The sequence below is a fragment of the Ctenopharyngodon idella genome, chromosome 8, assembly GCF_019924925.1.
Source record: "Ctenopharyngodon idella isolate HZGC_01 chromosome 8, HZGC01, whole genome shotgun sequence".
In the NCBI taxonomy this organism is placed as follows: domain Eukaryota; kingdom Metazoa; phylum Chordata; class Actinopteri; order Cypriniformes; family Xenocyprididae; genus Ctenopharyngodon; species Ctenopharyngodon idella.
This window is the reverse complement of record NC_067227.1, coordinates 14462043-14522990: the sequence shown is the minus strand read 5'-3', so window position 1 is coordinate 14522990 and position 60948 is coordinate 14462043. Positions and strand designations below refer to the sequence as shown.

General features: G+C 37.9%; 1 protein-coding gene across 1 annotated transcript; it reads right to left on the bottom strand.

Moving 5' to 3' along the window:
- Positions 1-13736: 13736 nt before the first annotated feature.
- Positions 13737-30142, bottom strand: rflna (refilin A). The gene is made up of 4 exons (XM_051904433.1): positions 29899-30142; positions 28708-29044; positions 18299-18408; positions 13737-17675 (listed from the first exon to the last, which is right to left on the bottom strand). Exons 2-4 carry the CDS (start codon positions 28921-28923, stop codon positions 17333-17335), a joined length of 669 nt encoding a protein of 222 aa, XP_051760393.1. The 5' UTR covers positions 28924-29044; positions 29899-30142; the 3' UTR covers positions 13737-17332.
- Between the last annotated feature and the right edge of the window lie 30806 nt (positions 30143-60948).

The following is a 60948-nucleotide window of genomic DNA, read 5'->3' as shown; positions in this document are numbered from 1 at the left end:
CAGCCCAAGCATACAGGCATATAGAATGGTGCATAAAACAAATTCATAAGGAAAAACCTGTAAATAATAAATCAGCTCCATATTGGATTCCAAGTGATCAAGTGCTTAGTGCGATCCATTTAAACACATTGCAAGGGTTCCGCAAGTAGTGGGGACTCGTGCAACATAAACAATGGACCAGGTGCACAAGATGGCTCCTGTGAGTTTAGGTGATGCGAGTGTGTGCATGTTTACTTCAACTCATAACTCTTCCGGGCTAAGCGACGTTTGCATTTACTGTAAGGAGAAACTACTTATATCTGAAACTTGGCTAGATATAAGGAATTTCCATGCGCAAAAGACAGGCAAGTCAGTGGAAGCTTTGTGAAAGGATTGTATGAGTTGGCCAACCATTGCGAATTCGGAGCACAGAGAGACGAACACGTTCGTGACAGACCGGTTATTGGAATAGCACACAGTGGAGAGTCACAAAGACTTCAGATGGAAAGTGAATTGACACTCAAGAGCAGAGCAGATGGCATGATGGGCAGAGCTTGTAAAGACAAAATTCGGCAGTAGCGATGTCTGCTGAAGTGGGTGCGTTGCAACAATGGCCTAGAGGAGCTAAACACCATAATGCTGGTAAGAGAAAATACAAGAGGGGACAGCAAGGGGATAAACAGACAGAAGAGAAACTGTGTTTACGTTGCAATAGATGTCATAGGCCACGCAAATGCCCCACATATAATAAGCAATGCCGTAAATGCAGTAAACTCGGACACTTTCCTGCCAAAGCAAGGCTGTGAGAGCTGTACATGTGCAATACAGAAAAAATGATGACTGTGAGGCATACTTTCTTGACAGCATTAAGAAAAATGATTCAGAGATTTGGGCAAATCCCATTGGACTACAGTAGTTCAATGCTTACAACATTCATCACTCAAAAGGCAGATTTTGTTTCCAGAGACTTTCTTTTGGGATCACATCGGTTCCTGAGATCTTCCAGAGGTAAATGACCAAGCTGCTGGAGGGACATGAGGGCTGTGTGGTGGTCATGGATGATATTATGGTGTATGGCAGAGATCAAGAGACACACGATAAGAATCTGGAGGCAATTTTGCAGACAATCCAGGAGTCTTGATTAAGACAATGCCATTTCAGTAAGACAGAACTCCATTTCTTCTAGCACATCATCAGTGGAGATGGAGTCAAACCTGATTCGGATAAAGCGAAGGCAATTACAGACCTGCCATGCCCCAAAGACATTTCCTCTGAAATTTTCTACCTGACTTGTCCACGGTGCTATACCCACTCAACAAACTGCTCAAGAAAGAATCTGCATGGCTGTGGGACACAACAGCAGCAGGCCTTTAACAACAAAAACAATGCTGTCCTCGGCTCCAGCTTTAGCCTTCTACAACATCACAAAGCCTACCATTGTGTCAATGGATGCAAGCAGTTTCGGGCTGGCTGCCACTCTGCTACAAACTCATGGTGATAAGACACTTCCTGTAGCTTTTTGCTCCAGAACCCTATCAAGTGCTGAGTTGAAATACTCTCAAATCGAGAAAGAATGCCTGGGTGCAGTTTGGACATGTGAGCGACTTGCCTGTTATTTGCTGGTTCTTGGTGAGTTTACACTGCAAATGGACCATAAGCCCCTGGTCCCCCTGATTAACATTTCTGATCTGGACAAAACACCCTTGCGCTGTCAACGTCTGCTGATGCGCCTAATGCGGTTCAACATAAAAACGATAGCTACATGTCCCAGTAGGCACAATTGTCGATTATTCTCTTGAAATTGTAACTGCGATCATTAATTACGATTATCACAATTTACATTGAATGATGTATTGAATAGCTTTACACCATTGTTTGAAGCAACTGCATGCCATATTTTTGTATAAAAATAAAAAACAAGCTGAAAACACTCTTCCTGAAATGTTTTATTGTTTTTCTATAGCATTAAACCTCAAATGTCAACTATACATCTGTTTGGTTTCTTCTTTAAATAATAACTAGCCACCAGTGTGGTTGCCCAAGAACTAATGTTCCCCTAGGGCCTGAAGTGATGTAAACTGCGCTTGTTGTTGTTACTTTTATTTTGACGGCGCTGAGAACAGTTCAGACAGATCCTGAGCACACAGTGCTCGCATTTTCTGTCTTCATTAGTTTACGATCTGTTTAAGTCCTGTCTAATACGTTATTAGATAGAACTGTTATACAAAGAAAGTAGACAGTATATGAAAAAGTATTAGCTTTTGCCATGTGGTTGATGCCCAATGTCACTAGCTTAGCAGAAATACTTAATCATGTTTTGCTTGGTCTGCTCAAAGTCATGCTGGATTTTCTCCTTAGCGTAAGGTTGAGAGGTCCTGTCACTGTTTTTCATGATTGTAGAGTTAGTTCGTGAAGTAAATACACAGGCTGTGTACATGGCTTTTTAAAAATCGCGGGTGCTGGTGTTTCGCGTGCGTTTGACATATCAGCGAACACTTATGTCACTGCTAGCTCCTTTTGTGCTGGGTTAGACCTTTTACACTCTGAAGTAGTCGTGATTCGCCTCTCACGATGTAACATGCTCTAAACACACCTCTTAAACACACAGCATAATGTAAGTGGATATTTTTCCTTGTAATCGTGCCTTTGGACGATTACGAAATCGTGGCATCCGTAATCGTAATCGCGATTAGAGATTCAATTAATTGTGCAGCCCTATGTCCCAGGCAAGTCACTAGTTGTGGCCGGTACACTGTCACATAACCTTATGGGGTTATGCGACAGTGTACCGGCCACAACTAGTGACAGTGGGGCCAGGGCCAGTGGTTTCAGATACTGAAGAGGATGTGCGAGCTTCTGTGGTAGCTGTGATTCAGACTCGGCCAATGTCAGAGCCCAAGTTAAACGTCATTCGTGAGTCCAGATCCAATGACCCCATAATGAGGAAAGTAATGCGCTTCATAAAAGGCAGGCCACACCATGTGCTGTCGGAGCTTACAGCTTACCATGCAGAACGAGCATCATTGTTCAGGGCTGAGGGACTACTTTTACATGATGACCAGATTGTAGTTCCCACCGCACAATGACGAGAAATCCTTGACCGATTGCATGAGGGTCACCAAGGGCTAAACGTAGAGAATGAGCAAAAAATGTCAGTCCGGCTGATCTTCATGCAAAAGTATCTCAATGAGAAAAGAGACCCTAGTCACCATTCCACTTGGGGGATTCCACAAGAACTACACTCAGATAAAGGTACCAGTTCAGCAGCATAGACTTTGCAGACTTTTGTAAGAACTGGGGCATCCAACACATTACAAGCAGTCCCCACTACCCACAGTCAAATGGGGCTGTTGAGCGGGCTGTTAAGACAGCAAGCATATCCTGCACCAGCCCGACACTCAGTTGGCTCTCTTGAGTTACAGAGCCACTCCACTTGCTGCTACTGGAGCAAGCCCTGCTCGGCTAACGCTGGGATGCCAAATCTGCACTACACTGTCCGTCCTAGAAAAGAATCAGCTTTGAGCAGGTGGCTGAAAAGGACTAACAAGCTAAAGCAGCTTACAAGTGCTTCTTTGACAAAAGACATTCAGTCTGTATGCTTCCCCCACTTAAACCCAGGAGATTGGGTTCTCTTAAAGTTGGATGGGTAGAAAACATGGTGCTAAACCGAGTCTTTCCAAAAAAAGCCGAGCTCCTGGAGGCGTGCCTGCCGTCAGTGCCGTGGGCGGAGCTAAAGTCACGAGCGCATGCAGCTTTTGCGTAGAGATCGTCTGCTAGCTGCGACATCATTATAAATACAAAGGGAACAAAAACATTTGTGGTGTTTACATTTTATGCACTTGTGCACCAATTGGCAACAAAACAGAGACATCTGATGCAGCTTTACTCACCACCCGCGATATGCAAATCCAGCGCCGAACTGGGACTTGTTTACAAAGTATTCATCACCGAAATCCCGGGAACAAACAAATATATATGCACAACTCTGTTGCTGCCCCGGAAAAAACAAACTTCATCCACTGTTCCCTTAACGCTGAGTTCTTTGGGAAGCTGAAAAAGGTAATCTTTCCCTCACAACCAAAAACACACTCCTTTGGTGACAGGAGCTGCATCTCATTTCGGAAGCTGCGTCCTTCGGAGATCGCATTTGAAGGCTGAATACTTCATCAAGGATGTCATATTTAAGAAAAGTAACCGTAATAAAATTGACTGATATTCATTGTGAGGTGTAAAATACTGTAATTTCTCTTACGTTGCAATCTAATGCTTATTTTTCTTAAATGAGACTGCCTCGATGATGTATGCAGCCTTCAAAGGGTGCAGCCCCTGAATTGGGACACAGCCATTGTTGAAAAATCTCTCGGCTTCCGCATCCCGAACTGATGGGCATGCTCTTGTTCTGGGTGATGTGTGTGTGTGCACGCTTATCAGGGAGGAATTCTGCTCTCTTTTGACGTCATACAGGCCATACTCGAAAAAAACTCTCCGAAACACGGTCAGAAACTGGAAGTAGTGTATTTGGCACAGAAACGTGTTTTGAAACTTTGGCCGTGTTTAGCATGAGAATGCAACTCTTTAACAGTGTAAATAAGTCAGAATGCATGAAATAGCATGCTATTTGCTTTATGCAACCGGGCACTGGTCCTAAAATGACCTCTAGTGGCAGGGTAATAAAACTGCCAGTTCATTACAGAGACTAGTAGTGGAACATATCCTTTGGTCTTCTCTCCTACATAAAGACAGAATACAAATCAAGGTCATAAGTAAAGAGTTGTTTATGGCATAATCTGGAGTATATCATTGTTTAGGAAACAGTATTCCTATTAATGTTTATGCATTTCAGATTGTACTTATGTTGTTGTGCCAAATTTTTGAAGTTGAACTAGCTTAAATGTCATTCTAATTTGATTTTCATGAGTTCAATGAGTTCCACTTCTCTGTTGCAATGGTTTATGTTGATTAATGATTTATGTGGGGATAAACTTGTTAAACAATAAACATAATCTTGTTTTCTGTCCCCTAATGCTGTTAAAAGAGTATCACTTTAGGGGGGGGGAGATGTATCAGGATGTGTTTCATACTTTATTACCCATAAGGATTTGGGGGTGTATTATCTAATGAACGCGACTCAAGTATATGGGGAAGTTAAGACATACACAAAATGGTATTGCACGAGTGTTGTATGAGCTGTTGCTCTCAATTAATCCTCTAAAGAACACATACCTGGCGTGAGTGTATGTGACATTCAGTGTTTGTATTTTCCCTGTGCGTTTCTAGTAATTACTTTATTTTGTGCAAGTGAGATAAAGTAAAGTGCATCTGTTGCATAAATCATTATCTGTCCAGTGTCTATAAGCAGCACATGCAATATATTTTACTACTGGTAAAATATACGGGTTACACACACAACTTTTTACTTAGCAATATTGAAAACTGTTCACGTTAAATACAGTTAAACAAATGTAAATTAATCGCAACTATTTATTAAGATCAACTTTTTACAGCCCTTGTTTTTATCTAAAAAGATAATTGATGCAAATAGAGAACAGGGTGTAAATGTAAAATATGTGGTGACAATATTGATGGGAGCGAGCTGATGTAGGTAAGTGAAAATATGCGCAGAACTGAGAAAATAGTATTTATGGAGACAAACTGTAGCCCGTGTCTCACAGAGCAAATGTGTGAATGTTTACGGAATATTTTATGCAAACAACTCTCTAATCATGGTTATTCCTGTAGTTGTAAGCTTCCATTTGAGTAGTCTGTTCTCAGGGAAGCACAAAACACATTTTTCTGTTCCAGGTAGGCTACAGGTTTCCAGTGTATATGTATAATTTTTTACCTTGTTTTTACACAAATTGTTTTGCTGTATTTTATTTTCAAACTTAGTTATATTTACATATTTGTATAAGTAATTACAGTAGGCAGAATTGGTTGGGGAATAAGACATTGCATACGAGTATATTAGCGAGAGAAGGGCATTAAATGTTGGATTTAAACGCAGACCTAGAAAGCTACAGGCAAGTGAGTTTTTATCCGGGTTGGAGCTAAACTCTGTAGGACAGTGCCCTCCAGGCCCGAAGTTGCCCATCCCTAAGCTGTTTTAAGACATCAAGAAATTATTTTCACAGAAGAAAAAAAAAAACCCTTTAAATATGTAATTTTGATCATCAAATTATTGACTGCAGGGGAACTTTAAAGTCATGGAAATTTCAATAATGAATACAAATATTTTTCAAAAACAAAAGCATTGCATTGTCTGGAGCTTTTGTAAGCTCTTCTGTTAAAGGGTTAGTTCACCCAAAAATGAAAATTATGTCAGTAATTACTCACCCTCATGTCGTTCCAAACCCATAAGACTTTCGTTCATTTTCAGAATGCAAATGAAGATCTTTTTGATGAAATCTGAGAGCTGTCTGTCCTTCCATAGACAGCCTAAGCAATTCAAACTTTGACGCTTCAAAAAGTTCATAAAGAGATTGGAAAACTAATCCATATAAATTGAGAGGTTTAGTCCAAATTTTCTGTAGAGACTCGATCACTTTATATAATGAACAGATTTAATTTAGGCTTTTACTCGCATATAAACATTAATCACCGAACATAAACAGAAGTTCAACCAAACCTGAATGACCTCTTCTGGAAGCTCATGCTGCGTAACCAGTGAGGTTTGTTCTCGTGTGTTACGCAGCACGTTTGAGCTTCTGGAAGTCCTACTGACCCAAAGGCGCTTTCACATGGGACATGGAAGTCGCGAGTTCATTTTCAATAGGAGACATGAGGAAAGAAGCAAAACACAGGTGGTTTCGCAGGTGGCGTACTAGTGGTGCTTGTGCACCCAAAATCCTGCCGCTTCCACGAGCAAAGACCAAAACGCATCTTAATACCAGGTGTAAACAGGGCCATGATGTGAGTGACAGTTGTTATAATCATCGTACGCATGTTTACAAGAGAGTCAAGTTCTGGCGGAAGGGTGACCTCTGACCTGACGTATGACAGAGGCCTAGCTTAAGCTTAAGTGAGAATTGACAAAAGCAGAGGACAGAGCAAAACAAAACGCCGGTCACGAATTAGTCTAAAATGATAAGTTTTAAAGAAAAATCACTCTCTCGTGAAAGCGTGTACAATTGTTGCTGGAAGCTAGTGATTATAGTTTATAAAGTTTTAAATATGGATATTTTTATTACAAAAACCCATCGCTTCACTTCAGAAGGCATTATTAACCCACTGGAGTCATACGGATAACTTTTATGATGGATGGATGCGCTTTTTGGAGCTTCAAAAACCTGGACACTATTCAATGCATTACAAAGCTGAGAAGAGCCAGGATATTATTTAATATAACTCTGATTGTGTTCGGCTGAAAGAAGAAAGTCATATGCACATAGGATGGCTTGAGGGTGAGTAAATTATGGGATAATTATGTATGCTTGTCAGTACATAATGTGAAATACTACAGTGCTGTTATGCAGGATTTTCTCACCAGAACAAATATCCAGAAGATCCAAGACTCTCTTCTCTGTTTTGCAATATGCAAATATTCATCGAGATGTATGCCCTTTAGAGCTCAAAATTTATCCAGAACAATCTAAAATTAACAAAGTGTAAGACTGATGCTGGACTGTCTGGACCAAGAGAGGGCTACTCTTTGAGAAAACAAAGGAAATTAACATTTGAACTCTCTCTTGCAAAATTAGCATCCCAATCCGAGATGCAATCACACTAAGTCAATCACACCTCAACATTGCCTTAACCTACATTTCATTCCCAATTCCCATTGTGAACTCATGTTTCCATTTGAAAGAAGTTTGTCTTGGTCTGAGTATTTAAAGAGTTGTTGCAGGAGGCTCAAGGCGCGATTCTGGAGTCAGATCAGCCCACATTGCTGAGTGTCCAGGACACTCAGCAATGTGCATTTTTCTAATGTCAGGTATACATCTTTTACTTTATTTCTGAGCATTTGATGTTTTGTATTGATCATCTTTGAACTGATTATGTAACTGGCATGACACATTTACCTGACTAATAAATTGTTACATTTGGTCTTATTCTGACTTACTCTGAAATTATTGACTTCAGTAGATTACGATGTATCCGTTGTTACCGCAAATCTGCGACCAGGGTTAAGTACATACTAGATCTCGGATTGTATGGAGCATGGGGCACATCTGGCAAGATTCTAGATTTCTGACTAACTGCTTGACTTTAACTAAGTTGTTATGCAATCGTATTAACTATATGGGGCTAGACAAAGGTGTACTGGTCATAACCTCTGGTCACTGCCTCTGCTTTAATTAAGTTGTTATATAGTTATATTATTAACTATATGGGGCCAGATAAATTACTATCGAGGGGCGACGTTACCTCATAGTACTGGTCATAATAACCCCTGATTATTGTCAGAGCTTTAACTAACTGTTATATAGGCGATTGTATGGGGCTACATGGGTACCTTTTAACAATAGCAAGCATGGGCAGCATTGTTAAATTGCTTTAGCCATAACCTCTGGTTATTGATCAGACTGATCGTGGGCCCGCATAACAGCTGGTGCAAGGACCCTGTGCAACTCTGAGAACCGAATGAACGAGTACAATAAGAGTAACAGAATAATCAAATTTCTAGATAAATTATCATATAAACAGTCAATAATCAATTGGCATTCTAACCTAAATTCAAGGTCGTAATAAAATGCAGTCAGATAAAAGTTGAATTGGAATTAAATTACTTTGCCACGCTGAAAAGACCGAACGCACATGAAGCCTTCCCCGCCCTATGGGAAACCGCCGTTGGGCCGATTGAGCTGACTGGGCGGGCCTTACACAAAGAAAAAGAACAGTTGAAATCACATTAACATAAGCTGACCACATTTCCAAGTTCAGTGATCAAAATATCATTATTGTCTCTGTTATCATCTATCATTTAAAAAATAACGATGCATTTTTGTTTTGCTTTTGTTGTTTTTTGAGGGTTCCATATATTATTAAAATTAACTAACTGGTTTTAATACAATTCACCAAAAATCACACAATGAAAAATATAAAACAGTAACCACTGCAAATAGCAGATGAAAAACGTACTATTATAGTAAAACTGACTTGACAAAAGCAAAAGTATGAGAACATATACTGTAAAAAAACAAAACAAATATCAGCTGTTTAACAAATATTTTAAACTTTCTAAGCATATATGATATTTTAATTTAATGAACTGTTATATACTGTGTGTAAATGTTTTATGTTTGTGCTTTTGGAAATGGATCTTTAATTAGGTCCAATTATTTTGCATTTTGAGCACAAAGTATTTGCTTTCTGAAAATGTAAATGATACAAGTCAAATTGTTTAGTTGATTATTCTTTTATTTTTATCATTTATCCATACAGGGTGTACTTTCACAATAAAATGTGTGTGGTTGACTCACTGCTGAGTTGGGATGGTTGTGACAGTAGGGTAAGGTGACCAGATTTCTGAAATGGAAACTGGGGACATTTCCTATTTGAGTGGTCAAAATATCACCAAAATCTCATTTGTTATTATCGATTTATTAAAAAACAGGGACAATACATTTTTGAATGTTTTGTATTTAATTGTTGTGAGTTCCTTATAGGCTATTATTACATTAATAATTATGATTTAAAAAAAAAAAAAAACGTTTACACTATTAATAGTAACCACTGTAAAAGCAGTTCAAAACAATATGCCTGTTATAACAGAAGCACATTACGTTACAAAAATAAAACAAATATAAGAAGATAAATATAAAACGGCATTTAACAAATATTTTTTTTAACATTATTGAATTTAATATTTAAATTTTCACAAGTTTGTTTTAACTTTTAACTATATTTAACTATTATTTTGCATTTTAAACTCATTTTAAGCACAAAGTACGTGTATTATTTTATTTTTCATTTATTCATATCTGAGTGTACCTTCACCACGTAGTTAAGACGTGTGTGTGGAAATTGCTGCGTTGTGACTGCGGAACTTTTGTGGACGTTTGAAATTGTGCAAAACAATCTCGCGCCCTGTTATAAAACATACAAACAGTATTTTTACTTTAATTTAACATGAATAGTTAGTATGTTACTACCTTGAAACCGATAACGATGTTTATTTTGATATTTGACGATAATGGCGGTTTGCTCCGGTACAGATCCAGATCCAGATTACGTTCCTCATGAAGTAGCGGCGCGCGCGCGACCAAGTGCAGCTGCACAGCCCCTCTGTTAGAGAACATGATCACTACATAATTTCTCAAGCAGGCTGCTGTATGCTCGTCGGTCTTTTTGCAATGTATATGCGGGTTGTTTTGAACGAGCTATAAAACGGGGACATTTCCGGGGACAGCTCGAGTCGGGGACAGAACACCAAAACGGGGACGTCTGGTCACCCTACAGTAGGGCTTTCAGGAACGTTTAAAATTGTGTGCAAAACAATTCCACATCCTGTTCAGACCATGTTATATAGTACATACAAACAGTATTACTTTAATTTAACAGGAATAGTTAGTATGTGACTACCTTGAAACCGATAACGGAGTCTCTTTTGATAAATTATTATAATAGTGCTCCACCGCTCTTACAGGTTTAGTTCTTCACGGCTAAATAGCGGCGCGCACCCAAGTAATCAGTGTAGCTTGCAGCTCCCTCTGTTGGTCAAAACAAACACTACACGATTTCTCTGGTAAACAGCAATTTTCTAGATAAAATGTTTCATTTTTGTGTTTCGTAGTATTTTAATGTTACACTGTAGTTTTCTGTACCTGTTGTTTTGTATAAAAGAGGCGACATACCTTCACCCAGAGTGGACGCGACACCGGATAGAAGAAGCTCCGCTGGTGTCTTACTGGCGAGCGCGTCGGAAAAATACTGTGAGCCGTATCGAACTGTGCCATGCAGTGGGAAAGCGCGATAATAAGAGGGCCTGTTTCTCTTACCATTGGAGAAAGCGTAACGGCTAACTTAATCACGTGCTCACCTCTCAGCCTATCGTGTAATGGCAGTGACATCAGTCGTAACATTCCCTAGTCTGTCTTCTCTTAAAAAAATACATTTTTATCAAGCTAAAATCTACATATAGTTCCCAACGAAAGTATTGTTTAATGTAAAACATGCTGAAGATTAGCAAACAGGCTGTCGATTAATTAAATGATTAGCTATTTCCCCACAAAAGCTGTTTAATCAGCATAGTGAAGCCTCTCATCTATTGACATCCATTCAAAAAAACAGCCTCTGGTCTCCTTTCCCTGCGTACAGCCAGGGGTGGGGTGTTAGCATTAGCCGTTACGCTTTTTTGGCTAAAGGTTGCAGGCTTGCCTTCCAGTGGCTTTGGCCATAAATAACGTTAGGAATAACCTGGGCTGCGTTCAGCCCCGACAAAACGTTTTTTAAACGGAAACGGTGGTGCGTTGAACTGATGACACAAGAGTTGCAACTATGGCAGCTGAGAAGGTCATTCTTTGTGTTCTTTGTAAAGAATTTTCGGAGCCTGATGAAATCGGTATAAATACGTGTTTAATACTGCAAAATACGCTCGATGTTACAGTCACTGCCCTTGCTGTCCAGAATAAAAGAGAACATCCCAATCGAGTGATTCCTGTGGTTCCTAATTATTGTGATCCAACATTTGCCTCGCATTTCAAGATAAAAAGACAAACATTGAAGGATAATCCACTTCTTACCTCCGAGACTGAGTTATGATCTATATGACCTTATTATTTTTGTGAGTATTAGGCTTATCATTATTGATTATCACTATTGTGCTATAATATTGTAATATTTACCATTATATAATCAGATGAGAATAGAAGCGTTTATTAAAGTGTCTCTCCAAAATACAATAGCAAAATATATAAATATGTATAGTATTTTTATGTTACAGTTATCACTTTACATGGACCCATCGTGCGAGCTGTCTCTTTAATACCGTGTGGTTTATATGCATGTTGTTGCTGATTGGGCTGACATTTTTGACACACCCACCAAACAAGAGAAAACGTATCTCAAACCTGTTGCACACCGTTTCCAGGAAACATGGCGTTCAACTCGGAAACCGTAGCAAAACGTTGCGCACCGGTTTGAGCTTGAACGTGCCCCAGGAGTTTCGAAGTCGTCATCTGGTTGGTTGAGTTATACAGGATGTCCGGGAGGTGCGTGTGTCGGTTCTTTAACGGTCCGCCTGGAAACAAATGCCGTGACGCCAAACCCCCTCGTGGAAGAAGAACGCGGTCGTGTTTACAAGCACTTACCAGGATCAGCTAAACACTGGATTTTCAAAAGTATGTGAAGTTTGCGGCTCTATTGTTACAGTAAACTTGCACAACCTTCTTTATATTTATATTTATATAAAGAAGCATGACGCGGAACAAAGCAAACTGTGATTGGTTGCCTTACATGTCAGTCAAACGTCCTCTTGGGCGGTCCTTGGCTAATGAACGATCATGGAAATTCATTGGTCAAAAAGTGTACTGTAATTCTGTCCACGTTTTAACCTACTAGAAGCACCAGTATACCCAACATACAAACTTTTGGGCAATAAAAATGTTTTCTTTGCAGTCTAATAATCACTCATATTTTGTATCCAGCAGGGCAAGTGTTGACCACGAGGGGGCGCTGCTCACCAGTGTCATATGACCACAGGTTACAGTTCTTTGCTGCAGCTCTTAATTTATGACAAAGGACATTTAACACACAAGTTAAGTTTTTATTCTGCTGAAAAGCAGCTAAAGAGGAATTATTGTCAACATTCCTCAGTGTAGGACAGCTACATCCCCGGACACACTGTTAAACATCACATAGTAAAGCCTCATATTTGTTTAACTTTGGTTAAAGTTTCCTTGCATTATGATGAAGCTCAATGAAAAGTAAGCAATATCAGTAATTAAAATAATTGTGGTCCAGTAAACAAATGCATATGTTGTACTGCATTGGAATGTAATTATATTAGCTGTAAGCCTTGTAAACACATCACATTTTGATTGGTTGACTGGAACCTACTAGGAAAGTTTTGTATTTATGTCACTTACTGTTCACAGAACAGTGAAAACATTAAACAATTTATGCTTAAAAGCAATAATAAAATAAGTGGAAACACTTAGTTTAAGAGCAGTCTGTACAGCAAATTTAAAGAATTGGTATCCAAACAGTACGCAATGCACTGTAATTGCTGTCCAAATCAAATCATTCTTGACATCTTTATAATGAATTTTTGTTTGAGATGAGTAATAAGTTTATAGATCACTAGAATGGAGACCTTTGTAAGGTGAGGAAAATAAAGCAGGCCACATAATCTTATGTTAAAGCAGGTAGAAAAACATACAGGAGCAGAAACAATACTAAATATAAAGAATACACTTTGAAACAAAAAATATATCACCACAGCTTTTGTGGCTATGTAAAATAATCTAATTGTTGCATTTACTGTAAACTTGTTCAGTGTATGTAGCTGTATCATGCACTTACCTTATGATAATGTACTTTATGGCTGCTTTAATGTAATGTTTTACTCCTGTAAATGTGATCTAGCTTAAAGCAAATTTGATTGTATAGATTACAATGATGTACGCTCCAAAAAGACTCCATCCCTCTCACGGCTGGCAGTTTTATGGGAGAATCGTGGAAGGGTTTTTCATCTTAAGATGGAAAGTATTTGACCTTGGTGGAAACTGCTGTGTAAGTGATAATGGACATGGAAAACAGAGGCTCACTCTTACATACAGAGTTTATTGTGGCATCAAAAGAAGACAAACATACAGCCGTTGTAGGGTTTGGGTCTTTTATTTATTCAGTTTGGATATACATTTTTTTTCTTAAATTATTTTCTCATGTGTTTGTCCAAAAGAAGACCATTAACTTGGGAATTTATACAAAAATATAAAGAGAATTATGAGTGCCGTATGCCACATATACAACAGGAAAGTATTTTACAGAAACACAAATTGTGTTAGGAAATCAAAAGAAAATCCATCCTTTAGCGGAGATCATTTGAACACCAAACAAATGTAATCTTAAAAAATTTCATACATGTGAAAATATAAAACATCTCCCTTGAATCTGCTTTCAACACATTGTTAAAATTCCTCTATTATCAACTTATCAAATGTCCATCTTGTGTGAACCTCTCCAACACACAGGAAGTGATTTATCAGACATGCCTGCCTTCCTGTAATTTCATCTCTTATCAACCCCTGATGAGTTTTTTGTTGATGTTGTTGGTTTGATTTGCATCTTCAAAATCAATGTCATGGAATATATGTGCACTAGTTTACTGTATTTTACACTTTGTTGAACTAAACTTTGTTCTTTTGGTTTGTACTACCAAGCATTTCCTCTCAAAACACACCCATATACCATTACAGACCAAAACATATTTAGTCATTGTTTTTTGTTTTTTTAAATACACTATTTTCAGTCACCAGAGGATCCCTGTTATATAAAATCTGAATTAAAAAAAAAAGGCAAGAGATCTAAAATTTACAACATCCATTTCTGCTTGTACAGAAACCGGATAGTCCAAACATAAGACAGACATAAAGTACGAACACCTCCATAATGCTTTACTGCTCAGTCAAAATCTCCCTCTCAATGTGCTGCTGCGTTATATTTCATATCATATCCAAAAGAACAACAACAGCCGAATGTTTTCTCTCTGCTCCACGTGAATTGCATTCAGTGGAGGTGACAGGAGCTCACTTTGGTAATCTAGATTTTAGCTGAGACTAACTGGCACCAACAATGTCATAAAATACTTGTTACCTTTGAAACCAAAAGTTATCTAACCATACAATCTGAAAGGCAGAAACCGTACAGTCTTCAGACCATGGTAATGTCAGAAGGTCAATGAACTTTATATCTATTCAAAGATAAAACCTGTCTCACAAATCCAACATTTGGCATTTCAAATCAAAACATGCCGTACTCTCTCATCTAACACATGCTCAGTCCAGTTATTTCAAATACAACATTCCATATACGCTCTTCTGTTTCCTGCCATTCTGAGAGTGCAGCTCTTTTTTTTGGCCACTGAATTATTAGCACATCATCCGGCTTCTTAAACCTTTGTGCAAGAAATTATTCCACGTTTTCTGAGGTACAAACAGATTAAAAAAAAAAAAAAAAAACTGAATTTTACAGAATCTTTGGTCCAACCTTTCAAGTGCTCCTACTTGTTGATTTGCCCTTAGTCATACCAACACATTTACAGCAAACAAAAAGAAAAAAAGAAAAAGAAAAAACTTTCCGTAAGTACAACTTAAATACAGTTTATATTTTCTCAGCCAGTTCTCTGATAGTCTACAGCTGAATGCCAGTTGACTTTGTGCTGACTTTCTCATACACATAGGCTAGAATGTGCTTATAGTCTTTGCGTTTAGCTTTAATTGTAGTCACACGTGGTGAACTGTTTCCTGTTTTAGCATTTGTAAGAATCAGCAATGCTGAATAAGACGATAAGGTAGGCCCACATGGATCTGCGTGTTCTTTACATTTTTAGGAGAATATCTGCATAATTTTGGCCTGGTTTCACAGACAGGGCTTAGACTAAGCCAGGATTAGGCCTTAGTTCAATTAAGGCATTTAAGTAGCTTTTATAAACGTGCCTTAGTAAAAAACATTACTGGTGTGCTTTTTGAGACAAAAAAATTACACTGACACATTATAAGATATATCAGTGCAAGTTGCTTTCAGTTAAAACAGCTCAAACATGCATTTTAGTCTAGGACTAGCTTAAGCCTCGTCTGTGAAACTGGGGGTCTATGTAATTAAAATGGTAAAATAGAGAAAAGTCTTACAGTTTTATTTGAACACTCTTGGAAAAAAAGGTTCAATAAGGTTCTATATAGAACTATATAGGGTTCTTGACTCAATTTTATAGAACAATTTACGCTAAAAAAGGTTCTATAGGCCTATAAGGAAAAGTGTCTTAAATAATTGCATAATACTTTCAAGTTTAATGGTTACTTAATTTTTTTCTAGCGATAAAGTATATTTACAAGCTTTTTAATTCAAACTTCCATAAATCTATATGTGAAGCGTCTGAAAAAACCCTTTAAGGGTACGTTTACACGACAACGATATGCTTAAAACAGAGAAGTTTTTTCTTCAAGTTTTCTGCGTACAGATGACACCATTGTCAAAACGGAAACCATTCATACGAATCCGTGAAAATTACAAAAAACGCTGTATTCTGCTGGCAGGCCATTAAATGGCGATGAAACACTATAGACTGAACGTGTAATCAGGGTTGCCAGGTTTTCACAACAAAACCCACCCAATTGCTCCTCAAAACTAGCCCAATCGCATTTCAGGAGGGTCCCAAAGGAGAGAAAAAATAAAAAAATAATTCGCTTCGCTTCGTTTCGGGGGGGTAAAATCCACGTTTTTGGCGGTCTCCCCTGGTAAAACTTGCATTCCAGGGGCTAAATATGGACATGAAAAACAACCCGCGGCAACAGTGTAAAGTAGCCCAATTCCGTGGGAAAACCGCGGACTTGGCAACACTGCGTGTAATGTGCATGTGCATGACGTCATCGTTTTCACAGATTCGCGTTTTTGTTGTTTACACGGAGACTGTTTTTAAAAACTTGCACTTTGAAACCCGTTTTCAAAAGTTTGCGTTTTCAGACCACCAAAACGCTGTTTTCATGTAAATGAATGGCCAAAACGCATAAAAAGTTCTCAGTTTTTAGTTGAAAATGGTGTTGTGTAAACGGCCCCTAAGATTCAGTATAGAACCTTTTGTTCTAAGAGTATAGCTTACAACCTTATCAAATTAATATAGCCAATAATATAAAAATGTTAGTGAGGCACTAAAATGTAACCAAGCAAAATTCTAGTACCATACACACAATGACAGATAAAAGAGATTGTGATTTAATTTTTAACATTTTTAAATAACATTCTTTTGAGTTCCGTTGTAAATCTGCTGATCTTTCAGTGGAATTCTGTGGGTACAGATTTCATGTGAGCCAATGAATCAGCAAACAACAGAAACTGTTTTGCCCCAAATGCTTTTCCCTCCACCTGACAGGTACAATTGGATATTGATCAGTTAAAAAATGATGTACATAAATACATCAGTGACATGCGACACATGTAAAGACTGCACACACACACACACACACACACACACACACACACAACTCTACCTCATCCCCACTATCAAGTACCAATGTCACCGGAAGCAAAACAACAAAACGGCCCTCACTGACTTTTCATTTCCTTTCTTTAGTCTCTTGCCATCCGGTTTGAATCAGGATTTTAGTAACCGAGTCCACGTACTTTCACTGTAGCTCTCTAACCAAAGGGATCTCTTTTTTTATTTTGGGAACGATAAAAAACCTCTCATGTGTGTCTCTCAGAGGTCTTCTGTGTAAATGATGCATGGACTGGCGTCCTCGGTGGACTCCAGCCTGACTGTGGACACAAACCACCGTCGCCCGGCTGCGTTTCTGTTGCTGTTGTAGTTGAGCGTGGTGCGGTATGTATTCCGGGCGTGCTTGGGGAACACGATGGCCGTGCTTTGGAAGTGTAGCGGCCTGTGCCTTGGCTCGAAGTGAACCTCTGATTTGTAGCTGCGCCACGTGCAGTTCTGGACGGCCACCACTGTCTCGCTGAAGGATGTGGCGGTCTGGACCTGGGCGCAGTACACCTGGTCACGAAAGTGTCTGTCTGAAGCGTACTTCACTGCAGAGTTGAACCTGAAGAAGATCAACAGATATGAATTCAGCAGTCAAACATACTTAACTAAGATTCAGGACAATATGGGAGGGATCGCTCAAAGTCTGAGACCAGCTTGAAAATCATGGAGTATTGAGTATGGAGTAAGAAGTGTTATGATGCAAAATGATGAAATATTTCAAATTCTGCACTATTTCTAGGTCACTAGTAAGTAAATTTGTGATGTTGATCATGTGACTCTCAGATGTGCTTCTGTTGAAGCTGAAAAGCTCTTTCTCAAATCCTGCTGCAGAACATACTTGGATCAGGTTTTACACAAGCTCAAGTGATGCTGTTATTAATGCAAAAGTGATTCAAACTAAATACTAAAATATTCTGACATTCATTTCAAAGTTTGAATGTTTCAATTCAACTTTTCAGTCAAACTGCTATGATAGTATAATTCGTAATGGAAATAATTTAATGCATTACTGCTCAGTCAAAATAATGAATGCATTAATAGAGTAAATTAAAGAAAAGTGCAAAATAGAAACTGGTGGTCTCCGACTTTTGTGTCCAAGTGATGTTTGGAGGGCCCTCCAACCACAAAAAAATAAATAAATAAATAAATTAGTAGGTAATGGTGATATTTAACATCACTCACTTGATCTCTTTTTCCGGTTTGGGGTTGACCTTAATGCTCTCTCCATAGACCACAGGGTACATGCGTGACCTCGCATCTGGACCTTGAGAGTTCAGGAGCAAGTATGGCAGCTACACAGAAAAAAAAACAACAACAGAAATAAACCATCTAGCTACCCCCCATTACAAACCATTACCCAAAATTCTGGTAAAATATTTGCACATTTTACACAATCGAACATAATTTTGAACACAATCGGAGATATATTAATAAATATCCTAACGCATCCGAGCTTTATAATGGCTGTGAGCGATACCAACGAGTAGGAGCTGAAGAAAGTGCCTCCAACCGCATCCATCCATCATAAACGTGTACTCCACACGGCTCTGAGGGGTTAATAAAGCCCTTCTGAAGCGAATCGATGCATTTGTGTAAAAAAGTTATGAAGTAAAATATCTAGCTTCCGCCAGTACGTTTATGATGGATGGATGCGGTTGTAGGCACTTTCTTCAGTTCATACTCGTTGGTATCGCTCATTGCCATCATAAAGCTCGGATGCGTCAGGATATTTATTAATATATCTCCAATTGTGTTCATCATCATAAGAAAGTCATATACACCTAGGATGGCTTGAGGGTGAGTAAAGCTTGGGGTAATTTTCATTTGAAAGTGAACTAATCCTTTAAGGCGATTGAAGATGCTCTATTATCAAATAGGCTGTATCCGAAATTGCATACTTCCCTGCTATATAGTAGGCAAAAAACAGTATGTGACCAAATCATTTTCCAAATTTACAGTACTCACAGTACTTCCGGCGAGATTAAGTGTGCGTATGATGGACACTTTACTATCCCATGAGGCCACATGAGAGGATTTGTGAATGGAGATGACACGACAACTGACGCGGGTAGGTCACATGATAATGACAACATGGTGAATGTAGTACGTCCAGATTACATTCATACTACACACTTTCATACTATACACAACACACTTTTTTAATGGTTGTGAAGTACTTATTCAAAATAAGTACCTACTCGAGAGTTTGACATTTTGGATACAGCCATAATTTGTCCTCTGAATCAAAACACTGTTTAGCATTTAGCAAATCAACATTTCTGAAATATCAGCTGTGCAACAATCCTAGAATACGTATCGTACTTTGCCTATTGTTGTTTTGGTGTGTTTGAATATGGGTAATCAATACAAATAGACTTTAATGAACAAGGAGAAAGAATACTCAGGAGATTCGTAGGAGAATAACAAAGCATACACACTATAACCAAAGACAAGAACCGACAAACACAACTGAAAGCACAGGGCTATATATACAAGGTTTGAACAAAGGAAACCAAACTAGAAACAGGTACAAACAAAACGTATTATAGAAACAAACGTGGACATAATCAGTAACCAAGGAAACCGAAACTAAACAGAGCAGGGAAACAGGAACTAAACGAAACAAAACAGAATATCAAAATAAGAGTCCAAAGAACGGAACATAAACCTGACGGGCTGCGTCCGAAATCGCATACTCTCTTGAGTAGATACTTATTTTGAATAAGTAGCACTTCATGATAGCAAGTATGTTGTATATCAGGGATAGACAATGTCGGTCCTGGAGTGCTGCTGTCCTGCAGAGTTTAGCTCAAACCCTGAAAAAAAAACAAAAAAACTCACCTGTAGCCTTAGTAAAGATGTGTTTGATTAGGGTTGGAGCTAAACTCTGCAGGACAGCGGCACTCCAGGACTAACATTTCCTATCCCTGTTTTATATGGTATGAATATGTGTAGTATGAATGTAATCTGGACGTACTACACTCGCCATGCTGTCATTATCATGTGACCTACCAGTGTCAGTTGCGTCACTTCATCGCCATTCACAAATACTCTCCCGTGGCCTCGTGGGATAGTAAAGTGTCCATTGTATGCACGCGTCAGAATCTCACCAGAAGTAGTAGGTCATCCAGGTACTTTTTGCTTAGTCTTTTATGAGTACTGTGAATTCGGACATACAGTCAAACCAAAAATTATTCAGACATTTTTGATAAATTTTTACTAGTGGGGTGCAGGACACTGTAGTTCATTTATGTAAGTGAGGATAGCAAAATAAAGTAAACTGTGACATATTATACCCAAAAATTCTTCATACAGTGGACTACCGGTAAAATTGATAAAAAATTTGGAACCAAAAATTATTCAGACACTTTGACCTGACCATGTCAAGTGTTATCTGACATAATTAAGATTCATTTTTTCTGACACAGTTTAACTCTGAGATCCTGTCATATTTTATTACCATTTTTTAACTATAGTGAATAAACTATTAATGAATGAAATGTTCAAGGTGTCTGAATAAATTTTGGTTTGACTGTACTTCTTTTGTCACATACAGTATACGATTTCGGATGCAGTCTGGGACTTTTCAGACTGTCTTTTAAATGTAATAGTCCAGCCACTTCATATTGTATATATTTATATTGTATAATATTTATTATATTTATTTAGTTTATATTGAAAATTAAATTATACTTTTACAGAGTCTGAAGCATTTGAAGCAGTGCTATTTTAGTATTTTTAAAACTTTATATTGTTAATTTTGTCATTTTAATTAGTTTTTTTAATATTTCTGTTTATATTTTATTCATTTTTATTTAAGTTTTAGTTTTAGTAATTTTATTAGGCCTACACTTCAAGTTTTTTTTTTATCTAATAATGAAAATGTTTTGAATAGTTTTAGTTTGTGTCGTGTGTGCATGTGTTTGTCTGTGTGCTGATATATATTTGGTGGTCAGACAAACGGCGACAATGCAACAGTGTGTGTGGAGCCTCAGCGGCCTGTGCCTCCACCTGCTCCAGCCATCAAAACACACACACACACACCCCCCCCCCCATGTGCACGCTCAGCACCTTCCTCGGCGTTCAGCACGTACACGTTCTCCTTCTCACTCTCTGTCTCTGACACCTCATAAAACCGAATTCCTCAGCAGCGTATCATCAGCTGAACTATCATCTGACGTGACATGGGAAGCATGGACTGAGCTCAAGCGGATCATTTTTTAACTTACACGTCCAGTAAATCAAGGAAATGTTAACTTTTAAAGTCTCACATATAATAGATGACAATCTGATTTTGACTAGATGACAATATGATAGATGACTATTTGAACTTGCCTCAACAGTGGATGTGATTAGATTACTGGACTAACCAGCAGACCAATTTCATTGCACAGCATCTCAAATGTTGGTTTGATCATTCTGAAATGCCTGAGCCAAAGTCTGTCATAAAAATGATTTGGTTTTCCCTCCCAGAAGCATCTCACATAATTGCATTCTCAAACACCATTCATTTGAATGCAAGATAACACGACAACGTTTATTGTGTTTCGTCTACGCGCTCTGAGACATAAGTTATTTAAACAGTATGATGTAGGAAAAAATAGCCACAGTGGTTTTCCCGATTGCAGCAACTTCCATTTTTAGCACATATATTTTGTGCCAATTTCCCAAGAAGTGACGATTTTTTTCTCTTTGGATGGAAACGGCGCTTTTTTCGCAAAAGTTTTATGCAAATTCCAATTCTGTGCTTAAGTTACGGAAAAATAGCTGTGGCCAGAGACACTTCTATGAAGCTGTACCGGAAAAAAAAGTGAAGCATGTTCTTGGTCTCATTCAGTCACAGTCTATTTATGATAGTGATCCACTGCATTTTTAAATCTAAATTTAACAGAGGGTGGTCTGGTCAGTTTAAGCCAATAAGGTGAACACATAATGAGCACTAAAATTAAAAACTATCCTTTTTCTTGCATGCCGTTTATGAGAGGTTTCTGGCATCATGCTGTCTCATGGATGCAGGCCAGTGAGAGAGGGATTGCGCCCTTGAGTACATATGAGTACGAGAGAGAGTGTGTGTTAAATCCAGGACGGATACAGTGTCCACTGTGGCGTTACACAATGTGCCGCCACCCTACACACAGTCACATGAGAGACAGATCTCAGCAGGGACAGAGCAGTTAAAGGTCTTGTGGCGGGTGCAGTGGATGGCTCAACCGTACAGTATCAGATCACTTCTCAAGGCTGAAGAGAGTTTGTCATTACAGTGGCATCACTATTTAGACAGATTGTGTCAGGTGGTCTGATAATTTATCAAAGGACATCTATAATACCTGTAGAAAGCCAGGTATTATACTATATCATATCAAACCCTTCTATGAAGAACTAAAACTGTGACAATTTGTAAGTCAATTTGATGTTGTACAGAGCCCTCCAAAAACAGACACTGGCAAAATAACTACTATAATATAATAAAAAAATAATTGTAATTGATAGGTTGCTTGCAAAAATGGCTACACAGTTCTGGTTATCAATGGAGAAAATATGTTTTTTTTCCACAGATGGTGCAGTTCAGCATCTACAAGCAGGGGCGAACGGGGACCATACTAACTAAAAAAAGCTTCAAAGCTTCACTTATTTAAGTAAACATCACTCTCCTGCAGTTTGAGGGACACAGGCTGGACACAGACAAGGCTGTATTTAAACGTGCACTCATCCCTGTTGTTTTGAACTCTATAATGACATCAAATGACATGAACGGATTGAATGTTTATATTCACTGTTGCCACTTTCACACTGGAGCTGACTGATCGACCGTTTTCTTTGTTTGGTTTTATATGTTTTCAGTCTTTAGTAGTGTTTTGGTTGTACTGATTGTCTATGTCATGGCTCTGTTTGTTTCATTGATCCATACCTTATCCATACCCTGGACTTTGCTCCTGATGTGTATTGTGTTGTATAAGTATTTGTTTGCTTGTTTTGTTTAGATGTATTTATATTTTTGTAGTGCTGACTGAAAGCGCCATATTAACTGTATTTAACTCTGTATTTAACTGTACTAACTCTATATAAATAAAACGGATAACTATTAAATGGCCAATATTAAAATTATGTACTATTTTGTATAATTACATTAAAAATAAAGCAATAAAAACTAAACACAGACATTTCAGATGCTACGAGTGAATTTAGCCATCAAAACATAATGTACTGTATGAAATAGATAAATGTAATCTTTAGCAAACCTCAAACTTAACAGTGTTATTAAAGGGTTAGTTCACCCAAAAATGAAAATTACCCCATGATTTACTCACCCTCAAGCCATCCATGGTGTATATGACTTTCTTCTTTCAGACAAATACAATCAGACATATATTTAAAAATATCCTGGCTTTTCCAAGCTTTATAATGACAGTGAACGGCGGGCCGATTTTGAAGGCAAAAAAAAGTGTATCCATCCATCGTAAAAGTACTCCACACGGCTCCAGGGGGTTAATAAAGGCCTTTTGAAGCAAAGCGATGCGTTTGTGTAAGAAAGATGTCCATATTTAAAACTTTATAATCTAAAATAAATGGCTTCTGGCAGACGACCGTACGCATACTGTGCAAGTTAACTTGCGCCACAAGAGTAACCCCTGACACGATGTATGACGTATGCACTTTTGTGGATACACTTTGTTTAGCTTCAAAATTGGTCCCCACATTCACTGCCATTATAAATCTTGGAAGAGCCAGGATATTTTTAAATATATCCCAGATTGTGTTCGTCTGAAAGAAGAAAGTCATATACACCTAGGATGGCTTGAGGGTGAGTAAATCATGGGATAATTTTCATTTTTGGGTGAACTATCCCTTTAAATTAACTTTCAGTGAGCGTTAGATGATGGCAAAGGTAATCTAAATGTAAAAATAGAGGAAATGAGCATGCACAATTAAATGTCCAAAATGTATTGATATTAATAAATGAAAAAAATCTCTAATATCAGCGGATAATGGATGTTAACTCACATATCAGGCATCCCTACTGCTCTCTTTTAAAGTATTAGGCTGTTGCAGAGGTGCCACTGCACCCTTCACTTTAAGCAAATAGAGGTCATCAGTTTCTTATGCAACTGACTGCAACAACTCCACTGTTAGGCCTGCCACACTAAAATAGATTGGAGAGATTTTTTTAACGTCATAAAAACACAACTCTTAAAATAGACCCACAACCACAAAATGAGAGGAAAAAAGGCCAATCCTCTGCATATAGCATACTGTATATACAAGGCAAGGTTGCCATGAATGGAAAATGCAAAGTGCAGCAAACAATGATGGCTTTGTATGCCTTCGTTTTCTTTTCTACTCTGCAAGAGCATTTGGTCCTCATATAATGCATGTTGCCTGCAGGCTTGACCACATTTGTATACATTTAAGTAATAGGATTTTGGCAATGGCATGTTCAGAAGAACTGCTACATGAGTGCTTTCCAAAGAGTTAAAGGCATACTGCAAAAAAGTATAAAAAATTCATGTTGCACAAAGTCATGCTGCTCTTTTCTATTTTACTGAGCGAGACGCTTTATTGGAGCGGTCTTCCAACAAGTGCAAGCACGTTTCTCAAAGAGGAGTGTCTGAGTAATCATTTATACTCTCCAAAATGCCTTTAGATAGTTGCTCTTAGCGGCGTGCCGGGGCAAAGCATTTATGCCGCACGACAGAGACAAATGCAGCTCAATCACTTTAACAGTCCTGAGTAGTATCAGTTCAGGCCTCTTATGCTAGTCTCTGTATAATAAAAGTTGTTGTTTTGTTATTGCTTCAACACAGAGTTGGCTTGTGATGAACTGAGCTGCGTTTCCTCAGGGAAAACTTAATTATCTGCCATAGAAGACGTATACAGTATGAAGTGTTGGAAGAGGTTTTCTTACTACGCTAATCTGAATCTTCTAGTTGTGTGTGGTTACTTTGAAATACACCGACACTGCCAGGAGGTTTTCATTAGGGTTAAGTAGCCTTAGTTCAGTATGAAAGGGCACTTACATTTGAATGGATGGTTGTGTCAAATGCGGACAATGTTAGTTTAGCGTGCTATGTAACCTTTCAGAGGCAGAAATAAGACTCTGGGTTATGCCGAGGCACTTGTGCAGCGGTATACTGTAACGTGAACATGCGCTGTCGAGTAATACTGTACCAGTATGGTATATATATATATATATATATATATATATATATTTGTGTGTGTGTGTGTGTGTGTGTGTATATGTGTGTCTCAGAACTGCTTGTTTGTTTGCACATGTGTATGTGGTGTAAATGGGTTGCTATGAGGAAGGAGGGACAGATAGAGTTCGGTTACAGTTACCACATTCACAAGGTCAACTTGTTTACAGAAACTCTCTCTCTCTCTCTGGCCGCTCCTTGTCATCCTCGCTTCATTAGAGTGTCTCCAGAGTCATGAGCACCTGAACCCCTTTCTATTTCAGGATTCTGCTCTATTACTTCTCATTATTTGCTCCTGGCCTTCACATTGTCAACAGCATCTGTTTGTGTTTATGACAAATTGCATATGTTTTTTCTATATTCTAACATGTTGTTTTGGATTCAATTCATTTAACCACTGGTTGCTCACATTCGAATTGTCCTGTTCATAAAGAATCAGCTTGAATACTGTCAGTACGAATGAGTAACTGAAGTTAAACCCCTTTACAGTTTGTAAATATCATCTGTATCCATAGTGACAATGACTATAGCAAATATCAAAAATGGCAACTTCCATAACAACAGAAAGTCCTGTCACAACCGATATGACATTATTTAAAGTTGGCATGAAATGAAAATTCACCCTATCTATTTTCTAAATGCATGTTATTGATCTTATTGTGAATGATTAACCCATGCATAAAGTATGTTAATTTAGTAACACTTTACAATAAGGTTCCATTTGTTAATATTAGTTAACCACATAAGTTTACATGAACTAAGAATGAACAATACATCTCAGTTAATGTTAATCTCAACATTTATTAATACATGATAAAATCAAAAGTTGTATCTGTTAACATTAGTTAATGAACCTGAACTAACATGAACTAACAATGAACAATAGTATTTTTATTATTTAATGTTAATAAAGATTAATAGGTACTGCAATGAATGTATTGCTCATTGTTAGTTAATATCAGTTAATGCATTAACTAACCTTAAAGGATTAGTTCACTTCGGAATTAAAATTTCCTGATAATTTACTCTCCCCCATGTCATCCAAGATGTTTATGTCTTTCTTCAGTTGAAAAGAAATTAAGGTTTTTGAGAAAACATGCCAGGATTTTTCTCCATATAGTGGGCTTTAACAGTTACCAACTGTTGAAGGTCCAAATTGCAGTTTTAGTGCAGCTTCAAAGGGCTCTATATGATCCCACCCGAGGAATAAGGGTCATTTTCTTAAAAAAATTTATAATAATAAATATACTTTTTAACCACAAATGCTCGTCTTGCACTGCTATGTGATGCGTCACGCTTACGTAATCACATTGGAAATATCACACATGAAGCAGAAGTACCGCGGTAGGGCGAAAAACATTTTCTCCTCCAACTTCAAAATTGTCCAACATCGTTGTTTTAACTTCTTTTTTTTTGTAAAGGCCGTTTGACTTCGTCTTTGCATGTTCGCTTTGTAAACACTTGCTCGGTACTTCCACCTACGTCACGTGTGACCTTTCCAACATGATTACGTAATGCGTGGCGCATTGCAGAGCTAGTGCAAGATGAGTATTTGTGGTTAAAAAGTATATAACTTTTTTTTTTTTTTTTTTTTTTTTTTTTTTTTAGAAAATTACCAATCGTTTGGGCTAGATAAGACCCTTATTCCTTGGTTAGGATCGTGTAGAGCCCTTTGAAGCTGCACTGAAACTGCAATTTGGACCTTCAACCCACTGGTAGCTGTTGAAGTCCACTATATGGAGAAAAATCCTGGAATGTTTTCCTCAAAAACCTTAATTTCTTTTCGACTGAAGAAAGAAAGACATAAACATCTTGGATGACATGGGGGTGAGTAAATTATCAGGAAATTTTAATTCTGAAGTGAACTAATCCTTCAACTAATGGAACCTTATTGTAAAGTGTTACAATTTATTTATTTATTTTTATTTAACCTTGTAATTCGGATCTTCCGGTAAAATTACAGACTTCTCTGGTGACGTATGCCAGACTTCTTCAATCAATTAGTCTGCTTAAACCCTGTCGCTTTCTTAAAATCAACCTCAATCTTGCATTTCAGATCTAACTCCATCCAATCAACAACCGAGCCAAGTCATTTTCTCTTTTTCGATAATCTGTTTCACTTGGATGTACGTCACAATACGAAAGAAAATAACTGTCACTACTTCCTTAACATTATGATTTAAATGAGTGTGTCTGAAGTGCAAGTTCATCCATCAAAACAGAAGACAGTAGCTGGATCTAAAACCCTGGATGACACACAGCTCAAATCTCTAGAACCACACATGAAAACTATAAAGGTAAGAATGACTTTAAAGTCTGTTCATTTATAAAGTGCAGAAGTCACTTACGATTATAACTGAAGTGTGTGTGTGAATGTAACCATACTCAACAATGCACTCAACAATATTCTGCTGTGGTATAAATATAGTCAATGAAAAGTTCTTGCAACAGAAACATGGTCGATTATAGGGCTTTTCACACTGCACTTAACCCTGGGTTATCGTGGTTGTAAAACTCACTTTTTACACCGGGTAAAGGAACGTTTCACACTTGCAATTTTAAAGCAGGGTTAGGATAGCTTTTGTGGTATTAACCCCGCATTGCTGTGCCAAACTTGTGCAGAGTGAAATGATGTGGTGTTAAATGTTACAGCTAGATGCTTAGCAACAGACAGCCAATTATGTGCCACATATTCACATGCTTTGGGCAGTCACGGAAACACAGTGTGTTGTTTAAGCAGTCGTTTCAGCTTTTGATGGAAAACGCATGAGACCATTTCATTCTTACTGCTGGCTCGGTCCGGAGGGGGGGGCAAAGGGATGTCCATGGGGGGCCCAGGGTTAACTTTTTCAAGTGTGAAAAGCCCTTATGTGTTTATCTATTTCATTACTTTATCCCCTTTTAAATCTGATCTGTCTGTGAGAAACTTGCATCCAACTCAACAATCCTCAAGCATGTGTCTGATTACTGCACAACATGATTTACCCAAGTAGGGCATGTTCTTTCATCAACATGCTTTTCCTAGAAAACAAGAGCCCTAACCCTACCCCTAAAATCAGTAAACTGATTGGTTGATAGTGAAATTGTTCCACTGCCAGCAAAGGATGTTGGGTCTCTTTTAAAGGGATAGTTCACCCAAAAATGAAAATTCTGTCATCATTTACTCACCCTCAAGTTGTTCCAAACCTGTATGAATTTCTTTCTTCTGCTGAACACAAAAGAAGATATTTTGAAGAATGACAGTAACCAAACAGTTGATGAGCCGCATTGACTTCTATAGTATTGTCAATGTTTGGCTACCATTATTCTTAAAAATATCTTGTTTTGTGTTCAGCAGAATTTTCATTTTTGGGTGAACTATCCCTTTAAGCTCTGAGGCTTCATTATATGAACGCATACCAGTTTGCCCTCCCGGTTCTCCCTTCTGCAGTATCCCTGCAGCTCAGTCGGGGTTGAACAGCTGCCGGTGCGCGACTCAAGGATCCCTGGCGACAAAGAGTAGAAGGGCGGACTGGGGCTTGGAGGGAGTCCTGAATCCGGACTATCCAGCAGTCCCTCCCGGTTCTTTCCTTTCAAACTCTCATCCATAGCTTGCAAATGTAAATGCCCCACCATTTCTGGAAGAGCACAATTTTTTTAAACCAGCCGAATTCACTCCAGGAAAGATGGTGTGAGAGGTATAACTTAAAGTCCCATATCAGAACCACAGAGGGAGTCGTGGTATTCCAATAGATGCCTAAAACAAAAGCATTAAAATATACATTAATGAGAGAATGGGGCTAGTTGTCACAATTTTTACTCCAGTGAATATTTCTCAGGGTATAAGGTTACACATACCTTAATTCCTATATATATATATATATATATATATATATATATATATATATACACACACAGTATATATACAGTATATATAGCAGATTTCGTGATTAAACAATCTACTATAGGCTTTTTAGCTAAATTTAAACAGTAAAACAATTATGAAATACAAAATTCATTAAACAGAAAAAATTTAACTGTTAAACTGTTGTTTTGGCTCCAAAATGCTATTATTATATAAATAATATTTTTTTTATTATTTTATAATATTAATATAATCTATTTATCCCAATATAATGTGACAACTTGCCCCGTTAAAAAACAAAAAAAACACTAAACTTGTTTAGTGAGATATAGCCCTTGTGTCAACTTATCCCTGTGACAGCTAGACCCGGTCTACCTGTTCTACAAAGTATTGCTGAAATTCGTTACAAAATAATAACTATAAATAATGAATGTTTTTAAACCTAGCGTGCAACCCACCTACAAAGCATTTTTGGGCATAATAGGCGCGTTCAAACACTAATCTCGTCTAGAACGTTCAAACGCGAACATGATGCCCAAAATACCGCCTAGGTAGGCAGCTCACTAGGTTTCGAAACGCTGCCGAATATGTTTCCAAACCTGCGCGTTACAGGATAGTACATAGACCAGTTATAGATATTTTTATTCAATTAATTAAAAAAGACCAACAAAAGTCACTCTTAATGTTCTCTATTATAGATTTAGACTATATGAAGGAAAAAATATGCCTTAAAGAGTTTTTGTTACCTTTGAAGAAATCCCGCCGGTTAAAAAACTCCGTGAATTAAGTGTTCAGCGCTTTAGATCATGATCTTTATAGTAAAATCCACAACACACGCGATGACTTCCTCGCAAAAAGTGTTACAATAATACCACAAATCTCTAACGTCTCACAATAGTCCCCAGCTCATTAGTGCCGGTGTCTTCTATCCGTCTCTTGCACTTCTGAATCTGAAAGCGCAGAAGTATAACTGGCAGCTGCAGCGGTGCGCCGATCTGTGAACGAGCAGGGCGCGCACACCGATGGCCAGCCTTTATGCGCCTGGAGCCAATCCAGAGCCGCCGAGGCAATAATGTCATTACCAGCGCCGGCCAGTAGAGGGAACAACGCTGAGCGCCACTACTGCATTTGACAGTTCTGACCTACATTTTAGCAAAAAGTTTAGCGTTTAGAAAAAACGATTATATGTGTAAAACATTTATGTAAATAAATTTACATATTAAAAAAAATAAATAAATAAATAAAAAAATTGATTTCTGCTGCTAAAATAAAGAGTGAAATGTACCTCTGTATTAATGAAGAACATTTGTGTGCTTAATTGGCCTTGGCTCTTTAGAAAGTCTGTTGGGTTACTGTGGGATTAGTGTGTCACACTTTTGAAAATTAGGGTGACCAGGTTTTTGGCAGACACACAGCTTTCCTTCTCTGTTGAGAACCATGAGCTGTTAGCAAGAAAGACATTGAGGATACTTCATTTTAAGTCTGTTAGCCTAACAGCTGCAGGGACACACCTCATGAAACAGGGAGTGTCCCGGGAAAACCGCAACTTCAGCAGAGGATGCCTGCCATTTCTTTATACCACATATGCCATTTGATAATTGATAATTAGCGATTGACCATAACTTAAGTCACAGTGCATGTCTGCTATGTCTGTTTGTGTATAAAATCAGTCACTACTTGACTGAATTAAGTGCTAATGTATTTTGGCATACATGACTCAAGTGTTTTTGTAGTAAAAGTAATTAAATTTTAATTTCTGAAGTGTCTCACACACAACAAAACGTATTGATCAGCTTGTACCTATAGGCAAACTATAACACTTGAGAATTGTGACTGTTCATAAACACTTTAAGATGAACATTCAGTTTACATTCAGTAACTTTTAATTGCTTTGAATTTTAGGCATTAACATGTTTAAAAGTGTTTTGTATTTTTATAAACAGCAATAAAGGACTGTTGTCCATGTAACGTAGCAGTCAATCGGGCTGTCACACAGCTCACCTGTGTTACTGCTTTCTTACAGTAAATGGTGTAAGATTTTGTGTTGTTTAGGATGGTTGGCCACCCTAATGTCTGGACACCCTAATGAAAATATGTACATGTTATAAGCTATATGCAAAAGTCTAGTCTGATCCATCTTGCATAAGCCGTGTGAAGGAGCATGTCTCAATGCTCTGGTTGTATTTTAGGCCTGGGTGGAGTAAGGGTGGGCACTTCCACTCTTCTGCAAGGCATCAGTACGACCAAACTTTCAAAAATACATAGCCTACATGTCTGACAGAGAAACAAAGAAAAAAGATAACAGTGCTGGCAGTAAGACCATCTGGAATCAAGGAGAGAATTTGGCAGTCATTTGTGGAACATGCTGTTTGTATGAACCTGAAGAAGAGTTATTCACAGACCTCTGCTGATTCTAAGGAGAGATATAACTGGTTTAAGCACAAAAACACGTGCGTACATGTACACAATCATGAAACATATCCAGAGAACTGATTGAGGCTTTGATGGTTCAGCAGTTTTCTGACTTTAACTCGGCAAATTGCCAGGAATCACAGCAAAGCATTTATTGTTTGAATGGGAAACAAAGGTGCCTTCATGGCACGTAAGTGTTGAGTGTTAGTATACATTCCCAAGAGCCCCAGAACTCTTTCTGTCATTCTCACACACGCCTGCATGAATTTCATATGTAGCCGGAAACAACATTTATCAGGATCCAAGTAAATTGGAAAAATCTGGCACAACAGAATATAAATGTCATATAATGCTGGTGAATTTCAACATTCTTAATTAAACCTGCAAAGTTTTGAGGATATGTTAGTTATAGCACCCCTTAAAGGGTTAGTTCACCCAAAAATGAAAATTCTGTCATTAATTACTCACCGTAATGTCGTTCCACACTCGTAAGACCTTCGTTCATCTTCAGAACACAAATTAAGATATTTTTGATGAAATCCAAGAGGTATTGACTCATCCATAGACAGAAATATAATCAACACTTTCAAAGTCCAGAAAGGTACTAAAGACATTGTTAAAATACTCAACGTGACTACAGTGGTTTAACCTTAATGTTATGAAGCGGCGAGAATACTTTTTGTGCGCATAAACAAAACAAAAATAACGACTTTATTCAATTAATTTCATTTTTGGGTGAACTAACCCTTTAAATGTGGTGTGTGTCTTCAAAATGTCAAAAAGATTTGTGGTTAGAAAATATAGGTCAGAGAGACAATTCAGGTCAAACTCAGAAATAGATTGAGCCAAACAATTTGATGAATCAAAATTCTTTAAACACGATTTTGTCAGAAGGGAGTCTATGATACAAACAAAATTGCACAACAATAGAATCAGCGTCTAAGACAAATTTGTTTCAGACTAATCAAAATGGCAGAAAATGTGTTTAAATAGAAAAGAAAACCACATGAAGACCTTTACATTTTTGAAAACTTTGAAGGAAGACAATGATTCTAATCAAGACAGATCTGAAATTATTGGAGAAAATGTAAATTTTCTTATTATAGTGCAACCTAGAGTTGGTGTGCTTGACTGAGTTTTGATTTGAGATGATTATAACAAATTTGTTACATCAGCGCTTTACTGTTTCTGATGTCCAGACACTTTTAGGGAAGAAATATCATAATAATCAATCTGAATAAACACAATGCTTGGATCTATAAATATGTTTTCCCCTATTTTGATACATTTATCTTTATAAGTATAAAAAAACAGGATATTATTTTTATTACAAGGATTTAACTGAGAATGATAAAGGATGTAGAAGAATGTGTACAGAAATAAGGTGTGGACTGTTTTATGCGCTACAGACCATATACACACCGTACAGCTGACTGTGTTTGCACAGAGGATCCTCACTCACTTTGACTTTGTTTTTCTCCAGTACACAAAGAGTCCACTGTATGAGAAGGATCTCTCACTCTCTCTCTCTCTTACTCCACACACACGCAAACTTATGCATTTGTCATACTTTGTACTGACTCACTGTAGTGATTCATATTCCCTGTCTGAAATGGTGTGTTTGTAAATAGTTTTAAGTGATTACCCTTTCAGACATTGTGTGGTTTTACGCCCTCCCTCTCAAAACCAGACAGACACTCAATGTGTAGTGTGTATATGTGCCGGAAAGAAAGAAAAAATGTTTACTGTATTAGACTTGAAGTGGAATGAGACTTTTTGAGCATATGCACGCACACACACACCTGGACTTAGACAGTTCTCTTCACAGCTGGTTTGGCAGTGTGCATGTGTATGAGTGTGTGTGTGTGTGAACACATTAGTTTGCCAGGTTTCATTGCAGTATTATCAGTGCCATCAGGTGTGAAGACTGGAGAAGGATGTGCGTGACTGAGCTTTGAGCTTTGTACTCCGACACGTGTGTGTGTGTGTTCAGGTATATCCAATGTTATGGGGAAAAATGTCCCCACAAAGACATTTTTGGTCCCCATGAGGAAAACAGCTTATAAATCATTCTAAGTGATGTTTTTTGAAGATGTAAAAATGCCGAAAGTTTTCTGTGATGCGTGGTAGGTTTAGGGTTAGAGGATAGAATATACAGTTTGAACAGTATAAAAATCTTTATGTCTATGGAAAGTCTCCATACAACATGAAAACCCAACATATGTGTGTGTGCATGTGTGTATGGGTTTCAGTGGCTTTGAGAGAGCTTGTGCATGTACACTGCATCTTTCTAAACTTCATGTTTGGTTTACATTCTCAGAGGAAAATCCACTCACCTGAGCTTCACCTTCAGTCAATCATACACACAAATAAACCTCAGTTTTCTGGAATAGCTCCCTACATAAACAAGTCTTAATTAGGCCAGGGTTTCTCGCTCAGAGAAAAAGACTATTTTTAACACACACACTCTCTATGGCAAAGATTTTGACACTGTGAGGCAACAACACTCCCATTCTAGTGCACTTCAACCAAACAACCTCAGTTACAATGAGCACATGTTCTTTTAAGTGACTGTTTTTGTCATAAATGATGTTTTGACAGCTTCATTGATAATAATGGTTGATTATAATTGACTGATCATAATTAACACCAGATTTTATGCTACACATGTGCACTGTATGGTGGTATATTTTATTTCATTGTAGGGGAAAGGTAAAATGAGCCACAGGATAAGATGAGCCAGTCGTGTTTATAGGTAAGCATTTACAAAAATTAAAGTGACAGCAGTTAAATATGGTAAATAGTAGAGGCTAGTTTTTTTTTACAGTAGCTAATGAATAATCAGTATTACTGATACTGGTAAAGAAAAAATGTGATGACTAACTTGTAATACTAATCTAAGCACTAGTTCTGGGGTCAGTTACATAAACAGTCGCTAAGTTAAGACTCTGTCTTAAAGGGTTAGTTCACCCAAAATTGAAAATTCTGTCATTTATTACTCAACATCATGTCGTTCTACACCTGTAAGACCTTTGTCTTACGGGTGTAAAAAAAAGTATTCTTGTCTCTTCATAACATTAAGGTTGAACCATGTAGTCACATGAACTATTTTAAGTATGTTTTTAGTACCTTTCTGGGCATCTGAAAAGGGTTAGTTCTCCCAAAAATGAAAATAATGTAATTTATTACTCACCCTCATGCCGTTCCACACCCGTAAGACCTTCGTTAATCTTCATAACGCAAATTGAGATATTTTTGTTGAAATCCGATGGCTCAGTGAGGCCTGCATAGCCAGCAATGACATTTCCTCTCAAGATCCATTAATGTACTAAAAACATATTTAAATCAGTTCATGTGAGTACAGTGGTTCAATATTAATATTATAAAGCGACAAGAATTAAGCCACCGTTCATATGTATTCAGATGTCGGCTGTAACTAAGCCACACTGTTAGCCACCTTTTGGTTTATTAGCTTTCTCCTCTGGTAAATGATAGAGTTTTGAGATTAGCTTTCACTAACTTCAGATAGATATATGTTTAGCGTCTGCCTTACAGGCCGCCTGACATTGTGTGCTTTAGAGGCTGTTGTTTTCTTAGCCCCAGGCAGATCTATGCTTATGTGTTGGCCTTATAGGCCCACAGCTATAGCTGGCCTAGGCTAGAACTAGGGTTTAGGCGGTCTGCTAGTAGCATTTACGCCCTTTTTATACTACCCCTGTTATGTGAGTGTAATTTTCCTAGTTCTGGCCTCCTCTTATCAGAGTTGTCAGGCCAAGGCCCATTGTCCCTTCGGTGTAGGTGCAAATTAGATAGCAGCTAAGGTAGCAGACTATTGCTAAGTCTCCCTGGTGCTGTTGTCTCAGGCGGTGTAGGCCCCTTTTCACTATGTGAATAGAAACTTTGTTGCTGTGGCCCCGCTCCCCCAGAACTATCTAGTGGTACTTTGACTTCAGTTTTTCCCCTGAACCCCTTGAACTATGCTCAAGCTTGAGTGATATAGTTGCAGCTTTTTATGAAAGCTCCTGTTCCCTAGGGTTCAGTACAGATTGTATCTGTTTTTGGTGAGAATTTCTGATGTGAAGTACCCACCCTGTATTTTTCAGGGTTGGATTAATAGTACTCCCTTATTGTTCAAGGTTTTTGTGCTTTAATATGTTAGTTCTGATTCCTGCCCTACACTTTGTGAGCTCAGTAACTCTAATACTGCCACAGGCTAGCACCCGTGTGTTCTGGAGTAGTAGGCCTGACTTTGGCCTCCTTTAGAGTATGGTGACGTAGTTTGTATTCCCCTTGCTGTAGGGTAAAAGTGTTTTTACTGAGTATATTGCCTGTTGGAATGTATAAGCTCAGGTTGAGTTTATAAAGCTAACCTCACTACACAGTTTGATTTTCATATATGGCTCCCTTAGAGCTTGAACACTGCCACAAGCTGATGCTCGTGTTGTGTGAAGTAGAAGGCTCGGTTTGGGCCTCCTTCAGAGCACAATAGCTTGTTGTATTTCAAAGCTTGTTGGTAGATGTTTCAGTTAGAGTTTGCTCACTTGGGAACTAGCACTGCCACAGGTTGACGCCCGTGTCATTCTGAAGCCGCAGGTCCTGTTTGGACCTCCCTCAGAGCGTGATGGCGTAAGTTTGTACTCCTCTTGCTTAAAGAGTATAAAGTGTTTTTGCTGAGTACATTGCCTGTTGGAATGTGTGGATAAAATTAAGCTCAGGTTGAGCTAAACTAGTTAACCTCACTGGATGGTTTGGTTTTCAGATTTGGCTCCCTTAGAGCTTAGACACTGCCACTGGCTGACGCCACGTGTCTTTCTGGAGTCGCAGGCCCTGTTTGGGCCTCCTTCAGAGCATGATGGCGTAAGTTTGTACTACTCTTGCTTAAAGAATAAAAAAGGTTTTTACTGAGTACACTGCTTGTGGGTATGTGTGGAAGGAAATTAGCTCAGGTTGAGTTAAGCTAGTTAACCTCACTGAATAGTTTGGTTCTAAGTTTTGGCTCCCTTAGAGTTTAGACTGCCACTGGCTGATGCCCATGTTATTCTGAGGTCGCAGGTCCTGTTTGGACCTCCTTCAGAGCATGATGGTGTAAGTTTGTACTGCTCTTGCTTAAAGAGTAAAAAGTGTTTTTACTGAGTACATTGCCGGTTGGAGGATGTGCTCAGGTTGAGCTAAACTAGTCAACCTCACTGGATGGTTTGGTTCTTAGATTTGGCTCCCGTAGAGCTTAGACACTGCCACTAGCTGACGCCACGTGTCTTTCTGGAGTCGCAGGCCCTGTTTGGGGCCTCCTTCAGAGCATGATGGCGTAAGTTTGTACTCCTCTTGCTTAAAGAGTAAAAAGTGTTTTTACTGAGTACACTGCTTGTTGGAATGTGTTGAGGTAAACTGTAATATGTGGGCACTCTACATTCTTATCTGCTAGTTAAACTTGGTTCATTCTGAGCGAGTTCCATGTTTGTGGGATCTTGCTTATCAGCAAGCTAGCTGTTCTAGGTGTGTGACCTTCACAGGCCGCCCTTTAAGCCAACCCCCCCGTCTGTCCGGATCTGGATGTTCTTTAAGCAGATTGAGCATGTAGTTTCACATGTTGGCCTTTCGCAAGGCTGCTGTGAGGTATTTCTACACAATGTAGAATTTGTGTCATGTTGCAGGCACCTTCTGGGGCCTTCATGATTCTGTGCCTACAGTATGGTTTATCTGTTAGGTTGAGCTCTGTACTCCCCTCGTTTGAGGGTTGTCCTGCATAGTACTTAGCTCCCTAAGATGGTCAGTGGTTGAGGATCAGCCCCCAGGCTGGTAATGTACTCCCCTTGTTGGGTTCCTTTAGAGTGCACAGCCTCCTCAGTGCAAATAATCAAGCGCTGAGTAGATTCTAGGATTGAGCATAGGATTGAGTGTTACTCCCCTCATTGGTAAGGGTAAAAAGCGCTTAGCTGAGTCCTGCTCTCCAGGTAGCCCGTCTCTACGCTCTGGTCTGAGTTGGTTACTGCCTCTTTTGCAGTCACTCTTACTGGATATCTTCTCTGAAGAAATGTGATTGGAGACTCTGTGATCAGACAGGTTGTTGGCCAAGACTAGGTTTCTGTAAAGTAGACCAGGTCAGGCCTTCCTGGTGGCAATCGGGGTAGAGTACGTTCCCCTGACTAGTGACATTAAAGGTCCCTTAAAGGTACCCTCTTTTCTTTGAAGAGAAGTTTGGTTCCAAAAGCCTTTGAGCGGCCTTGGTAGGCCTTCTGTGGAAGGCCTCTTTGAGGCTTTTATCTTGGGCTGTTTGCCATAGGGAATGCTGTCACTGACAGCCTATGTATGACCCGTAGAGAGAGTGGTTCTGGCACTTCAGTTGAAACTGCTAGTTCTGACGTTTGTCTAGCCATCTTTGGCATGCACTCCCCTCAAGCATGGCGGTGTGGGTATATCGTTCCCCAAAGCGTGTCAAACGCAGAGTTGAGTTCCTTTTCGAAAGGGAACGTCTCAGGTTACGTATGTAACCATGGTTCCCTGAGAACAGGGAGCGAGACTCTGCGTTTCCTAGCCATGCATCGGGGCTGCCTGCTGAACAGTCCATTCAGACGATAAGATACTGACTGGTTCTCTAGGCGCTCCTTATATACTTCCGGGTCGCGCTATGATGACGTCATAGGCTGTCGCCGGCCAATAGGATTGTCGTGAGTTGATATTGTTTTCAGACACCGGTTCACACGGAGGCGTTCCCCAAAGCGTGTCAAACGCAGAGTCTCGTTCCCTGTTCTCAGGGAACCATGGTTACATACGTAACCTGAGACGATTTTAGATCAAATAAATGCATCCTTGGTGAGCATAAGACACTTTTGACACCAACCCCAAACTTTTGAATGGTAGAGTAAGTCATTTAAAAAGTGTTAATTACCAACAAAACCTTAACATTTCAGCTGCACTGTAAAAAATTATTTTCATGATTTGTTATCACAACATTTTTTCTTTTGTCAAATCAACTTAAATAATTAATGTGGTTCAGATAACATAATATTTAGAGTTTCTGTTGATTAAACCAATCAAACCAACAATTATTTTTATAGTGTGGTATGAAAAACCTATGAGTGGCTCATCTTGCCCCTGTCACCCCTAACGCTTTATGTCATTATCACAAAGGAAAACCATCACTGTTGTGCTTCACGTTGGGGTTTATTATGCCACATACTTGTACATTATCTCTTGGTTCTATTGTATAGTGCATGTATGTTTGTAATGTTATATCATGAAAAGCTTATTTTGCTTAGATTTAAAAGTGTAATTTGCTTATAGCCAGTAAAATCCAAATTCTAATGGAAGCATTTAGTTTCATCACACCACATCGCTCACAGTGCAGAGTACGCAGTGTAAGGTGGACATAGCTGATCTTTTAGGTGTTTGTTTTTCTCATAAAGGCTATTTCAAGCAGACAGTGTACTGACAGTGCGGTCCAGAGCTCGTCCCAGACAGGGGGAGTTTTCTCAGCTCACTGTGACTGTGTGTGGTAGAGAGAACGAACAGACAGAGATAGACAGAAAGAGAGGAAGAGAAAGAGGGGAAAGTTGGAGCAGGCCCCAATGTAAGGTTACATCAAGAGCTTAATCTGAAGCTGTCTGTTTGATGGATGGGGTTTGGAGTTTCTAAATATATCTCCGGCGACCCCTTTGAGTGCGCACACATTCAGGCTCATGACTGCATCTGGTTTCAATGTCTGTAGACCCTCTGCAGTGATATGGGGTCTCCACCGCTCCTCTCACATCAAAACACACACACTCTCTCTCTCTCTCTTCAACTTGTTCCCCTTGATCTTGATCTGTTTTTCTCCTTTTCCTACTTTCCCTGCAAGGGTTATTAGTTAACTAAAACTAAAACTGAAATAAAAATTAAACGACTAAAATGACAAAAAGTGCTAAAACTTAACTGAATTTAAAATGAAAACTCAAAATATTAATAAATACTATAACAGTATCTCAGTGATACCAAAATAACACTGTTCCCTCCTCACAAAGGACTTTTTGGTTTTTGCTCATTTTCAACATCTTTTACATAAACTTAACTAAAACAACTTAATTTAAAAATATTACTTAAAAAATGTTATATAAAAATATGTAAAACAACTTTAATATTATATAATATAATTTAATATAATATAATATTTTTTTAAAACAAATGTTAAATTTATATGACAGTATTTTGTAATATTGTTACTGAATCAGGACCATATAAAAATATTTAAGGAGATTACTGATTTTAAATGTATAAAATGATGCATGATTTATTGTATTTCATTTTTTATAAATACAGTTATGTCCCCAATACCAAAAAATTACATAAGCAAGCCAAGTTTTTTGCTATATTTATTATATATCCACAATGAGTGCATTGTACATTAACATGTTATTAAATGTATTTAGTGTGTTAAATTTATTTAGCATTACAATACTACTCTGCTCTACTACCTTACATTTTAAGGTGGGATTTGTACTCAGTGAACATAGCCTTAGGTGACACAGCTGTGTGTGTGTGTGTGTGTGTGTGTGTGTGCACATGAGAGTGAAGATTGCATGCTACCAAGTCATCTACACAGATCTGTAATCAGATTGCTCACCTGTTGTGCTCTTCTACCAATTACTACTTCTTGTGGCATTCACACAATGTGCAAACCATCGTTGGGTTATCCGGGGCCCTGGTGCAGGTTGTTGCTGTGGGCCCCCTTGAAATCACGGTCTGGGGCGGGTGGGCAGAATATCCCCCTGGGTTGAAACTGCGTTCCGAGGGGGAGGGGGGTGTCCCCCTCTGTTGATATTGCGTTCTGAGGGGTGGGGGGTTGTCCTCCTTGGATGAAATTGCGTGCCCCCCCCTAGAATTGTCACCACCTTTTGCCCTGTTAGTGGCGGCCCTGCTCACACTCTTGTCTGCATGTGCAACTGATCTTGTTTGCACTGATTACTGGAAAATTCATTTGATGTTCTTTGCTCCATTGCTCCGGTTCACATCTGCTTATGATCGATTGAGCTGTATTCAGTACACTGTCATACACACAGATTTCAACCGGTCATTTTTATAATTAAATCAATTGAATAAGAAAATAGCATGTCACACATAAAACACACCCATCTCTCCTTAAATATGATTTTGCTAACTAAGCCAAGTATAAGTTTAAAGGAGAGAGAAAGGAACAGGTTGGTATTATTGATAAGGTGGGAAGTGCGTCAGTGGCCTGAGTGACGTTTAAATATAGGAGGATGGTTTGGGGAAAGGAACAAATAAACTGTGGGAGTGTAGGCGAAGAGAGAGACCAAAGCCTTTTGTGTACAGTCGTAGCGAGAGGGAGATAAGAGCAGCCTGGCTTGTTTGAGTTTCCCTCTTCAAACCCCTTTTCACTCACATCAATTCACTTACTCCCTCACACACATACCTATCATAAAACAATAAGGACGGGGCCGTTGTAAAGGTTGTGTGAGGAGTCTTATCTGTTGTGTTTGAAACGTGCTGATGTTCCAGATCCACATCCAAATATCTACCATTCAAAGTCACTGTTTGCATGTGAACAGTTAAAATGCTGAGGGTCATTCATATTATGCAATGCACTTTCATGTCTCCATCATAAATATATCTTAATGTATTAGATAAAATAAAAAACAATTTTCAATATAATCAATATAATCTTGAATAACCAGTATTAACTGGTTTCTTTGATCATAATAACACAATTAAGTGGACATATTTTAAAGGGGCTATATGTAGAAAACCATGCTATTAGCGACAACAGTGGCCGTTAAGTGAACTGCAGCTAATTGCTCGTGCTCACACTCATGCACACGTAACGAGACTGAAAGCGATTGAATGCCCCAATCTACTCACTGCAAAGTTATTTTTTACGGAGCCCCGCACATGACATGCTAGAAAAAAAATGTGTTCCCTCGATTTACCAATTTGTGCGCATGATTTACTATTTCGTTCCCTCAATTTATAAATCATGTGCATGATTTATAAATTGAGGGAACAAAATAGTAAATCGTGCACACGTTTTAGTAAATCGAGGGAATGAATTAGTAAATCGTGTGCACGATTTAGCCTACTATTTTTTTCCTGCATGTCAAGTCCGGGGCTCCGTACTTTTTCGTTCTTTGCTTAGAAGTAAAAATAAGTTGGAAATATCTTTGTGGCATCCAGACGCCATCCACCCTGCTGAGAGCGACAGTTAAATGAATATGTAAATATGTGCTGTGCGCTTTCTTCTCAATAACAAAATAAACATACAACAAAAATAACATCGGTGAGAAAACAACAGCTAAGAAAGCATCTAATCATAGCGATGTGGATATGTCTGCACAAGCTCTGCAATTCACCGGCATCATGTCGACAGATGAGACCTGTAATTCAAATTACACTGTTACTCAGGCCCTGTTTCCACCTGGTATTAAGATGTGTTTTGGTCGATTGGATCACAAGTAGACGAGGAAGACACATACCTGTTTATACCTGGTATTTTAATCCGTCTCTTTGTCCACTTTCAACCACTTCTGTCCTGATTTCTTTGAGGGCAGGATTTATGGGCGGGTAAATGTATGTTTTTTTTTTTTTTCCCAGATCTTTAGATCTAATGGACAAAATAAGCTTGCGCAATTTACATATGCCCATGACGACGGAAAAACATACGGAGAATGAAATTTCTGTCATTAATTACTCACCCTCATGTCGTTCCACACCCGTAAGACCTTCATTCATCTTAGGAACACAAATTAAGATATTTTTGATAAAATCCGATGGCTCGTGAGGCCTGCATTGAGAGCAAGTTAACTTAGACTTTCAAATGCCCAGAAAGGTACTAAAAACATATTTAAAACAGCTCATGTGACTACAGTGGCTGAACCTTAAAGCAATGAAGTGACAAGAATACTTTTTGTGTGCCAAAAAAAAAAAAAAACAAAAAAAAGACTTTATTCAACAATATCTAGTGATGGGCGATTTCAGAACACTGCTTCATGAAGCTTCGAAGCTTTATGAATCTTTTGTTTCGAATCAGTGTTTTGGAGGGTGTATCAAACTGCCAAACTGTTTTGAAATCTCCCATCACTACATATTGTTGAATAAAGTCGTCATTTTGGTTTTTTTGGCGCACAAAAAGTATTTTTGTTGTTTCATAACATTAAGGTTGAACCACTGTAGTCACATGAACTGTTTTAAATATGTCTTTAGTACCTTTCTGGGCAATGTAAGTGTTAATTGTCTTGCTAGAGATGCAGGCCTCACTGAGCCATCGGATTTTATGAAAAATATCTTAATTTGTGTTCCGAAGATGAATGAAGGTCTTACTGGTGTGGCACGACATGAGGTTGAGTAATTAATGACAGAATTTTCATTTTTGGGTGAACTAACCCTTTAATCATCTAAAGAACATTCCCTGCATTCTTAATATAAATTCCTGAAAAAAAAAAAGAAAAGAAAGAAAGATGATTAGATTTTGAAAGAGGTACAACTTGTTGGAACAGTCATGTAGCAGTTAGTGCATTGTTTCTGACACATTTACCATTATAACTAATGCAGACTTTGCAAGTTTGAATCTGACATTTGACATTGACATGTTGCATTATCACAAAAGAAATTTAATTTGATAATTTATAATTAATTGATAATTAATAGTTTAATTTAATGTAATTTAATTCAAAATATACATTCATATAAATGCATTTAAAAAAAGTGTAATGGAAAAAAGTTTATGTCCATGCTGTTTTTGTGTCTGGTGGATCTTCTGTGTGAGTACTGATAGATGTGTTTCTCCTTCATTTAGTGCCTCTTTTCTCTCTAAATTAATGTAATAGCCTGAAGGAACAGAGTGACAAGTGCAGGCCACCCATGTTTACAGTGGACTCTGCTTTATCTCCATCCGTGGGAGGAATTCCCCTGTGTTTGTATGTGAGTGAGTGTGTGTGTTTGTGGAGTGGGGGTGAGGTGAAGGTCAGGTGAAGCACATTCCTCTGAGAGAGTAAAGGAGGAAGAAGACGACGACAGGAGGGAAGTAAACAAAGAACATTTGAGAGACAGGACTGTTTATGTGCAGAGAGAAAAAGCAGAAGCTTGCTCGTTCACTCCCATTTCAACCTTTAACCTGCAACGAGGTGATATAGCAATGTGTGCAGCGTGTTAATAACAGGATGTTATTGCGGCATTGTCATCTTGCAACCTGAAACACACAGCCTGATGTTCAGATTGTTCTTCCTTTTTTCTAAAACAAATGAGCTGTAAAATGTATAGTATTTGCAGTGTTTAACTTTTTAGTGTGTTTGCTTTTAGATAAGGCTTGTAAACAGTTCTTGAATTCCCCTTTCAGTGGACTTTGTGTGGCAGTGATCTGCAGGTTCATTTTTGGAGAGATTGTTCCTCTGGTTGAGTTTCTCTGGATAATTTTGCCATGTTCTAACATGAAACAACAGCGCATTCCCCACATATTCTCCCATCTCTCGGAGGATGAATCTTACACCAGGCTGTTCACATTTACTGAACACTTTCTTTGGGTTCATCTCTATTAATATTTCAACTTCCACTTTGGCATTTGGAGGACAGGACACCCCCTCAGTCCCTGATGACTGAGTGCCGCAACCCCTCATGGCATTTAGAGTCAATTATACTATGGTTAAATTTGCCTATCTAGAGCAATTACTACACTACACATGTAGCTATAGATCCAGTGTACTGTAATTTCACTGTTTATAAAGCAGTGTTAATGTATTTACACTCACAATTGTGCGAAACAGTGCATCACATGCTGAGAACAAACACATTGTTTGTCACAAATAAAACATTTTCTGGCCCATTCAGAGGTTTCGAGTAGGTAAGATTTTTAATGTCTTAGAAGGAAGTTTCTTATGCTCACCAAGACTGCAATTATTTGATAAATACAGAGTAAAAACAGCAATATTGTGAAATATTATTATAATTTAAAGCTGAGGTCCGGAACTTTTTTTGGGCAAGTACATAACAATTTTTGAGCAAGTACATAGTATGACAACAATAATAATTTGCATGGTTTGATGTGATCCGAGCTAAGCGATCGTTAGGTTTAATCACCACTGGCAGTGGGATTTATTGTAATGCTTTTGGTAACACTTTATTATAGGGAACACATATAAACTATTAACTATGACTTTTTCCTCAATAAACTCCTAAGTTACTGCTTATAAACAGTTAATAAGGTAGTTGTTAAGTTTAGGTATTGGGTAGGATTAAAAATGTAGAATAAGGTCATGCATAATAAGGCATTAATATGTGCTTAATAAGTACTAATAAATAGCCAATATTCTAGTAATATGCATACTAATAAGCAACTAGTTAAAAGACCCTAAAATAAAGTGTTACCATGCTTTTTTTGGTCAGAACAAAAGACATATTATTTGTTCAGATGACATTTTCTGGTTAAAATTCTTATTTTGGTCATACTTCCGAGACAGAATCTGTGATTCCGATGTACAGTTTTCACACCGATGTGGTGACTGACAGCAAACATTAGATTCATCCACGTGCCGAGGCACAACCCACATGATGATGATAATTTCGCAAATAACTGCAATGGCAGGTTTCAAACAGAGATGGCGACATAGAGGCAAAACTTATGGACTGCAGCTTAAAATAACAGTTTTCTACTGAATATATTGTAAAATGTAATTTATTCCTGTGATGACAAAACTGAATTTTTAGCATCATTACTCCAGTTTAAGTGTCACATGATCTTTCACAAATATTCTAATATGCTGATTTGGTGATCAAGTACATTTCTTATTATTATCAAAGTTGAAAACAGTTGCGCTGCTTAATATTTTTGTTGAAAATGTGATACTTTTTTTCAGGATTATTTGATGAATATAAAGTTCAGAAGAACAGCATTTATTAGAAATAGAAATCTTTTGTAACATTTTAAATGTCTTTGCTGCCACTTTTCATAAATTGAATGCATTCTTGCTGAATAAAAGTATTCATTTCAAACTTTTGAATAGTATGTATGATCAGAAAAAGAAGCCATTGTAAACATTTCATGGGGTTTTGAATAAAAAAAAAAATGATTCAACAGAAATATTTTAACTCATATAAACTGTTATATGAACATTTACTTTAGTTTTATGCTATAAGCTAGCCCTTACATGCATACTAGGTGCATTTAGATTTTATGAATTAGCTTTATCAAGAAAATCTGCAGATCAGATAATAAAACAGTTTTTGTTCAAATCTCAAATATTACTAATGTGGTCTTCAGCATCACTTTGCAGGGGCCTGAAGTGAGCGCCGACGAATTGGGGCGTCATGAGCAACAATGGTGATGCATCAAATATGACATTAACAAGTCCAGTAAATGAGAAGCAATGTTGTTTATATTTGAAGAAACATCCTATTATATTTATTCCTCGAATATGTTTAGATTCTTGATTCTTGATTCTCTTTCAGTCTTCAGTGTCTGATGAGTAGATTTTTCATAATATAGTAAGTTGTACAAGTTGAAGTTACTGTTATCTGAAAGGTGAGCTGGCTTTCTGTTTGCTGTGGTTAAGGTTGTTCTTTAACTGGAAAGGCTAATCCATGATACGCTCTTTTCCCATCAGATCTAGTGATTTGATGAAGGGCGCAGGAAGTGTTTATGTCAGTCTTCACCCGCAGGCCAAGGAAAAGACAGAGACAGAGACAGAGACTGAGAAGCTAGAAAAACACACACACACACACACACAAAAAAAACAACAACAAAAAAACAAACCCTTGTAAATGTGCAGACATGCTATTGCTCAACACCATGCACAACATTCACGCAAACACAAACAGACTGGTTAGATGGTGCTTCATGCTGCAGGCGGATGAAGGCTTGCACAAACCTGCAATAGGATCCATTCTGTTAACACACACATTCACAAAGAAGGAAATTAACACTTGAGGACACACACCCTAACAGGGAACGTTCTCATAACGTTCTGGCAATGTTCTCTCAAAGTTATAAACAAACATTATTCCAGTAACTTTAACAGGACGTTCGTTCAAAGTTATCTCTTTAATATGTTCACAAAACTTTAGCACAAATCATTATTTATACATCGTTCATGGAACTTTTTTCTGAAGCATTTTAGCTGGACGTTTATCTAACATTCTTTAAATGTTACTACTTAATTGTTTCAGAATGTTTAAAAAAACATTCAAAAGTAACATTCCCATAATGTTTGCAAAATGGAATGTTCCCTTCACGTTCATATAATCAAGAAAACACGTTTTAAAACATTTTAAAAACTTGACATTGTGAACTTTCAGAGAACATTCAGAAATAGTCTAGCAAAACATTTTTTTTGGAATATATTTTTGTTAGCTGGACACAATGACTCCATTCCTCCAAATACATTCACATACTCTTTATCTTATCATATGAACAGAGTGTGTTTCTGATCAAAAGTGTGGAGTTGCAGTTCCACTGAGGCCGTTGTTAATTAAAGGCTGTGTAACTAAATCAAGTGTGTGCTGCTTACCCAAGGACAGACTGTAGGGGACTTTCAGACAACTCCATAAACAATGTGTGCTTGCTGAGAGATCTCGCTCCTAATTTTAGCATGGAGTGGTTCAGTGGTGTTTTGTTTGTGTCGGGTGAGTCAGACGAGACTTTAATGCTTCAGTAAGTCAGCACAGTTAGCCTCACACTGTTTTTCTGTCCTCGCTTTCATGTGAAGCCGGTCACTAGATTAGGATGTGGAAAAAACAAAAACAAAAAAATAACAGAAGTTGGCCAATCGTAAATGCAATCTACAGAGGTCCCCCAATACTTATTCAGAAAAGACACACTTTTTCCTTTATGTTCCAGTCATACCTAAACTTCCTTTAAAATAAATGAGAAGCAAAATAGTATAAGATAAGACTTGTTTTAAATCTTCTTACCCCAATGGTCACTTATTTTAAGCTTAAACTTTTCTGAAAACAAATCTTATTATTTTACACAATTTTGCTTCTTAAAGGCAAAGCAAGTTTTTCTTGTTTTAGGTTGTCAGACACTTGTATGGGAAAATATTAAGGGTTTGTACTGATTTTATTTAAGGTCAGGCTCAAGTTAAATACAGTACAGTACAGTAGATATGCTCAATTCTCTTTCTATTTCAGTGGAACATCCAAATTTGGATTATTAGTTTCCTAAATTGTGGGTTATTGATAAATAACCATCATAAAATGCACTTAGCACCTAATTTCCAGCATGTACAGTTTGCAATTGGCACTGCCCATTTGGACAATGAGAGGTGAGATGGTAAAGATGCACAGACCCATTTTTACTTTTGTGAAGGTGATTAGTTTGTGTGTAAAGCAGCACTTAAAGGATTAGTTCACGTTCAAATAAAAATTACCCCAAGATTTACTCACCCTCAAGCCATCCTAGGTGTATATGACTTTCTTCTTTCTGATGAACACAATCGGAGATATATTAATAAATATCCTGACGCATCCGAGCTTTATAATGGCAGTGAGCGATACCAACGAGCTGAAGAAAGTGCTTCCATCCACATCCATCCATCATAAATGTATTCCACACGGCTCTGGGGAGTTAATAAAGGCCTTCCGAAGCGAATCGATGCATTTGTGTAAAAAAAAAAAAAATCCATATTTATGGTTATGAAGTAAAATATCTAGCTTCTGCCAGACCGCCTTCCGTATTCAACTTAGGAAGAAAGCACAACGCCTCTCGCAGTTCAAAATGCGAGATATGCCTTCCCTATTCAACTCTGGAAAAAGCTTAACTGACGCAATGCCAGTTCCGTTTTTCCATAACTTGAATATGGAAGGCGGTCTGGCGGAAGCTAGGTATTTTACTTCATAACTTGTTAAATATGGACATATTTTTTTACACAAATGCATCGATTCACTTCAGAAGGACTTTATTAACCCCCTGGAGCCATGTGGAGTACGTTTATGATGGATGGATGTGGATGGAAGCACTTTCTTCAGCTCGTTGGTATCGCTCACTGCCATTATAAAGCTCGGATGCGTCGGGATATTTATCGATATATCTCTGATTGTGTTCATCAGAAAGAAGAAAGTCATATACACCTAGGATGGCTTGAGGGTGAGTAAAGCTTGGTGTAATTTTCATTTGAAAGTGAACTAATCCTTTAATGATTTATGTGATTGTCAATGACTGTGTTTAAACCAATGAATAACAGACCACTTTGGGATCAAGCCTAAGCTTTCAAGAATAGTTGATGTGAGAATGAGCTATAAAAGACAATCAGCTGAGATTGGTGTTTTTGTGCTTTTTAAAATTGATTTATATATATGTATGTTTTGTGTGCTGATTGATTAACCAGATTGATGGATTAACTCTTATCTAATGAATGCACTCCAGTAGCTGGACTTCTGCTGGAAGTTTCTTTTATATTTTTGATGAAAGAAAGCTTCCTGTGCATTTTACCAGTCAATGGTGTTATGTTTCTGGACACTGGTGTGTGTAGAATTGCTGTGGTAAGTTCTTACCACAAGTGAACCACACTGTCCGACACTGAGGGACTTGAGGAAGAGCCAATAGCAACTTTTTTGAGCTGAGAGTATGTAAAACATCAGCCAATAAGGGGTAACAGCAACTTTGTATAGCTGAGCAGGTCTTGAGTTTATCTGTCAGGAACTGATTGGATTTTGAAAAGTGGTTGTATTTTATTTTTTATTTTTGGGAATAATGTGCACCAATAAATCTAAGTATTTGCGAACATTTAGCAAAAATTACAAACATTTAAATCTCTTGCAAAACTGCAATGACACTGAAAATGATTTCCTGAATGTGTTTTCCTAAATGCCAGATTACTTGTCTGCGGTTACTGGAATGTTCAAACAGATGGAGAAGACTTCGGAGAAGATTTTTGAGGTCCCCGTTTGACCAGTTCAGATCATTCTGCACTTCTGTGATAATATTTTTTTACACAGTTACATATATACGGACCTCCGGGTAACCAGTTGAGGAAGAGCATAATAGCAGCACGACATATGCTAGCAATAAAGTTTGCCAGCATATATAGCAATGTGTATGGTCTCTTTGCCTTTGAACTTCTGCCCTGTTTGAGTTGGAGAGTAGTTTTTAATTTATTTTCCTATTCTTTTACCCTCTGTTCTCTGCCAGTCACTCCATTTTCAAGATTCATTTTCATAGCTATTTATTATCCCTCACAAAAAGAAAGAAAGGAAGAAAGGGAGGGTGGAAAGAGAAGAAAAGAGAGTTGAAATGCCATCAGAAAAAGAAGGAGGGGAGGAGATTTTGTACCGCTTCCCAAGTTTTATGTTCAACAGAATTAATGTTGACTGTTTAAATGCAGCTAGCCGCGAGCGTCTCCTCTCTAAGACTTTGTGTTAATGAATTTAGCATGCTAGTTTTGGCAGAACACTGCAGTATATACTGTATGAGCTTTTGGTTCTTTTTTGGCTGATAAAGGGCTGAGACATGGATTTTAACAGTCATCTCTCTAATCTATCTCTCCTTCACTCTCTCGCCCAACAAGACTTGTTTTCACTGGAAAACCAATTAATACAAAAAACCCTTCACATTTGTTACAAGTGAATGAGTTACCAAACAAGATGAATATTTCCCTGAATCATTTGAATTTTCCTTGAATTGGTCTAATAATTACCTCAATGCTTTCCATTACCTTTGAAATTCAATCTTTGAATTTAATCTTGGCCAAAAATTCAATATTTGATATCTTAATCTGACAGATGCCCATGTAAACACTCTATAAAACAGTGTGTGTGTGAGAGAGAGAGGAGGTGAAAGAGAAACCAGACTGATGTGAAAATGGCATCTGTTCTCAAACAGACATGTGCGTCATTAAACTTATGATCAATATTTATGACGCATCTCTATGTATCATCCAAAGTCACTTTTCCGCTGTCGTGACATCAATCGGAACTTACACACACTGTTAGTCACAGCACTTTGTGTGTATATTGAGATAGTTTGGGTGACAGATTTACTCTCTGCAGTGTCAGCAGTCTATGTTAACCATTAATTATCAAGAGAACATTATAATTATCTTTGCCCTGCTTATGGATAACCAATAGTCTTTCTCAAATACAAAGCCCCCTGTATTGTACTCTGTCTCTAACAATTGCTAATCCACATGCCGATCATTTTCATTATACATGTCAGAGCTGTACTGTGTTTGATTGAGGTCTCAGTTTTGCCCCAAGAACATGTGGATTCATTTGAGGTGCAACGTCTGCTTTTCTCACTGACTGTCAAGCATTAATTATGATAGCTAAGCTGTTAATTATCTGTTTAGCAGAGCCATTATTTACACAGCCATTGATTTATCCTATGCACTCAGAGAAACTTTTTATTGCTGTGAGGTTGCTCTTTCATAACTCAGGAGACTTAATTGAGCCCTCAGTTATGTTTTAAATGGTTTGTCCCAGATGTTTCTTCTTAAGGGACATAAAAATAGACCCAAATGAGATAATTGTTGACATACAGTAAGAGTATAGAGTTATAAAATGAATAGTACTGTAGCTCAGATAATTTGATGTCTGCAAATTTGGATGAGAGATGTTTGAGCATATATTGAGATCTCTGTCTTTTGTTTGCACTCTGAGTTTGGACATTGCTGAGATCTCTCATTAAACTTTGGATTCCCTTGTGAAAAAGAAGCACACTTTAGCATATATTCTAAATAATAATGTAATTATTATGGAAATTATATACTTAAAAAGAATAACTGCAAATTAAATGTTAGCTTTTCCGAAACTTAATTGCATGCTATCTGCAATTAAATGATAGTGTATTATAGTTTAAATTTATCTTAAATCCAAAGAGTTAAACTTAAGAATGTTTTTTTTGACATACTTAAGGACATTTTTATATGTAATTTCATGATTACGTCTATTGTCTTTGGAAAAAAAATTTATTTGATAATATATTTGTGATTAGACATTTGTGATGATGAAGTTGCAATTTACAAACCCGATTCCAAAAAAGTTGGGATACTGTACAAATTGTGAATAAAAAAGGAATGCAATAATTTACAAATCTCATAAACTTATATTTTATTCACAATAGAATATAGATAACATATCAAATGTTGAAAGTGAGACATTTTGAAATGTCATGCCAAATATTGGCTCATTTTGGATTTCATGAGAGCTACACATTCCAAAAAAGTTGGGACAGGTAGCAATAAGAGGCCGGAAAAGTTAAATGTACATATAAGGAACAGCTGGAGGACCAATTTGCAACTTATTAGGTCAATTGGCAACATGATTGGGTATAAAAAGAGCCTCTTAGAGTGGCAGTGTCTCTCAGAAGTCAAGATGGGCAGAGGATCACCAATTCCCCCAATGCTGTGGCGAAAAATAGTAGAGCAATATCAGAAAGGAGTTTCTCAGAGAAAAATTGCAAAGAGTTTGAAGTTATCATCATCTACAGTGCATAATATCATCCAAAGATTCAGAGAATCTGGAACAATCTCTGTGCGTAAGGGTCAAGGCCGGAAAACCATACTGAATGCCTGTGATCTTCGGGCCCTTAGACGGCACTGCATCACATACAAGAATGCTACTGTAATGGAAATCACAACATGGGCTCAGGAATACTTCCAGAAAACATTGTCGATGAACACAATCCACCGTGCCATTCGCCGTTGCCGGCTAAAACTCTATAGGTTTTCTCTGGGCCAAGGCTCATTTAAAATGGACTGTGGCAAAGTGGAAAACTGTTCTGTGGTCAGACGAATCAAAATTTGAAGTTCTTTTTGGAAAACTGGGACGCCATGTCATCCGGACTAAAGAGGACAAGGACAACCCAAGTTGTTATCAGCGCTCAGTTCAGAAGCCTGCATCTCTGGTGGTATGGGGTTGCATGAGTGTGTGTGGCATGGGCAGCTTACACATCTGGAAAGGCACCATCAATGCTGAAAGGTATATCCAAGTTCTAGAACAACATATGCTCCCATCCAGACGTCGTCTCTTTCAGGGAAGACCTTGCATTTTCCAACATGACAATGCCAGACCACATACCGCATCAATTACAACATCATGGCTGCGTAGAAGAAGGATCCGGGTACTGAAATGGCCAGCCTGCAGTCCAGATCTTTCACCCATAGAAAACATTTGGCGCATCATAAAGAGGAAGATGCGACAAAGAAGACCTATGACAGTTGAGCAACTAGAAGCCTGTATTAGACAAGAATGGGACAACATTTCTATTCCTAAACTTGAGCAACTTGTCTCCTCAGTCCCCAGACGTTTGCAGACTGTTATAAAAAGAAGAGGGGATGCCACACAGTGGTAAACATGGCCTTGTCCCAACTTTTTTGAGATGTGTTGATGCCATGAAATTTAAAATCAACTTATTTTTCCCTTAAAATGATACATTTTCTCAGTTTAAACATTTGATGTCATCTATGTTGTATTCTGAATAAAATATTGAAATTTGAAACTTCCACATCATTGCATTCTGTTTTTATTCACAATTTGTACAGTGTCCCAACTTTTTTGGAATCGGGTTTGTAGTATATTTAAAATATATTAATTTTAAATGTAATACTGAATAACAATATGGTTAAAATTAAAATCAAGTACTTTACATGTGCTTTAGTATGTTAGTCAACACATCAAAATAAGTGTACTACTTTAAGGCATGACAAAATATTATTTAAACATGATTTAAAATGCACTTAAAAGTAAAAATATTAATTTGACATTATCACAAAGTGCAATTTTTAAAATTGTAAGTGTGTTTAGAAACATAGCCATGAAAGTGCACACTCTTTAAATACACTTAAAGTGTAACTTTGCCGATTTTTAACCCGCTTTATATTGTTACAATGTCGATAGTATATGTAAATGAACAATGTTTACTTGTTCTCCGTGTTACCTGGATCGAGAAATTCACGTTTTTTTGTCATCAAAAGGTTTTTTTGACAGCTCCAGGGCTTTTGTGAAAACTACAGATTATACTTCTGCATTTTTGTATCCCCACCCATGGACAGTCAGATCGGAAGAGGGTTATTAACAGAACAGTTATTGTAAGGGTAGCCATATATAGCCATCCAAGTTTTATTGAAAGCCCATTTTGCCAGCGGTCATCGAAGTCACCCCTTAAAATGGCCTTTTATTTCATAAATATTATATTTGCAAGTACAATTTTTTTTTTTAACATATGTACACTACAAATAAGTGCACTACAATGGCACATTCAATAAAATCAAGTGCACTTCTTTTTCACAGTGGTCATGCATGGGGAGAAAAATGGGAGAAGCAGGAGATATGTGAGACATGTGATTCTCCTTTCTAATGGGAAAGGTTGATTTTAGGCCTCTTCAACCCATAGCAATCCTTAAATGATTGGCTTTTACAAAGACAGCACAAACAATAGTGATTTGCTAGAGATCTCATGGTTTACCTTCAATGCCTGTATTTACATTCTGATGTTTGATAGTAGAGTTTCATTGCCTAAGACAACACATTTGCACTGTCTTTCAGTATTTATGAAAGACACACATGCTGGGTGGGTATTTGTGAGGCCCTCCTTAAAGGTGGCCTCTGCTGTTCTCTTAATGTAGGATCAACTTTGTCTGTGCTGGAGATGTTTTCTCTTGAAGCCTGAGACCGTCTGCTTTTCTCCTTTAGGCATTCTCTACTCATCTGGATCCAGAGCAGGCATTTTTGTGGACGGTGGCATGAGATCCGTTGGTTTTACCCAAAGCGCTCCAAACTCTGAGTGGTAACATTTATCTCCTGAGGTGGTCCGGCTCTGGTGCGCTCCAGAGTTTTGCGGCCTTCTTAACCATGATGAAGGTGTTTTATTGAAACTTTCGTGGACGTGCATGAAATCGAAAAGCGGGTCAATAGTTGTTTTTTTTTCCTGTGCTTCTCCATGAAATGCGTATTAAGCAAACAACATTCGTATGTTTCTCGTTCTGTATATTTCCAGCCTGAATGTGCATATGTGGGTGTGTTTGTGTGTGTTGACTTGGGTTAATTTCACTAGGTGGATCAGATGAAATTACCACCATACAAGCTCAGACATGGTGAAGCGTGTAGGAGAACGATAACTTTTAAAATTGGAAAGTGCCTCAGAAATGAAAATAGAAGCGAAATACTTTCCAGTCTCAGTTGAGGCTGTTTATTATGTGAAATCGTTAGATCCATGTGTTGTGTTTTAGAGTTTGCTGACGGATATATCCGCAGCCATTGAGATCCTCCTAGTCGGGTCTTTCTGGATGAGCAGTCTCCCTGATTTACACAACACTAAATCACCACTTGATAACTGATAGATATCACAACAGAATGAGAGAAAGATACACTTTGAAAAGGAAAACCAGAGGCTGTGTGTGTTTTCTGTTCCTTTTACAACGTTATATCAGCAAGGACCTTTCAGGAGGTCTTTATCTGATTGGATACACTACAGAACATCTTCAAAATAACCTCAGGCTGAGGTGTGCATATCTCAAGTTTTATTTATAGGGGAAGCGCAAAGTTGCATATCTTTGACTACATGCATGTCACAAACTGGTGATTTACTGATCTAACTACTGTAGACTACAACAGCATAATATTACAATACATATCATGGTCCACTGCAAGTATCTGAAATTTACTTCACGCTCCTGATCAAATACAAAACCTGAATGGTTGGTTTCAATTGCCCAGTGGTGCTTTAACCCAATATACGATCTCATTCACCATGACCAGCCTGGTTTTTTCGGTGTATTATGTTTTAAACAAATCACATTCTGTCTAAGGCAGATCATAATTCAAAGTAAGCCAACATTTCCTCTGGCCACCGTCTGTTCATCTATATGTACAGAAAGAGTTGTGAGCGCTCATAAATCCTCACTCCGCAGTCAATAAGTCAAAGTTTGGAAAAAATGGACATTTAGCCGACTAAGTCCAAATAAAGCAATCTGAAATTAAACTAATCTTTTCAATCCCTCAAAGAAAAACAGTACGCAGGCTGTATGTTAGTGTACACTATGTGTTTGGTGGATGGGTAGAGACTGGGCTGCTCGCCTAAGAAAATCTCTTGTCGGGGAAGATTGAACTGTGGCTCATGTGTGTGGAACGGCAAAGCGTTAGTTTAAGGTTGGGGTGTCGACATGAGGCCAAGTACTACTCGGGACATTAGACAGAGACATATGTCATGCTTCTATATGTACATGATCTCTAGATGCTTGGATTTCAGTAACTTACGATATAGCAAAAATAGCTCCACTGAAATTGTTATCTGTAGTCATTCAAATCTCTCATTTGGCATATTCATTGGGGACTGTACTGCTCTGTGATCTGGTCAACACTGTATTCTTGCCGTTTCTCAGTTCATTAAAGGGGTCATATGATGCTATTTTATAACATCCTATAGATGTATAGAATGGGTTAACATGCTTTAATGTTAAAACTGTTAAAACACATTATTTTTCATATATTGCAGCACCTCTCTTCCTAGTCTATCTGAAACGCTCTGACTGAGTTTTGATTTCTACAAAGCCCCTCCTTCTGAAAAGCTCAGAGTGCTCTGATTGGCCAGCTGACTCAATGAGTTGTGAATGGCCAAACACCTCAACATGTGTCGAAAATGCAATGACCCTTACCATAATAGCCAGCTTCAGCTTCCAAGGCTTCTAAACAATTGTAAACACAGTTAATAATTCAGGTGGTTTAACCATATTAGTTCAAACCAACTTGACAAGTATGACTTGTGTATAGCTGACATTGTACCCTCACAGGTTCAGGAAGCTGTCCTCCGTAAAATACAAGTTAACTTTTGGGTTGTACAGCTCAGGAACAGCGTTATAAATAAATGATTCCTACTTATATCCATTTTCAGAAGGCCAAACAAAGGGGTTTTGCTTTCATACCGAAACATACAGCTTGTCCACGACATGGCGACAACAATACAAATCACTGAAGCCTCACCGCCTTCTTGTATGCCTTTGGACAGGCATTAATACTTTAATCGAGGCGTTTTAGGCAGGTCTGGAGCAGTGTTCCCTTTTTGTGGGCGACTATGAGCTTTGTAACTTTGCAGATATTGTACATGCACAAACAGATACATTACACACCAAAGAAAAGAAAATCATATAAAGCAATAAGCTACATTCGAAACTTGTAATCCAAAACAATCAAGTAGGGAAGTATGGAAATATCTATTTGTTAACATTTTTTTTGTTTTGCCTTAACCCAGATAGCAAGGTGATATTGATACAGTGTTGAGTTTTGATCCAATTTTGGTTGAGACTGACATTTCAATGTTTAAAGCATGTTGTTTCAACATTGAAATTTTGATGAAAGCCGACAGCACACATGGGAGGAGACAGTGACACTGAGCAGACGGTGATTTGTAGTTGATGACCACAAGATGCAGGTATGAATCTCTGCAGAACACTAGTAGTGGGTGTTTCTCAATCTGTGGAGCTTTTTCAAACCACGATGGCCATTTTCACCCGATTTTTGGGCATTTTTACCCAATTTGCTCTAATCCACTGGGGGCTTGGTTTAGGGGTGGGCCTTCATGATTTTAGCAAATCTGTTGAAAATTAATAATTTTATTTATAACAGTTTTTATATAAACATAAAACAGATGAAAGTCTCAATATATACAAAAATATATTATACACACACACAAAAAAAAAAAAACTCATAAAAAAAAAAAAAGAAACAAACAAAAGAGAACCCCCCACTCCCACTCCCACCCCCCATGAACAGGCACCAGATCCAATGACAAAATAAACACCTTAAACAAAAACATACATAATCAAACAAACAAAACATGGAGTGAAGAAATACATCAGTGAAGCTATCCATTTACATGAATGCTCAAGCAAATTCAACTCTTAAAAAGATACCTAAGGAAGGGGCCCCAGATTTTATCAAATTTTTTAGAAGCATCAATCCTGGAAAAGCGAATCTTTTCGAGCTTGAGGGCGGCAACCATCTCCCCCAACCATTTATGAAAACTGGGCAGTAAAGTGGACTTCCACTCCATCAAAATCACCCTTTTAGCTACCACCATACCGAACATAAGAGACAATTGCTGAGAATGTGTTAATGCTAGTGTAGGGTCAGAACACCCAAACAAAGCTAATTCAAAGTCTAGACTGATATTTTCTCCAAAAACATGTGAATACCTCTGAAAAATATTCTTCCAAAACTCAGAAATCTCAGGGCAAAACCAAAAAGTATAAGCATGCGTACCATCTGAGCTCTGACATCTATCACATAATGGGGAAACTGAAGGGTAAATTTTATTGAGTTTAGTTTTGGTATAGTGTAACCCATGCAATACTTTAAACTGTATAAGTTGTAATCTAGAGCAAATCTGTTGAAAATGGTTGAAAATCATCCATTGTAGTTTGAAAATGGCCACTGATTGCGTTTGATTTGTATTGTTACTGACTGCAATAAGATGCATTAATTAAAAAAGTTATTAAAGTGTTTGAATAAAGCATCCATTTTTCTACATTCTTAAAAAATGCATCTTGCTTTAGTAATGTTTATAAGGAATTTCCTGATTAAAGTTTGAACAACAACATTTAACAGATTTCTTGAAGTACAAGTGACATAACCGTGAGCAAATTAATTTAATGAATTATCAAAATGAATAATTATGCCTGTTACTTGCCAAATCAAGTTTATATAGGAACACTCTCTGTAAAATGTCAGAGTTTAAAGTGTGTTTATTAACAAGACAAGATTTGCAATAAACACATTTTTGAATTAAATAAAAAATAGGGCACCAATTAGTCTCATGTGAGTGTCCATCAGTACTTTCCACCCTTTTGGTAGCTGATTGTATTCCTTGGATTTCCTGTCTGTTACCTTCAGCTTCCATCAGGCCTGTTCTTTTTTTGTGTGTGTGCAGAGGTTATGAGAGAGCATTGTTGTTGACATTTTAAAGAATGTGTTTTGGAAAACTGGCTGAAATGATCCTGGCAACTATTGTTGACTTCCACTTAATCTTTGTCATAATGGACATGTGTACGACAAGTCAGCACAGGTATGCAGTGTGTGTGTTTGTGTATGAGGGTGTGCGTTCACATATTTGGGTGTGAATATGTGTGTGTTGGCAGTACAGCCTGCGTTAATGGTTTTATAGAGGGAGACATACAGTCGTATGGGTGGGGAAGGTGCCTGTACAGAACAGGTTTATTAATGACTAATGACTTTAATGTGCGTCTTTGCTATGTCGCCATCTTAACCCTACCAGACGTTCTTTCTCATATGTGTCATGCGCTCGATGCAGATCAATCACTCACTCTGTGACTCATTCAAGTTATGAACAAATTATTCATTATATGTTTGTCTTTAAACACAGACATTGGAAAGTCTGGAATTTGATGTTAACATACTACCTGAAACTTTGAGCATGCTCACACAAGCCGTCATGATTTTGAGGTTTCTAAATCCGCTTGCCAGACTAATCCTGTTCAGAATGCTCAAGGAAACCTTTGACAATCCAATTTCCTGTTTATCAGGGTCTGTGAACTGATCTCATAATCTGACAAATGTACACTGCATGCAAACACGATGTAAAGGCGTGACTCATCTGATGAAATCCAGAAATGGATTCTGATAAATAATTTGTACAGACTACCATCAAATATCATTTCAGAACAGTTAGCATTTTATTTTTTTTGTGTAGTATTAAGGCCAAACAAATTGTTTTACTGTTAAAAATGATGGATGTGAATATTTTTAAATGATTGCAATTAATCTTATGATATCAGTGAGCAAATATCAAATTCACTAAACCAAAAATTACCCTCAAATACCCATGAGAAAAACAAACAAACAAACAAAAAAGCTAACAATATTGTTTATTTATTTATTTATTTATTTTCTGCCATTTATTTATTGTAGGTCACTTATTGTTTATTTATTGTCTGGTGTTTATTTATTTATTTTAAGTTATTGTCTGATATTTATTTATTTATTGTAGGTTGCTTGTATTTTATATATTTATATTATTTTATTTTTTATTGTTTTTGTCAGTTGCTTTTATTTTTTTTCTTCCTTGTTCGTATATTTGTTTCAGCTCTTCTTTTGACTAAACCTCTTGATTGAGGGCTTTTGCAGGGTTTGATTATTCGAAAATTTCTAAACATGCAAAGCTACCACAGTAAACATTAGTTTTTTATTAGCTGCTCTAACACATCTCACACAGAAACACATTCATGCAGTCATAAAGGTCTCAGTTTCACAAACACAAAAAGCACTCTATTCATAACACTAATGATGTAGCTGTGACCAAGCTGTAAACCGCCATGACCAAAATACATCAACTCTTCTCGTCTTCTTTCTTCTCATCTCTTCTCTTCTATCACCAAAACTCTGTAATATCAAACTTACGTGATTCAAAAAAACTAACCTGCAGGAACTTAAAACAGGCTTAATTCATCTATCAGCATTATCTGTGTGGTTTTTTTTTTTTTTTTAATTTTTTTTTTTAACTTTTTTTCTGCATCCAGTTGGTGAAAAGTTGCGCTTTGAAACCGCTGTTCTTTGAAGTGCTGGAGGGGGTAATGAACCTTTGGGGCAGCGCTGAAAGCCTGCGAGAGGGTAGAAAAGGTTTTCAGAGAGGCAGATGACGGTGCTTTGATGTGGTGAACTGACGATAGCCTGTTTAATGTGACCTGTCCAAACTTTAGGATGAACTTTTCCTTACATGTCTAAAATGAGCCGAGGGGCATCTCTGTGAAGAGCCCACAGAGCACCGGCACACAAACCTGTCCTAGCCTGGTCTAGCTTGAGCAGCTCTGACTTTCCATTGAGTATTAAATGGCTTTGCAGTGTATCTACTCAGCTAAGAAAAATGTATTCTAAGAACGTTTTGCTAACATTCCCATTAAGATATGAATACATTATTTCTTAATGTTCTCTGAATGTTCAAAACGCCCAGATTTTAAACTTTTTAAAAACGTCTTCTTTTTTTCTTGGTTAAACGAATGTTAAGGGTACATTCCATTTGATAATTTTGCAAACATTATTGGAATGTTACTTTTGAGTGTTCTCTGTGTCATGGTCATGTTCTGTTTAGCTTAATTTAGTTCCGGTTGTGTCTTTTCCGCTGTCCCGTCTGGCTATCTGGATGCTCTGGTCCTGTCCGGAAATCTTCCTCCTCCACTGTTCCTGCCTGACTTCCTGGTCCCATCCCCACTGGTTCTGTCCAGTCCCCTGGATCCGCCAGTTCCACAGGTGTTGTTCAGCTCCTCGGCTCTGCCCCCGCCACTAGCTCTGTGCGGCTCTTCAGTCCCATCTCGGGCTTCCCCTCCACCAGCTCAGCATGAGGCTGAGTCCATGGCTGCACCTCGGGCCTTCAGGCCCATGTCTCCTCCTCGGCCTGTCAGCCCCTTGTCTCCACCGGGAGCCATTTGCCCTGGGACTCTTCCGGGCTTCCTTGTTCCTCCGGA

Bases quoted from the DNA above. Each gene is read 5' to 3' on its own strand.
- rflna (XM_051904433.1), bottom strand. From the start codon at position 28,923: ATGGTGGGGCATTTACATTTGCAAGCTATGGATGAGAGTTTGAAAGGA. The intron at 18,409-28,707 runs GTATGCGTTCAT...TTTTCTGTGTAG, and splicing joins AGAACCGGGAGGGCAAACTG to CTGCCATACTTGCTCCTGAA. The intron at 17,676-18,298 runs GTGAGTGATGTT...GATCTTCTTCAG, and splicing joins AAACCGGAAAAAGAGATCAA to GTTCAACTCTGCAGTGAAGT.